General features: G+C 39.4%; 1 protein-coding gene across 1 annotated transcript; it reads left to right on the top strand.

Moving 5' to 3' along the window:
- The first annotated feature begins 35,445 nt into the window (after positions 1 to 35,445).
- STMN2 (stathmin 2) lies at positions 35,446 to 56,336 on the top strand. Its single transcript, XM_049632688.1, has 4 exons — positions 35,446 to 35,575; positions 37,709 to 37,881; positions 48,090 to 48,281; positions 55,007 to 56,336. The coding sequence occupies exons 1-4, from the start codon at positions 35,446 to 35,448 to the stop codon at positions 55,064 to 55,066; spliced, it is 555 nt and encodes a 184-aa protein (XP_049488645.1). The 3' UTR covers positions 55,067 to 56,336.
- The last annotated feature ends 15,753 nt before the right edge of the window (positions 56,337 to 72,089 follow it).

Raw genomic sequence — 72,089 nt, 5'->3', positions numbered from 1 at the left:
CTCCGGAAACAGTTTTCCAAGTATCCCCTGTGGTTAGGGAGTCAGTGGCAGTTTCACTTGATAGAAGCACACATAGATGGGCGCAGTTTCTGTGGAATTTGCTCAAATTGAAGCGGAATTCCTTTGTTTCCCTACTTAATAAAAGATCCATTGTAAAAAACAAAAACAAAAACAAAAACAGACACTCATTGGCCTATTAGCATAAAAGCTCTGAGGAGGTAAAAAGAATTAATAATATTTTTAAGTTTTTTACATTTTTATTCTTAAAAAATCCATAGTTACAGGAAAGTCCCAAGAACAGTTAACTCCTATGTGCCCTTCATCTGTATTCACTAATTGTTAACATTCCCACATTTGCCTTATATGTCTCTCCTTTCTCTGTCTTTCTATATATTATATATATTCATAAAAATAATAAAATGATTATTATTACTAATGCTGAACCATTTAAAAGTTGATTACAGACATTATGACCTTTATTTTTATGTTTTTAATTGTTGACCCTATATTTTTAAATACTCTTATGTTTCTTTTTTAGGAATAGGCATATTTTCTTACAAAACCTCATTCCAGTGATCAGATTCAGAAAAATCAATATTGGTACAGTGTCATAATATAATACACTACTCATCTCCTATACATCATTCTTGATCTAGAATCCATTCCGGAATCACCAGTTGCAATCACTGATTGTCATGTCTCTTTACTTTATCTGTCACAGTTTCTCATCTGTCTTTACCTTTATGAGATTGATATTTTTTAAGCATACAAGCAAGTTGTTTTATAGACTCTCCATCAGTATGGGCTTTTTGATGTTTTGTTATAATTAATTTTTAGATGTTTGGCAGGAGAACCAAGTAACTGATGCTGTTTGTAGTGTACCCCATCTAGAGACACATGATGGTCATTTATCACTATTGCTAGTGATGTTAACTTCAATTGCTTGGCTCAGTTGGCTTCCACAAGATTTCAAGGTTCCATCATCAATATTTCCTTTGTAATTAATAAGTAATCTGTGAGGAAATACTCTAAGACAGTTTAATTATCTCTTCCTCATCAAACTTTCACCTAGTCATTTCAGCATTTAATGATTATTGCCTAAGTCAGTGATCATTATGGCACTTGCAGAATGATGATTTTTTCCAACTCTATCTTTCCTCCTACATTTATTATATAATATTCCACGATAAAAGAAGAGCTTTTCCTTTTCTCCCATGTATTTACTTATCATAAATACATAATTAATTATTATTTGATTTAATGTGTTCTTTTTTTGAAAGAGAGAGAGCACACACAAATGGGGATGGGACAGAGGGAGAGGGAGAGAGAGAATCTTAAGTAGGTTCCATGGCAGCGCAGAGCCCAATGCAAGGCTCAGTCTTAACGATTGTGAGAGTTGAAATCAAGAGTTTCTCGGGGCTCCTGGGTGGCTCAGTCGGTTGAGCATCCGACCTCGGCTCAGGTCATGATCTCACAGTCTGTGAGTTCGAGCCCCGGTCAGGCTCCGTGCTGACAGCTCAGAGCCTGGATCCTGTTTCGGATTCTGTGTCTCCCTCTCTCTCTGACCCTCCCCCGTTCATGCTCTGTCTCTCTCTGTCTCAAAAATAAATAAACGTTTAAAAAAATTTAAAAAAAAGAGTTGCTTAACCAACTGAGCCACCCAGAAGCCCCTTTGCTGCTATATTTGTATTGATAGTTAGATTGTCCCAGATTTGCCATTGAGATCCTTTCAAGCTGGCTCCTGTGTCCTTTTTACAATGCCCATTAGTTTTTAGAGCTTCCTTTTTTTTTTTTTTTTTATTAAATAAGGTCCTTCAGACTTATCTTGAATTTTCTGTGTCCCAGCCCTGGAATCAGGCAAGTCTCTAATCTACTGAGAAACCATCACATGGTTTGTTTAATGTTTATTTATTTTTTAGAGAGAGACAGACAGAGTATGAGCAGGAGAGGGTTAGAGAGAAAAGTAGACACAGAATCTGAAGCAGGTTCCAGGCTCTGAGCTGTCAGCACAGAATCCAATGGGGCTTGAACCCATGATGTGAGATTATGACCTGAGCCAAAGTTGGACGCTTAACCAACTGAGCCACCCAGGCACCCCTTATGTGGTTTGTTTAAATCTACCTAGAGTGTTTGTTCTGTACAATAATATCAATAAGTTTATGTCTCCTCAACATATGCTCTCAAGGAATCTTTTTCCTACATTTATGTTTTCTCATGCTGACTACATGAAAATGTGGTATATACTTTGACAAGATCATCCTGCCCTAGCTGTTTTTAGTGGAGAATGGTATTTCAAAACCAAACTCTGGGTGTTAACTGCTCATTATACCAGTGTGTAATTGTTTCTTAGCTCAATCAGCAGATAAAACTAAGAAGCATAGACTTTTATTATAGATAATGGTGTATTTAAACCATGAATTAGGAAATGCGTATATATTTTTATACTATGAATTTTTAGACATCTAATTCCAATCTAATACCACAATATTCTTTATTTTTTTAATTTATTTTTATTTATTTTGAGAGAGATAGTGAGAGCAAGCAGGGAAGGGGCAGAGAGAGAAGAGGGAGACAGAATATCAAGCAGGCTCTGCATTGTCAGTACTGAGCCCAATTCAGGGCTCAAACTCAAGAACTGTGAGATCATGATCTGAGCTGAAATTAAGAGTCAGCCACCACCCAAGTGCCCCTAATACCACAATATTCTTTTCTACCTTTCCAAATTCTATATTTGTATCTCTCTTCCGCCACAGAGACAAACCTGACTCCCAATAATAAGATTATATTGACTCAGTTCTCAATCCTACTGTATATACAAAATGGTTCCAGAATTTCCACACCCAGTACTATACAAACGAGAACAATTTTGAAATGTTCAAGGAACAGGATTTGGTTTTTTGGATTCGCAGTTGTTTTGGGTTGTGGGGGTGGGGGAGTTTGTAGTTTTGTTGTCTTTAAATTGAGGGTGTATAATCAAAGCACTGTGTTTAAAAGTTATGAACTAAGAGTATTTAAAATTAGAACAATTAATATTTACAGAAGAATTTGATCCTCCTTATCTTAAAGTTCTTCCCTAACCTTAATTATGATATAATGTACATCACAAAATCCCCATAAATTCTCACGTTTTTACTAAGTTATCCTTATTACATCTTGATCTTGACAGGTATTTTCAAAACCTAGTATCATCTACAATCATACCCAACAGGTGCAAACTGTACTTCCTAAAGAGATACCTGTGCACACACCCCTATGTAATACACAACTGGTAGATTGGTTATATGGGGAAAGACACCGATGAAAATCAGTTTTAGAACTGTATTGAAAACAGGGTCATTCAAGTGTTTCTAACCACTAATGCTGTTCTTAAATTCCAGAACACATAATCCATGAATTTATACTTTCCAATGCAAATGTACCAAGGATTTTTACAACCTAAATATCCATTCCCATTGGAGATCTAATTCAGAAGCAGGATATTTACAGAAATAAAAAAGACAACTGCCACAGACCATTGCCACGGCTGCCAACATTGCCAATTGTGGAATTTTATATCTGGTCCAGATCCTCCTAAAAAGTATTAACCCAAACACATCTAATGCATACATCTCAATCGAACTCTGGGCCTCCCACAATTACTGCTGTTACATATATACCCAGGGCCTCACAATCACCTATATGACGTCAAAAATGGGAAGGGACACGTCACTAACGATGCAAATTATAAGTCAACTGTTTTGTCACAAATCAGTTCAGAACCATCACGTGATTTGTTTAAAGCTACCAAAAATGTTTGTTCTTCACAATTAGACTAATTACAACTAGGCAGAAACTGGTACTGACTGATTATCTTTATGCCCTCTCAGTACACACCCAGGGGACTATTTTTCCTATATAATTAGATGGGCCTTCCATGCTAATGACATCAACATATGACGTATACTTTGAGAAAATCATACTGCTTTTCTAAGGATTCAAGACAAATCCCTCTGCATCTCATATTTGTGGTGAGAAACCTGGCAAGGTAACTTATCAAAAAAGATCCAAGATACCAGGTACCATGAAAATGTCGTCCTCAGACTGAAATGTGTGATCCACAATTTATAACTGACTATAACTGAATGACAAATAAAAGAGCTTAAGCACTCAACCCACAAAAAAAAATGTTGGCTAGACTAGTTCCAGCTAATAAAATTGTCCCTGACTATTTACAGGCCAACCAAATCCTGAATCAATACAATAACTAATGCCCAGGGAAACACTTGAAGAAAAGTGGAATCATTAATTTGGGGGAGAGGGAAGGGGTTGGAATGGTACATAGATTTTAGGGTTGGCCACATTTATCCATGAGACCTATACTCCTGGTTGGTTCTAGGCCAATTAAAAATTAGATACAAAGTGGGATTGCAAATATTTCTTTTAATATTATGACTGTCCTCATACATCTTCCCTTTACTACTGAATCATATTGCGTAAAAGCTATTCCATTGCCACTATGCCAGAGTGACAACTAGCTGATGCTACCACTGTCAAAACAACTGAAGTCACTACAACTCACTTAGCCCACTTTGACCAAAAGGAGGACAGTATTATGATAAGCAAGAAATAGTACAGTCATCGTTTCACTAAGGAGGGGTGTTCAGCGAAGTCCAGGCAACAGTTCAGCAATAGTCATGCCCAGAAATAAAACACATCATTTTCAGAGTTTTCAGAAAGAGTTTTCAGAAAACTCATAAATAACTACAGTTACCTTCCCTGACAAATGCCAGTTTGCTTCAAAGAAAATGTTCCCCCTGATAAGTTTTAACTAATAGTTAAATACACATTTGAGCTCAAAGCTAATGCTACTGTCAAATTGAATTTTTGATGAAATAGCTTTTTAAAAATATTACTTAGATCTATTAATTCAATTTCATTTGATAATAAAGCAGAACAGGGGTGGGGTAAGTTCAGAGGGTCAGAGAACGAGTTAATAAATGATTAATGGAAAAATATCCCTGGAAGGCAGTATAATAAAATGCTTTTGCTTTTTTCTTCCCTAATTCCTCCTCTTCATCCTCCCCTGCCTCCTCCTCCTTCTCCTCCTCCTCCTCCCCCTCCTCCTCCTCCCCCTCCTCCTGGCTGTGATTTAAAATAAACAAAGTTCTTGGGCAACTAATGTTAATTGTATGTATAGTACTGTGCTCATTGTGGGGCTTCTGTTTAAAAAATAAAATAAAATGGGGCCTGTGGGATAAATACAGTGAGTCATACTTCTCCTAGATTTCTCTTCCAGGCATTTCAGTATTATCTCCATTGTGTTCCCACTTGAGTGTTGTAAACTAAAATGCTGAGTGGAATCCCAAGGGGAATCAACTTCCCAGCTTCGGTGGTGTCCAACTAATGTTCTCCTTGAACTCAAGTTGTAAATCAACTCACAGAGAGAAGGAAAGAGTCATAGTAGTTGCTGCCAAGAGAGTAAACAGTTTTCGAACACTACCAATTTAATGTAAAGATTCAACTTATTAAATTTATATTGTCCCTTTTATGATTAGAGCAAGTTCGTTCCCAAAAAAGTTCAATTATAAAACCATCAATAGGACTTACTCATCTCAATAGGTCATTTTGTTTCCAGGTAAATTATACTAATTATTAATATGTACAAGTCCCATTTGTACATAAAGAAAACCTTAGGTACAAAAAAAAGGAGATAATAATTAACTAAACATCCTTCATATTTAAATAACTGATCTAAGAGGAAATAATAAGATATGTTCATTCATCATTTCAGAAAACAACTCTAAAACACTGGAAAATTCCTGAACTATATAGATTTCATTATTAATAAGGAATACTCCCCTTTCTCAGGATGACTTCCTTTTAATTAAACCATATTAGATAGTGCTGTTGAAGGGCACCTGATTCTTTTGATTCTTTTTTAATCTATAAAAGTTTAAATATAGCAAAATAGTCAAAATGTTAGTCAATTAACTATTTTTTCATCTTACTATTTTCGATGCATTACTAGATATCTTCAGTTATAACTGCATTCCCAACTACCTAAAAAGAAATTTTATGGCTTCCCCTGCTGCCCCCCCAAACTTCCTTTGTAATCAACTAATGTCAGATCAAAACGATTAACTCAACTCTAACAATATTTTTTGTATCTCACTAGCTTTTAATAATTACTTTAGAATTCCTTCCCAGACACTTGATTATTAATAGCAGAAAGTCATATGACTACATTAGATTACATCAGCTAAACCTCCAAAGCAACTGTTCCTCTCCACTTTGGAAAGAAATCAACACCTCAGGCTTCCTCACAGAGATAAAACACAATACACTGTAACCCACAGTAATTAAAATCTCTGTTAGCACATCTTTCATTTCCACAGCTTCCTCTTACTACTGTTAAAGATTTTAAAAAATTGACAAAGGTTTTATCCACCTCTGTCCTTTAGGGAATGGGGAAGAATATAAATAAACAATAGTAAACAGCTTAGTAACTGCTCCTGACAGGAGCTATGCAAAGAAATGTGGTTGAAAGCATCACTATGGCTTCACCAGGTTCAATCATTTTGAATTATTTTCCACCGTATTTTATTATTGTCACTGTTAGTTCACAAGTATTTGTGGACTTTCAACTGTGTGAATCATGAAGCCAAGCACTATAAAGGATATAAAGATATACACTATTCAGTCCATACCCTTAAAAAGTTTAAATGTATTGGAAATGGTAAACATAGTAGCTATAATTTATTAAGTATCCATAGTGATTTAGGCAGTTTATACATGATAACCCTACAGTCTACCCCAAATCCTGGAATACAGGCCTTATGTCACATTGTAGAAATTTAGTACTTATTCCTTAATTTGGGTATCCACCCATCCTTATCAAAATCATTTGTTTCAGGGAAAGCTGATTTTTATCTCCAGGCTTCTGGGGCCTATTCTATCTCTGTAGTTAGATGAGTCAAAAATCCTCTTTTTTTTTTTTTTAATCAGAGCAACTTGATTGTTTTTTCTATACTTTGCAACCAAAAGCAGTCTAACTGATACCCAGGATATTTATCCTCCAAAATAAATATAATTTTCTTAAAGAGGTGAAGGTTACACTTTCTTTCATTGTGTATTAAAAATTTTAAACATTAAGGAGAAGGTTGGTGGTTTCATAATATAAAAGCCTGAAATTTCACTAAATAAATATTTGTTGGGTGAATAAATTGGCTGAACAAGTGAATGAATAATGAATAAACTATTGAATATAAAATAATTCGCTATTCCTATTTGCCCCTACCCTCCCAGGCCAATATCCATGATTCAAATTGTTATGTTAGAAGAAAAGAAAGAACAATAATTGATTATAAATCAGCTTTTTTAATTTATTTAGGGTTTTTTTTTTAGCCAGTTGATGATAGCCTGCTATCTCTGTATACTATAGTAAATCATACTAACCTACCCTCTTCCCTGCTTGACATTACTTAAAAATCACACAAAGCTGAGGTTAGGTGGCTAGCACCCAAAGAGTCAGAAATAGAAAAGAGTCACACATCTGACACTTGCCCCTATGTATACTGACCTCCTTCTCACATTTCTATCCATCAGTAAGTCATGTTCCCCAAAGGATGAGAGATTAGACAATAGAATGTGTGCGAGTTTTGTTCTGTTTTGTTTTGTTTGATCAAAGTGCAGAAAAAGATCTCACTCAACTGCCAGTGGTAGTTGTTACAGACATTAATGTCATGACTTAGGGATCCTGTTCTCCAAGGAAGCTAGAGAATATGTAAACATGATACATAACCTGAGGGGAAAAGGTGTGGTGGGGAGAAGAGGAGTACCATAAAGATTTGAGTCACACAGACCTGCTGAAGATCTCTCATCTCATTACTGGTAACTACTCCACTGAGAAGGAATTAGCTCTCACATTTAAAGTGGGAAATGACCATAGAAAGGGAGAAAATGGCTATATATTTCCAGACCCTGCCAACTTCCATACTGCTCTCTTGCTGTGTCATAGTCACAGACCTGTACAATGACAGGAAAAATAATTTCTAATCTTCCTGTTCAAGAAGTAATTTTATTGATCTCCACTTTATCTTTTATTTTTCCTATGATTCAGCAGGTCAGAATTGCTCTAGTTCCAATAGTTTTCTATCACTCAGCAGATGTCCATGGGGTTTAAATGTCTTACAAGTTAATAGGAGGTGAAGAAATTTATTTCAGCACCAAGGAGAGTGCCTGTTATTTTCAAATAGTTTTATGTTTAAAACTGCATATTATTCATGAGCCTAGAATTTTTGATATGTGACTTAATAGAAAGCTGCTAAGAAATTATTTCATTCATTAGAATAATCCCAATCATTTCTGTAAAATTAAAAATTTGCCGGGATTCTGTATGTATTCATGATTTCAACAATGTGCTATTCTTTTAGCTATCAACTGCAATGGAATTGGCGATTCTTTCCCTTTTTTCAAATGTCAAAAACCACAGTTTCCTGAATGGATCTAGACTAGAGGAAGGCTCAGAGAAATCACATAAGTGTTAAATTAAAATCTCTATGAGAACAAGGTCTAAAATCTTTTTCACTGTTGTGTCCTCAAAGCTTGGCATGTGATAAACGCTCAATGAATATTTATGTGAGTCTTCTGAGAAAGAACGAATTAATGAATGACACTCATTAAGTCAATAAGAATGAATTGATGAATGCCTTCTCTCTAGTCAAAGGTCGCTTTTTGCACCTGATCTCACAGATCCTCACATACCACATCGCTCAGCCTGAAACTTTAACACATCTTTCTTTGACCTGTATCAATTGGGTCTGCAGATCTCTGAAAAATCATCCCCCAGATCACACCTTTCATTGCCACTAAGCTTTCAGCATGAAGGTTTCTTCTTTGAAACCTGAAAGAGTCACTGGGGTTTCAATCCAGAGATGCAATTCTACATCTCCAAGGTAGAATGGCATTACCCATCTATGGTCCTCCAATACCCAAGCCAATCAGTCAACCTGGTTCTGCCATGTAACCAGATGGAGAGGTCACAGACACTGGAAGCTGACTCTCCCCTTCCTCCTTGAGGTACCCAGGTGGACCATAACTATTTGTCCCTATTCCTAAGTAACCCAGACAGCCCCTTCCTTCTGTGCCAAGAGTAGAAAACACCAGGCCTCACTCTGCCCAGAGACCTTCAAGAGTCCGAGACATCTGAGTCCCACTGTGCTGAGAGACAAAAGTCAATAATGCAGTTCTGTTTCAAGTTGCTACCATAGCCAGACATGGGGTCACTCTGGGGGACTAGAAACTACCAAAACAGGGTCAAAGGTGAAAGAGAAAACATGAACAAGTAAAACCACAACGTTTAAACAGATGTTTTCACTAGTCGGCATGCTGCGAAGACTTTTCAGAGCTTTAAATCCCTTCCCCTTTTTCATGTCTATTTGTGAGATAAAACAAGTGTGAGCAAAGTCAATCCTCTTGGCTCCCAGGTAGGCACAGCCCAGTTCTTAGCTCCTAGGAGGCTTCTGGGCTAAGGCTCCACTCTACTTGGACTGTACTATCAGGCCCCCAAAACGGGGGGGAGCTGCTAGGGAAGGACTGATTTCCATTTCAAACTGCATTCTGGTACTTTGTACTCCAGCACCATTGGTCGATCAATATTTAATGCTTGGAGATTCTGACTCTGCGGGAGTCATGTCAGGGGACCTTGGGAGCCAATCTGCTTGAGCTTCTGAGTGATAATTATTCATGGGCTCCTGCCTCTTGCTCTTTCTCTCGCACGGTCCCACTCTGCAGACTCAGTGCCTTATTCAGTCTTCTCTCTCGCTCTCTCCGCTGCTGTAGCTGGACCCTTCGCCTTCTCCACCGCTCAGCATCTGCACATCCCTACAATGGCTAAAACAGCAATGGGTAAGGCATCGCGCCTCGTTCTCCCTCGGCTCGACCTGGAGCCCACCTCTCACCTTCTCTCTTAGAGTTTTGAAGGCATTCAGAGATATTTTATAGAGAAAAAGACGTTAAGGGTAAAACAGGAACCGGGAAGGACGAAGGCAGTTCTGGGGGTTTGGGAAGGGCAAAGAGGGTGTCTATGGAAATCTAAAACTAAAATTTTCTTTTGAAAGGTAGAAGCAGGTAAGTTGCCCTCCCATGGGTAGAGAATTTATTCTGTTTCCATGTTTAAAATTAGGGCTCAATCGTGGGGGGTGGGGGGAGCTACCTTTACTGTTTGCCTTAAATGGGGTTAAGGGACATTTTGGAAAGTGCTTTGTAACATCCTTTATTTCTTCTCTAGTTAAAAAAAGAAAATGGGGAAGAAGAGGGCAAGGTGAGGGAAAGAAAAAACAGAATGCGAAGTCAAATCGGTCCCTTCTAGGCTGTTTGAAAGATGGGTGGAGACTGGGGGTGGGGGGGGAACGGGTGGAGAACGGGGCAAATTTTATGGTATTGTCTCGTCGGAGAAACCGCTAGTCCTGGGGCGCGGTGCGGGGAGGTTAGGGCGGGGGTGGGGGTGCTACGCTCCTTTGTTTTAGGGAAAGGGAGGGGAAGGAGAGAGGAAGTCGGGGAGGGCTTGGAGGGCGCGGGTGGGCAGCTGCAGGGGCGGGGAAGCGCGCGGTGGGGAGGGGTGGAGGGACAGCGGTTTCGAAGGCACTGGGGTGGGGTTTCTTTGTGTGAGGACGAGCGGTCCCAGGGGGAGGCACCTGCAGCGCTGGGCGCACAATGCGGACGGCCCCACCCTGTGCGAAGCCGCGCCGGCGCCCTCACTCCTCCCCGCTGCGGGGTGCAGCAGCATCAGCCGAAAGAGGGCCGGGTGGGGAACGCAGCGCGACGCCCAGGAGCCCAGCCCAGGAGGGACAGCAGGGCCACGCCCCGCGCTTCGCGCTCCTGACTCCCAGCCTCGATTTCCGAAACAGACCCGACCATTGCCCCAGCCTTCCCGACCCTGGCCTCATTGTTCCGTTTTACAGAGAGAGGAGGGAAAAAGTGGGTTAACATTTTTCTTTTCAAAACCACATAGGGTGGCTAGACATTGACGCCGATGAAGGCTTCTTTGAACTCATTGATCATTTTGGGTAAAAGCTTCGGGAACCTAGGTGTGTGTAGATATAATCATAATACAGATCCAAGAAAGGCCAACTTCTTAAATTGAGCCACGCGAAATACCCGTCTTGTAGGTCAAACAGGGCCGAAAAATGGCAATTTTCATAGGCTCAACCTGTATCAGAGAAACAGTCCAGACACAGAGATCCCCCACCGGTCGTGCGCCTCTAGACCCACGGTTCTGGCGCTCGGTGGCCCCGGGGGTGGACAGGCAGGGAGGCACCCGAGGTCTGGTGGCTGCTGGAAGCACCCCTCCCCCGGGACCCGGTGCTGGTTGCGGAGAAGGGAAAAAGCGTTGGACAGGGCTCTCTCTGCACAGCTCCGCCCTGCCCCACCCTTTCCGTGGTGCTGGGAAGACCTCGGGCTCCGAGGCTCGGCAAGGAAACGGAGCTGGGGAAAGGCTGTTGAACGGTCTGCAGTCCTAGAGCCCCTTTTTGCAGCCCCGCAGTCCAGAACAGCCCAGACACCCCTCGAGATGCGCAGACACCCGGCTTTGCTCTGGGTCCTGGCGCCGAGCCCCTCCCAGCCCAGAGCCTGCAGAAAAGCTGGCTCGAGCCCCGCCCGGCCACACAAAGGCGCGGCCCCACCCCAGCCGGCCGCAAGACCGCAGAGGTGACCCCTGCCCAGGGGTGCGGGAAGGGTTTTTCTCTTCTCGCTCTCCCCTAGCCCTCGGAGCTCAGGCACTTTCCCCTAGCTGAAACCCTCGGCCCACGCGCGGTTCTCTATTATTTCCCGGGACGAAGACCCTTTGGAGACTCTCTCTAGGAGGACCCTCACTAATCCAGCGGGGCGCGGCTCGGCCCCACCCCTCCCAGCTGCGACCTAGACCAGTCAGCCGCTGGCCGGATGGGGGCGCACTGGGCGAGCCGGCGCGTGGAGCGCTGCCAGCCCTGCAGAGCCCAGCGCCGCGCCCTGTACTCCCCTCCCCCGAGCTGGGCGCTCGCCCCCGCGGGTGCAGCCCGGGAGACCGGTTTCTGCGCAGTGTCCTGAGCTACCCCCGCTTCGCACAGTTCGCGGTTCACCCGCAAGTCCAGAAAGGTTCTCAGAATGAGGGACGGGGCCATCTCGCTCTGCGCTCTGCACCCCCACCAAGAGGTTTCTGCTGCAGGAGGGCGGCTACAAACTCATCATTATCAATATTACTTTAAATCATTATCATTATAATATTATTTCATGACTCAACGGCCTTATGTGTTCAAAAGGTTCAAGTGATTGAATTTGATTAAGGATTATTAACCTTTGTTGCACTCACTTTTCTTCCTTCTACTCCTCCCTGCCTTCTCCCCCACCCCTTAAAAAAAGAATTTTTTGTCCTGTTGTTCATTTTACATTATAAAGCGAATGTATTTTCAATCCCTGTCCGGATCACGTATGTTCATGTGGGTCGGATATTACGTGCAGGTGCTTACTAAGAGTAGGATTTGTGTGCCAAAGATTGCTGGAAAATTCTCCGCACATAATTGTTACTGCAATGGGTAAAATTATACATTTATAATTAAGAGGTTATGATTTTCACTGTATATTCCATAAGGTTATATCTATCAATATATAAATACAGGTTATGCAAAAAATTTTAACTGTTTTTTTTTTCTTTTTTTTTTTTTTTGAAACTGATCTTCCAATTGCTGATTCTTGATACAGTCTCAATTCTGCACAGAAACCTGGATCTTGAAATGGTAGCCACTATCCCATTAATAAAAATCCCACCCATAATATGACAATGCAAGGGTCCTTTCTGCCATGAATAAGCTGTATTTGCAAAACATGAAAAGAAGTACAACCTCTGCAATATTAAAATAACGGATTTTGACATCGTTTCAGTTGCAAAGCATAATCAATTAATCACCAGGGCGGGTGCTTTTTCCTGATTCATTAAACAATTATTCAGCATGATTGTACTAGGTGCATATAGAATTCCCCATTATCTTCACCGATGAAGTGGGCGCCTTCTAAATGGATATATAAATAACCAGAAGTGGAAAAATGAGGATTTGGTCAGGATTTCAAGATAAAACTAAAAAAGAAACAGCAGTAGCTTATCAATTAATGATATATGTGATTAATACCTGCTGAGTAAGCTGAGCCTGCAATAAGCATTATGTGACCCAGCGTATTCCTAACACACATGGCTAGAATGATGGTACAAATTAATATAGCTGGTGATATTTGTCTACACATGTTAAAATTCTCTGAAAGTACATTTTGAAATAATGAATAATTAAGATTGAATGGGTTTTAACATTAAAATCTGGTTTTAACATTAAAATCTAACATAAAATCTAAAATAACATAAAACTTTGTTCAGTCACAATTCGCAATGGTTTTGTGAAGTAATTTGTAGTAAACGATTCCATCCTAAGGGGGAGGGGAGTATTTTTATTGTTAGAACAATTGCCTCTGCTCTTAATCATTAACATTTTTAGCAGGATTTTATCTGTTGCACTAAAAACACGTTTGCTTACTTTGGGGATTTTTTTAATTATTAATGGATAGATTCTGGAATAAGCATTCAATCGTGTGGCCCAGTATGTCTTCTATCAAATAACCGGTTCTCTGTGATGAAAAGGCTGCAAGAGGTTACATTTTACCCAGATTCAAGAGTGCCCTTCAGCCATTTCAGAGTGCCAGAAAGCTGATTCACACAATAAGATAGTTTTCCTCCCTGTAATTTAGGATCGAAATAGTTATTTAACTCTGTGAATATCTAGTAGTTGCTATCATCCAGAATTTTAAGTTAAATCTGTATAGTTAAAAATGAAATGGGAGATGAATCGATTACATATTTAACTGAGCATTTTTCTCATTAATGAATCCAGACCATCTTTAGGAAAATTCCTGATTTATCGATCACCACTGTTTTTTACTCCAACTGAACAGAACTGACTTATATGCCCTATTCCCCTGCAATAGCTCCTTGCTCATAAGCCTGGATGAAGCTGGCCCAAAGCTACTTGCTTTGGGTGTGGCTGCTCCCAAGCTGCTGATACCTAATTCCAGCTCACATCAATTTCCTATTGGTTCTTGGGAAAATACACACTATTCTGTTGTCTCAGGGTCTGTGACCTTATATGAAAATGCAAGACATCTGTCAAACAAGAAGAAAAGACCGAATCAGAGAACTGAGGCTAGTTCTCTTTCCTCCTTCTCTCAATTGGAAAACCTTGGAGTCCACATTACCTTTCACCCCACTAGAGGGCAATCAAGTTCTCTTAAGAAATAGATGATTGATTTTTTTTTTTTTTTTTTTTTTTAGTGTTTATTTTTGAGAGAGACAGAGACAGCGGACAAGCAGGGGAGGGGCAGAGAGAGGGAGACACAATACCTAAGGAGACTCCTGGCTCTGAGCTGTCAGCACGGAGCCCGACACAGGACGTGAACTCACAAATGGTGAGATCATGACCTGAGCAGAAGTCGGATGCCTTACCAACTGAGCCACCCAGGCACCCCTGATTTTTTTTAACCCAGTTTCAAATGCTATTTAATAAAATCTTTTTTTTCTTTTTTTAATCTGGAACATTCAGTTGCTTGTTCAATAAATTAATGGCATACTTTACCCTAGTGGATGAAAAGAGTTTGTTCACCTTTTCAAGGAGACCTACTTGGAAGTAGGTGTAGACCCTGGTTAGTTATTCTGTTACGATTTTACTTTCTAGTTTCATTACCTTGCTGTTACATCACTTATGTTACTTTTGGGAGTTTGTAGTGGATGAATGGTAGAAAATAGTCAGTGGTAATAGCAAAATTATTTAGGAAGAGAATGTTTTAATGTTTGAATAAAGGAATAAATTAAACAAAAACATTATTTACTTATTCATTTGTTTAAAATGTGCTCCAGATGTTGTGGACACACCTGAATGTCAATGTCCACCTTCAGGGAGCCTGCAGGCTAGCAGTTAAAAGGTAGACACAAAGTGATATCTGAGGAGAGGTACCAAAAACAAGCATAAACTAATTTTTAGGATCATCAAAAGTGGATTTTTTTTCATGTTTGCATTGGCAGGGATTTTTTTTTCTCTTATGTTTCATGAAACTATAATCCATCTGTAAAATATTTAATAGTTTCATATTACTGTGTTCTGCTAATTTTAATCTGCATATGAATTACCTGTGATTTGCATTAAAATGCAAATTCTGATCCAGAAGGTCTCACTGAGGCCAGACATTCTGCATTCCTAACAAACTACCAGATGATGCTGATTCTAACCACCAAACATATCAGATTTAGAAGTAGAGAACTGTGATATACATGTTCCTCCCACAATAAGCTTTGATATTAGGTCTTAATATTTTCAAATGCATGGCAATCCTTACAAAATATTTCGTTTCCAAACTCATTCTTTTAGGGATTGTATACCTCTGGGAGTTATGTGTTCTCTGTCATCACCTTCTCTTAATTGGATTTTTAAAAATATATTCATATTGTAGCACTCAGCAGAAGACCTTCAAGAGAAAGGTGGAAAATGAGAATTTGACTCTGTGTGTGTATCTAACACAAAACGAATATGGCTTGTGGCACAGTTGGGAAGATGATAAATCAATATTGCTAGCTTACTATTATTAGCAAAACAATGTGCAGAACAAGTTCAACACACAACCTTTCAGTTATGGGATAATCTAAAAGTCTGTAACCTGTTTGCCATATAGCTAATTTGCTACAAATACTCCACATATTGTAGAAATTAAAACAGAAGATGGAACAGTACTAAAATTGCTTTTCAACATATCCCATACTTACTACTTACCCAATTGAATTTCTTTCTGGATAGCACATGAGAAAATTATTAATAATTTAGTAAGTGTGGGTGCATAATTGGAAACAGATTACACATGTGTTTTCTCCTTACTTAAGCCAATAAAGGGCTTCCATTATTTGATACTATTCAAGAAAGTCAACCCAGAGGAAAAAAATTGGTCTTTGAAGAATACTATCAAAAATACCATATGTCAGTCCTCCCATGCAGTGGGTGGCTGACCATGCAAACATTACCACATTTCTGGAAATGCAACCTGAAAAATTATACTACATAAAATATCTCCAATTAGAAATACAACATTTCCCAAATAGGGCACTAAAAGCATAGTCCCAAATAGAACTGGCCACAAAGTTGGTAGGATATACTGTTAGTCAACACAAAGTTGGATTAAGCCTCAAGGTTATCCCTTCTTTTGTTGTTGTTGTTGTTGTTGTTGTTGTTGCTGTTGTTCATTGACAGATTTTTCTCTGCCATTGTTTTCTTTCAAGATTCATTTTTCTGGCGTAGACCTAAACCTTATAGAGTGTCTATGAGAAATGACTTTTATTTATTGATTTGACCCTTATGTAGCATATATAACAGGCTAGGAACTAAGCACTTTGCACATATTAGTGATGTTAATCATCCAATAATCCTAAAAAGTAGGTACTTTCACAGATGAGGAAACTGAGGCACAGACAGATAAAGTGATTTTCACCCAAGGTCACACAGTTAGATACAGAATTTGAGCCCGGGCCATCTGGTCCCAGAATCTGTCCTTTTAACCAGTACTAGCCACTCTTATATGCTCCGTGGCAGAAGTGTTCCCACCATGGAGGTCAAACCTGTGAAACCTCCATTTTGTCTAACAATCCTGAGATTATCCTTTGCTAGCACAGACACACTTTGAAGAGGAAATACACTCAACCTGATGATTACCTTTAAGACCTGACCCGGGATTCATTAAGAATAATTGCCATGATTTAGGCTTTGAGGGAAAAAAAGCTCTGAGGGGGTATAATGTATGGAACACATGGCTGTCTGAAGGCTCAGCTAAGAAATCAGCAGGGACTTTGGGTGTGGACACACCAGGATGACCAGGTCTGGGGGGGAAACAAACAAACAAAAATCTTGACTTAATGTAATCAATATCATCATGGCTATCGCATTTTAAAATGGGCCCTTACCTCCTTCCATAAACACCAGATATTTAACTTCAATATTTTGTTTTATGAAATAAATCTAGAACTAAAGGAGATATACAACCCAGGCATCCACAGTTAGTATAATCATTAGATGTTCTTCAAGACTCTTCATCTTATTACGTCAAAAGCAAGCAAGCAGGAGGAAGGCTCTGAATCCCTTGTGAAACATTGCTAATTATCTTTTAATAAAGGAATCAGGTCCTGTCATTTGTCAAGGAGACATTTGCAGTAGTAAAACCTGTGTTTATATAACCCATTTTTATTAACCATGATTAAAGATAACATTTTGTGTACATTTGTTCTCACAAAACACTTTTATGTGAATATAAAGGTTAATTAATGCATTTCAGCAATCATTTGCTAGTCATCTGGAAATATAGCTTCTCTAGGAATTGTACTTAAGAGAAGCAGCCATACCTTAGACTATAAAACCATAACAAAAATTTTAAGATTTTTCTCACTTGCTGGGCCCCTGGGTAGCTCAGTCAGTTGGGCATCTGACTTCGGCTCAGGTCATGATCTCACATCACAGCTCATGGGCTCTAGCCCCGCGTCAGGCTCTGCGCTGACAGCTCAGAGCCTGGAGCCTGCTTTGGATTCTGTGTCTCCCAATCGCTCTACCCCTCCCCCACTCATACCCTGTCTCTCTCTGTCTCAAAAATAAACATTTTTTTTAAAAAAATTGTTTAAAGATTTTTCACACTTGCAATTTTGTTGGCCTCCAGATTAAAATATTTAATATTTGGAGAAATTACAAAATTCAAAAAGTTTGACCAGAAGTAGATAATTTCTGTGTAGTACCTTAAAATAATACTGTCTGGGACTGATTTTTTTCACCAAAATCATAAAGCAATGCCTGTAAAAGTGCTTATTTAACAGTTATTCTTTCAGAATAATTGTACTTTCGATGTCAGAGTTCGTACATCATCCACAGCACAAGTAATTATGTAATTACAAACAATAGATCATCAGAATAAAAAAAACAATAGATCATCAGAATATGAATCTGTTAGTCTTTCAGTTTTTCAGTGGTAAGTCTTTAATCAGGATAAAAAGACATGGATGAAATTTATCTAAACCTAGTTCCACAAATACTCACACAAGAGAGCATTTTAAGCTTTAAATTTTTATTAGCACTCTACTCCCTCTTTAGGGATTTTTTTTTTCCTATAAACTGCAGCCACAGTTTGATTTCCATTCAGCAAAGCCACTCACAGTACACCTAATGATAATCTTCTAGTTCAGGCTTCCTAGTAGATAGAAGCCTAATGCACATGACAAAGCTCGACTTACAAGATATTGACTGTGGCAACACTGAGACCCGAAAGTTTTATCGAAACGTTACTTGCTAGTGACTCTACTTGCTAGAGTCACTTCCAGACTCTTACAGGGAGGGGCGCTAAGCTAGTCAGGCAGTTGAGCTGACCCTAGAGTTTCTGAAGCCTTCTTGGGAACTCTGCTTCCAGACATGTTGTCTTTATGACTGCAAAGTTCTTTTTTATTCCCAATACCAATATCTACTGTGTTATTTAAACCTTGGCAGCTTTATCTGAGAAGTGCCAGTTAGCATCCTTCTCATTATCCTCATTCAAACACATGAAAAATTATGAGTCAATTCTAGTCTTTTGATGCACAGAGTACATGATCCAAGACTCCTGTCACTTGAAAATCCTCATTCTACTTCAGATTCACTTTTTCCTCTTATATTAAAACAACAACAACAACAAAAGAGCAGACAAACACAGAAGATTGAAAATGTAAAGTGTTCAAAAGAAAAGTTAGATAGCATGATCTATGTTGGACCTTGTAGTTCTTAGAAAATGTTTACTTGCTGTATCCTTTTTAATCTTCATATAGTCCCTATGAAATGGGAATAGTATACATGTTGCTCTGTTTAAAATGAATAAATTTAAGCTCAAAAGAATTTACCAGGTCTAGTTCATATGTGTAAGCTTCAGGCCATATACATATACATTTTATATATAAAATATAAATGTATATATATTATTATATATATGTAAAATGTGTATATATATGATTATAATGGTGTAATATGTAACATATAACATGTTTAACATATATCATATAATTTAATATGTGTGATATATATTACATATTATATATATTATTATAATGATTTTTTGATAAAAAATAAAACTAATAAAGTTTAGCACTTAGTCCTGTAAGCCCTATAATCAAATATGTCCTGTAATCAAAGATGCATATGTGAGGGAAGTCACACACTAAACATATTTGTCTTTAGTCCAATGTCGTTAATAGTTAATGGCAAGATTTACTAAAGTAAAATAGATTCAAGCACCAATTCTCCTCTGAAGCCTATGCCAAGTATTGTGAGAATAGAAATGAACATGATTCTCATGCTTGGGGAATTTAGTCTTTTGAAGAAGACAAGATTCTGTACTTACAAAAAAGTTGAATACCAATAGTAGTAACTTAAACCATCACTGGAAGCCTCCACCACTTTTAAGTTTATTTACTTTGAGAGAGAGAGAGAGAGTGCGAGTATAAGCAGGGGAGGCAACAGAGAGAGAGAGAGAAAGAATCCCAAGCAGGCTCCACTGTCAGCTCAGAGCCCAATGTGGGGCTCGAACTCTTGAGCCATGAGCTCAAGACCTGAGCTGAAATCAAGAGTCCCAACGCTCAACCTACTGAGCCACCCAGCTGCCCCTGGAAGTCTCCACCACTTTAATAATTTTGTTATACTACCCTACAATTATTACAAGACAGTACATAATTATACACAAAGAACATCAGTTAGGAAGTACTGTGATCTACCCAAAGGACAAAATTAAAATATTTAACTAATCTCCTCTATCAACCAGACCAGCCAGGAAACCCCTTAGTTAAAATGCTCCTCAAATTTTACTGAGCATCAGCAGCACTTGGGAACTTCAGATCCCACCCCCAGAAGTTCTGATTCTGTGGGTCTGAGGTGGGTCTCCTTAATTTGCATTTCTAACAAGCTTCTGGGTGGTGCTGATGCTTCTGGTCCAGAACCACACTTGGATTAAACCTAATGTCAGTGACCAGTGAGGTACCTGGAGCAGTGGGGGAAGAAGCATGGCCCTCTGGTGTGAGTTCCCTGCTCTGACCAGCTCAGCACAGTGGACTCAAAAGAATAGAGGACTTAAGCCCCAACAGCTCCACCCGTCTCCACATGCTGCTGGTGCTGCATTGCAGGAAGAGGCCAGGAGCAGGATCCTGATGCCCTGAGCTCTAGTCTTTACTCTCTCAGCTAACCAACTTTGGTCAGGTCACTTTTTCTCTCTCTGTCTCTACTGCAGCATCTGTAAAGTGGCAACATACTGCTTTGTCTGTTTCAGAGGGTCCTTTTCAGAACCAAGGAAGCAAACGTGAAAGTGATTAATACCTGTCAAGTACACTGTAAATATAACCCATTGCATTTTTTTTGTCATTAAATAGAATGAGTGGATATTTTACTCGTCAAGATACCAGTGCACATTTAGAATGAGTAACGAGGAAACGAGGATTGACGAAACTGAGCCTTTTGTTTTTTGAAAAATACTTTCTAAATAATAAATTGAAATAAAATGTTGAGTGATTTGCTTGGACAGCAGTATCGGATATTTTGAGGGGCTTGTGCTTAGGTTTCCATCCAAGATTCTTCTTTAGAATTCTTAAGTGAGCATTGGCTGAGAAGCAACAACTAAGTCACCCAAAGTTTAATTTATTACAGTCCCCAACCCAAGAGAACGGTGGTAAGTAGTGACCCAAGATGGTACCCTCAAGCTAAGAAGGCTGCTGGGCAAAGCAGGGGTGCCCCTGCAAAGAGAAATAGAAAATGTGAGAGGGTTGACAAGGAAAAGGTAACACTTAGTACAGATTTTTCTGCTGGTTCCATGATTGCCCCTTGCCAGCACCACCTTGACCTTCTCTACCCTCTGAGTCTAAGTCTTCCCTCTTGAGCAACTATACAAGCAGGCCCACCTTAGACAAAGCAACCCAAGCCCAAATGTTCAGGTGTGCTGAAAGCTTGGTTTAAAGCTGCCTCCAAAAGTTAAAAACAAAAAGGAAAAGCTCTGTGTAATAGGAAAAAGCAACTTGTCGTGGAACTTAAAAGAGTGCAAAATGCTATGAAAATTTAAAACAGTAATATAAATTCTCCCTTCACCCCCCCCCCCGCCCCAAAAAAAGCTTAGGTCAAGAATGTTGCTGTTATGTGTAAGAGTGCATTCTGGCAGATTAGAAGTGGATTGCGTATTAGATGGACATAGTTTTGAACCCTGCCCCACTCGTCATTATCAGATACTCCTTGTGCAAATTATCATTTCTATACCACAGTTTTCTCAGTTATGAATGGGGAAAATAATACCACTTAAATCACATGGTCGTTGTGAGGATTAACTCATCAATTGAATATCAAGCACTTTTAATAAAAAAAATTAATCTCCATCCAAGACTCCCTGAACAGATGATGGAAATATTAAATAAAAACAATCATTTAAAGTAAACATCTAAATTCTTGGACTTTGTAAATTTCCACATGTAGTAACAAATCTACTAGAAATTACTTGGAATTTAAGAAATGATCACTACTCAGTAATTCTTTGTGACAGAGGGAGAGCTGATATATTTATGATGCAGCTGCCAGTATAGTATATCGCCAAAGCAAATCCGTTCTGGGGAATATGCCAGAATTAAAAGTACACTTCTCTTGCATTTATTTCTCATTTTATGTTTCACTGTCCTATTTCATATCTCATCCTACTTCAAATACATACAAAATATCAAAAAAATTGACCCTTCTTGCCTGCCCAGTAAGGTTCATCTACATAAGATGTCACATTCCATAGAAATAAAAACTGATTCCAGAAACATTAAGATGTAAAAGTCTACACTGAGGTCTCTTAAAGGGCAGGAAAGCGGGGGATTATATGACATAACACACACACACACCAGACACACAGAGTCTCTTGTCCTTACATTCTTATTAAACCATCAATTTCATCTGAACCCCATCACTCCCCATCACTGAGCTGTTGCAAAATCCTTCACACCTGATTCTCTAGTCTTCTCCCTACCTGGCACTCTCCTGACCTACTACTGCCATTTCCAACACGCTTCTTCCAATTAGACCTTTTCTTTCAGAGATAACTCCAGGAGCTTTTCTCTCTGGATCAATTTAGTCTCCCTCTTCTCCTTCCATTAGTAGATAAGTACAACAAAGACACTAGAGCCAAACAATATGAACATAGTATTCCTTAGATGACTGTGGTGGTACAAGGCTATGAATACATAGAGTTTCATATTATTCTTCAATCATTCATGACAGTAACACCTTTTCAGTCAGTAGTGTTTCAGGTACCAGTCATTATAAATGTAGAGGATGTTAGCAGAATGTAATGACTAGAATAAAGAAACTAAGAAATCAAATTAACATTCGTTGGGTTTCTGACTTTACAAAGGCTTAGTTAATAATTGACTACCAATCTAAAAGATCATTTTAAATATTTTATCTCTAAAACTTAATATAAATGTGTGGTATATAAACTTGCAACTGTATTTACAACATAACTGAGAACATGATAGAAATATGTGCTTACATTTATAAGTGCTACATAGGTCTTTTCCAAACTAGATTCTGTTGATTATAGCAATCTCCATTTCTCCATACTTTCTCACAAACATAGAATAATGACAAAGGAGGAGCTTTACCTGAAAGCATTAAAATAACATAAGTCCTTACAAGCTCATAATACAATGTACAAGTTCATTGCACAGGGTAGGAAAGTTCAGTTTTAAAGAAAATGGAGGCATTTCTTCATTTAAAAAAAAAAAAAAAATTCTAGCTAGGTTCTGAAATACCTAGCCAAAACACAAGTTGGAGAGAAAAGAACTGCGTCTCTCCTATCAACCAAAAACTTGGCTTGGAAAAAAAGAAAAAAGTTTTGTAGTAGAACAAATAAAAGAAAACGAAACTCAATATTTAGGATGAAATTTTTTTCCAAGTGGAAGAAATACTGAATTAGGGAGCTTTGAAAGAATAAGATTTCAAATTTTGAAATTTTTCTTAAAATGAAACCTTAAAATGGTATTCCCAGTTGCAGTCTGTATTGGTCACAAATTGCAGTATATGTTACAACATATCCTAGAGAAGAAATGCAGAAAAGTGTAACTTGAGGAGAACACTGGACTTTGTGCCCTGCCTGCCTGGCCAAATGAAAGCTCACCCATCTAAATACAAAGGGAAGATGTCGCTCATGAAAAATAAACAACAAATAACGAATAACCCTGAAGTTTTTCTATCCAGAAAACTGCATGTTTTATCACTTCTGATAAATTTTAGAAGTGAGTGGGGAATACGTAATATATAGGGTAGTCAGCTAAGAAGTCAAGTAGGATTTCTCAGAATTGCTTCTGGGAAAGGATTTGTACTCCTTGAAACAAGTAACAGTAGGTTTCTCAAGTCAACCTCCAGTCCAGCTTTTCTTGATCTTTCCTTCCTGTGAACTCTTCGAACAGATTTCCTATCTCCTAGTATATGGCCATTTATCACCAAATAGCACCTTCTGCTATCATCTACCTTGTCCTTTATTGTTCCCTTACCATGCATGAGCCACCCACGCGTCACATGTCCTCCCTGTGCTCTTTTTCCTCAATTTTTATGGCAACCCTCAAGCAGGTTTCATTATCCCCACCTGACAAGGAAGGAAAGCAGAAGCCAAGGAAGTTAAGTGACTTGCTCTGTAGTGCAAACATTCAGGGCAGATCTAGGTTTCAAATCTAGCGCTCACTTCACTGCACCCTGGCTTCCTCATCATGAGCTGTTCTTACTTTGTTTTGCTGCAGACACTTCTTTGTCTTAGGTCGAACTATATTGAGGGCTGTTTTTTAGTACACAATTATGTTTCACTCACTTTGTCTCCCCTGTAATCACCTCTGTGGCTGACAATAATAATACTACTGTTGTCTAACATGCATTGAATACTTTGTCAGGTTCTGTGACTATGCCGAACACTTTACAAAGGGTATTATCATTCCCATTTCCACAGGTGAGAAAGGGAGAGAGAAAAAGTCACACACAGCCAATAGGTGGTGGGTCAGGATTTAAGACAAATCAGTCCAATCCCAGAGTTCACCTGGTTAACCACTGTGTCTCTCCTGGACATCGTAGGACCTCTGTGTTCGTTGACTCGATGACATAAGAATGAACTAAGAGAAGCTGGCAGAATTGTACCAAATAAGGATCCACAACATCTCCCTATAGCCAAGCCCAGTAACGCTTCAAAAGGTCACTCAAAGAATAAAGATTAATTTGCAGAAGACTCATCTTCACTAACAATATCATATCAGTACAGCATTTCAGTTTCTTAACACATACCTAATTCAATCCTCACAAAAATATCCTGTCTCCATTTTGTGGATAAATAAACTTCTGTTCAGGTTTAATAAATTGTCTAAGGTTGAAAAGATCCTGAGCTAGAGCATAAGTCTTCAGCTCCTATTCATATTCTTCCCATGGGGGAGGTGGGGGGAAGCAACACAGCATATAAATGTAGAGGAAACGTTGACCTCTTTTTCTCCTTGAATAGAGAGAGTTGATTACCTGCTATTGTGAAGGATAAAGGTGGTGGAGTTTTCTTAAATTCTGCCAGGAAACTACACAATTATGGTTGTACCTCTCACTAGTGCCATTTTGAAACTATCCACATAGCTGTAGCTAGGGCTGTAGGGAGAGAAGCAACCAACTTCAAGTATGCAGAAACACCAGTCTGTAGCAGAAAATGAAGCTAATGAATTTAGTGGGGAGAACAGTTGAGCTCAATGTGGCTCTAACATCTGGGCTCTTAACTCCCACTCTATACCTGGTTTCAATGGGAAAACCAGCTGGGCCACTGACTGATTCAAGTATCTTTTGCAGCTGATGAACAGCCCCACCCTGCTCAGCAACCCATGGATAAGTGTTTACAGCCCATCTTCTAACAGTTATATGTACTCCTACATGTGGGGGGAAATACAGAAAACATTAAATGATAAGTGTTTACAGCCCACCTTCTAACAGCTATACGTACTCCTACATGTGGGGGGAAATACAGAAAACGTTAAATGATAAGTGTTTACAGCCCACCTTCTAACAGCTGTATGTACTCCTACATGGTGGGGGGTGGGGGGGAGGTGGAATACAGAAAACATTAAATGAGACACCTTCCCTCATCCTCAAAAAAATTTAAATATAGTTGGTAAGAAATAATTAGCAGCAAACAAATAGGCAAATAAGGGCCAACCTGTGTGAAACAAGACAGGAGAATGATTGTCTTTGAAAGAAGAAACTCAAAGGCCGTAGAGATGGAAACCATTATGCTTGATTCACTTCTGTTTTTAGGAAGGTACAAACCCAGCCTTACGGAATTGCATGAGTCACAACTGTTGGAGACAGTTCTGAATTGGCACCACATCCTAGGACACAGATCTGTCCTGCTGTATTATTACTTGGCAAGTGTTTTGAAGATGTGAGCAACATTCCCAACCACAAGTCTACTCTTTTATGAATAATGTTCAGGCAGAATAAGTCTATAGAAAATAAACCATCGAATAAAATCAACATGATGCCTTTGCATATTACGTATGACCACGTTGTGATTTTCAAAATAACATCAGCAACTTATGCCAAAATCCAATCCACATTTGTCTATACAGACCAAACACTTGATTCCCTTTTCACCTTCAGTTTTTTAGTATTTATCACCAAATCATGTGGTATTTTCTGCCATAAATAAATACAATGCATAAGTTATTCCAATCTCATTCAATCAGTATAGCAACATGTAATCTTCTTCACATCTTAAGATGAGTGTTACGAATTCAAAAGGAGTTCTAGCTGTTATCCAAAAAGTTTACCTTGTGTGCACCATTTATTCTGGCTAATGTTATACATATTGAAAGCCAAACTAAATCTTACATGTAGTATGTGGAAAAGTGAAATTTTCCCTAATGGTTTGACAATTTGAAACTTAAAACATGAATTGCTTTATGAAGCATGTTCTATGTTATACTATTTTATGTAATATAAATATTTATTATGAAATGCCAAAATTTGAAAAAAGGAAAAATTTTGCAAAGTAGAAATATCAAGAGTAAGTTTTCCTTTTCTTTAAAATGTAATACCTTAAAATAATCTGTTTAAAAAACATCAGTACAGAAAATGCTTACTGCAGAAAATGCAAAAAAAAAAAAAAGATGAATCTGTATGTAATGAGAAAGTTACTCTATTTAAAGACAAAATTTGCTAAATTCGTAGAATCCAAAAATTCCAGAGCTTGGAGCTATTAATTGTAGATGCGGAAAAGGTCCAAATTGCTTAAAGGACTTGCTCAAGGTCTTAAAAAACCTGAAGTTCTAAGAAGATCGTAAAGGCCCTGTGATGCAGTCACCATGTCAATGCTTATTTTCCTAGCTCTCACATGGGATTAGTTCAGACTTGTGTCACTACACAAGATCATAGTTTCACTTGAAAGAGTCTCAATCCATTTCATAATTTTTTAGAGTAAAAGGACAATCCATTGTTCCTGACAATTTTGTAACTGGAAGGAACTCCAGAAGTAATAACAGTACACCTATTGCAACAAGTACCATACATCCCAAGAACTTTGTGTCCGTACCTGAGGCTGTCGTCTTCACATGAAGTGAAATTTGCTTCCCAAGAGAAGCTAAATTGTGTGGCCATCTTTGAAGGGCTGTTCCCAAGTGCTCTGAAAGAGGAGATTAAAGATTTCCCAAGTCTGGGGTGAGGGGCAGGGGTTAGAGGGGAGAACTGGGAACTGCCACAATGCAAAATAAATGCTTTTTAAAGAAAGACACTTATTTTTTTTGTAAAGTCTACCATCACTTCCATTTATGACACCCCTTTCCCACCTCTGTTTCCATTCTGTCCCTGCCACCAACATCGCCCCACCATCTCTCACCCCCACAGGGGACCTTCAAAGAAATAAAGGTTATTAGATCTGGTTTCTTCACCTATAAAATGAGAATAACATTAAATGATTTAGGAGCACGTGGTGGCTCAGTCAGTTAAGCATCCAACTCTTGATATTTGCTCAGACCATGAGCTTAACAGTTGTGAGATCAATCCCTGCATCAGGCTCTGTACTGACATGGAGCCTGCTTGGAATTCTCTCTCCCTCTTTCTCTGCCCTTCAGTTATGTTTTCTCTCTCTCTCTCTCTCTCTCTCTCTCTCTCTCTCTCTCTCTCTCTCCCCCTCCCTCCCTCCCTCAAAAACAAACAAAAATGATTAGATGATTTCGATGATTTCAAGGCTTCCTTCCAGTTCTAAAATTCTGTGGCTGGTGACTCCAATTGCATTAGACTAAGTTGTCTTTTACATTTTAATCCTGTTTGTAGCAGTGGTGACACAAACTGACTGTTCATTGCAGAGGCTTCAGACACCTATGTACTTGCTTTGTATGTTGCTTTATGTGCCCTGCAGAAAATTATTACTAATTCAAGTTCTAGTATACAATCTGATGAATCCTATTTCAGAAAGTGAGTCTTTACATGGCAGAGCTTGAGGAAGTAGCATTTAATTTCCAAAAGGAAAAAGCCATTTTCATCACACAGCTAGATTAACCTGAACGGTTTCTTCCATGCTATTTGGCTGCCTTGAAAACGGGTACTGAAGATCATCAGGCTGTGGAAACTGTAACATTAAGATGCTTCGTTTTCATCTCAAAGGCTCTGTTACTCTCACAAATTCCCAGAGGCACCCAAGAATAATATCACTATAATAATTTTTTTAATATCAGGTAGTTCTAAACCTGATGCACATACTGTGCATTTTACAAAATTTCATTAAATGAGACCCTGGAATTCTCATTACATTTTTGGAAGCAAGCAAAACGACTGCTCTTCCTACATGAGATTTTTGTGGACTTTGCCTGAAATGGTTACTTTCTGTTAGTTATTTATGTGCCATTCATTTCCTACGAAAACATTTAGGAATACTAGTATGAAGTATAGATTGTATACTATCCAGATAAGGATTCTATCCAGCGAAACCTTAAGAAATATCATGTGGCAATAACACCAAGCTAAAATAACTTTTATTCTCAGTTGATGCTGGTAACTATTCTAAGTACTATGTATTTTGTAAGACATACTCAGAAATAAAACAGCAATAGGGAGCTTTTCAAATGCAGAGAAACTTCACACTATTCCAAGAAAGTACAAGTTTACATAGAAACTCTTCAAGAAATACGCTTTCATCTTTTAGCAAGTTTTCAGACTGAGAGAAGAATTAAATCAAGATTAATTTATAGGGCTTGTCACACAAATTGCTGTTGAGTCTCTGCTTAATCCTACTGTGTTTTCATACGGTGTTTTATATAAATTAACGTATTCCAATATATGAAGATGAACAACCCCGTCTTGTGACTGATATATAGGATTTCCTTTGAATTCATTTTCTGTGTCCTCAGTTATGTAAACCACTGGTCCATTCAAGGGGAAAGCCAACTGGCCCATTAACAGAGGTAAAGTCATCTGAATCTTATATGACAGGTTTTATTTTTTGCAGTTGTGATAACAGATTTGCATTTTTCCATTTCTGAAAGTTCTTGCTTTCACTGAGAACATAATAAGTAATTTACTGTATTTGTAGTTTTGTACCACTTTATTCAATGCAAAGACACAAGTCATGGACTTCATTCTAAATCCATATGAAATAGAAGCAAGAACTTCTTTTTCTGGAGAAAGGTCACACATTACAACAAAGTGAAGAAGGAAGCCAACATCCTTATCATTGATAACCAAAACATTTTTTATTCTAGAAATTGAGCCCACAAATGCAATAATTAGTCTGCGTAGGCACTGTGATCTTTGCTGAATTAGAAATGAATGAAAATGTTTTTCTAGTCTTCCACCAAAAATATTAAGAAGTAATGGGGAGTGATTTAAACTACTTAGGTGCCACATTAAGCAATTATGGAGACACAATTCAGGTCATGGCAGCCTCAAATGACAGCTGCGTCCGGCTCAGGAGACTACAGGGCAGGGAAGAGTCATTCCTATGTGAGAACTGTACTTAGCCAGATGGACCAACTCTCCTGAGTGTCTGAGATGGCTTTCTGTCATTTAAGTGCCAATCAATCGAGCTATCATTTTAAGCTTATTCATATAACCTGGCCATGTTGAGGGCTTAAAAAATATATCCTTTAGTACTCAAATTTAGCTTGGTAAGAAAGCCTTGAAATATAAACAGAATAAAGTGCTTTCATTACTCCTATAAACCAGTGTAGTTTTATCTCCATGTAGGACTATAAGAATTTCTTTCATTAGAGAGAGAAAAAAAAAGGACCAAACCCTGCACGATAAGTAGGATTCTTATTAAACTCAGCCAGAGCTGTAACTGGAATGAGGGTAAGGTAAGGTCTCAGATTGGTACAATTTACTGCTCTTATTACAGTCTTGATCACAAGGACTGATTCATGTCATCCAATTTCTTTTCCTTGTCACAATTGTTTTGCCAAGAATCAACTGAATTGAAATTTAAGAACCTCCTATGTTTCTGTACAGCCCAGTGATGGGTTGTACAGCTTTGACCTTAAATGTCCCCTAATTTGATTTGATACCTATTCCTGCAGAAAAAGTATGCTGTATCAGCTGATCAAACATTAATCTTTCAAACCCTCCTTGGTCATTATATCTTAGGAAGCCATAATTTGGGGGGTGGGGGAGAGGTGGGTAGAATGAATATAGACTGAATCCATTTCTGTACTAAGCCAATTAGCATTACATCATCATAGCAGAAATATCTAGAACATTATCTCATATCAGTGATCTTCTGGGATGTTAAAATAGATCTTCAAAAATGTAAGATTTATTTTTTCATTTAAATGTTGAATCCTAAATTACATTTTCATCAACCATATTCATCAACCTTTTTTTAAGGTCCAAATTCAAGCTAATGTACTATACAAGTGTTTTAAATAAAATCCTTTTAGTCTGTTTCATCTTTCAAGAAGCAAATCACAGTGGTAGAGTTCCCAAAAGTATTTCTAAATGGGATGACAGATTTGACTTTTAAAAAATAATCTGACCTCAGTCTCTAGGATCCCAAAGCAATCGAACTACCAAATGCAATACACACACACACACACACACACACACACACACGATATGGTCAAAATCAAGTTAAAAGGAGGATGAAGAGTTTAATTTATGACCTGGAAAAGAAAGGTACCAGAAACAGAGCTGGAAGATTACTGATTCTGATCTATGTAAAGACTATATATTTAGAAGAGTAGGGAAATAATTATATATGTGTGTTTGTCTATTTCATATTTTACTAAATAAACATAACCTCTCTGCTGCTTTAATCTAATCTAATCCAAGATCTAATCTGACCATGAAATCTCTAGTATTGATCATATTGTTCTCCTTGATGCTTTTTGTTCCTCAAAGGAAAAAATACTCTTCAGATTCACATACACACATACACAAAGGAAAAAGAAAAAAATAGAGAAAACTTGGTAGTCGTCTGCCAAAATAAATCACTCTTAAAATATTCAATAACTGAATCATGGGAATCTACTCCCAAAGCCAAGAGCACACTATATACACTGTATGTTAGCTAACTTGACAATAAATTATATTTTAAAAAATATTCAATAACTGATTCAAAGGAGCTTTTTCCTTAAAATACCTAGGTAACTACCACTTGGTCCACTTGCCTCATTAGCTGTGATACGAATGTTAAAGATATATTCAGTCGTATAAGAATATATACACTCAGAGATCCTTTTGAGAAACTGTTCCTGAGTTTTCTAGCCATCTCTGCACCAATATTTACTATCCAAGCAAAACACACAACTGAGAAAAAGTTATACTTTCTTTCTGTAAATCTCTATCCTGAATTTACAGTCATGGAGTCAATAAGTCACACGTGGGAATTAATTAAAGAATAAATGCCAAAGAAAAATGGGAAGAGAAAAAGATATTGGATTCTTTATTTTAAAAGTGGGTAGTTGGGGCACTTGGGTGGCTCAGTCGGTTAAGCGTCCGACTTCAGCTCAGGTCACGATCTCGCGGTCCACGAGTTCGAGCCCCGCGTCGGGCTCTGGGCTGATGGCTCAGAGCCTGGAGCTTGCTTCCGATTCTGTGTCTCCCTCTCTCTCTGCCCCTCCCCCGTTCATGCTGTGTCTCTCTCTGTCTCAAAAATAAATAAATGTTAAAAAAAAAAAAAGTGGGTAGTAGTAGTATACATCATTTTCTTGTTAAGCACAATTTGTAGATGGCCAAGGTGTGTGTAATGCGTCTGAACAAATTGTTGGAGGAAGTAAAGAGCATTAAAAGCAGGACACATAGAGTCAGACAGACCTACATTCAAACTGAACTCCGCGCTTTATGATCAGTTGGATGTTGGGCAAGTTACTCCACTTCTCTGCATCTTTTTCTTTCATCTGTAAGTCTAGTCTAATTATAATACCTTCTCATAGCATTTTTCAGATGATTGAATGAGAAAATTCATACAAATATCTTAGCCCAGAGCCTGATATATTGTTTGTGCTCAATAAACAGCAGCTGTTACCATTATTCACAGTTCCTTGTAGCCATTTGGAAGAATAGAAAACAATGTTCAAAAATCATTAGGTCACATGGATATTGCAATAGAACCGTTATACATCATATGGGTTACATTTTAAATGAATTCACTAGACAAATGCGCAAACTTGCACACATTAATAGTTAATAGCAAATGTGACCAACTATGAGAAAAATTATATGGAATTACCTGTTGCCTCCCACATCCTTACAAACATGCTTACAATTCTACTTCGTGTTGGGATGTAGTGAAAAATTAATATATGCCGAGTTCCAAACACTGATGAATGGACCTATCAATTTAAAGTATGAAATATCAATAGTGAAATGTTATTAGCACATTTCTAATAGCCTTCGCATTTGCTTGGGATTTTTCATTGTTGGTAAAAGACGGTTATCCAAATTACATATATTTCAACCCACACTCTATATTCTGCTAGGCCAACTCATTTTACTGGGCTCAGTTTTAGTGACACTTGGAAAGCTTCCCTGACCACCCAACCACAAGGATTTCTTGCTGTCTTCCCTCTACCCTTGGTTCCAAATACAGTTATTATTTACTGTCCATTCTTCTTTCCTAAAGTCTCTTGGATCTTCCCTTTCTTTTTCCGTTGCCATTTCCTACTGTTTTCTTAAGCCACGCCACATTTCCTGCTGAACTTCATTCAGTTGTGTCTTAAGTGTATCCCTTGGTAACAGATCTTTCCTGTATAAAATGGCTAGATAAATCTAGTAAGAGGCTTTCATCAGGTCACCCTCCCTTTCAAAATGTTCAATGGCTCCCTATTGCTAAGATCATTGTGATGGCCAAATTCTAAGAGTGAAAGAAGAGATTTTTAATGGCTTCAACCAGGACTTCCAGCTAACTCACTCATTTTCATCTCCGTGCCTCTCAAACTTCCCCACAAAAAAATATTCCTAAGAGTGGACTCAAACCTGATGCTTGAGCTTAAATTTCTTTTAAGTAACCTGTTTAAAATTCATGATATTCTGACGTTCTAGTTAAAAAATATAACTGTGTCTCTCAAAAATAAATAAACATTTTTTAAAAAATAAAAACAATAACTTTCTTTTTTTTTTAAACAATTGCTTTCTGTTCCATCCAGACCTGTGCTGTGAAATTTTTCATAGATAAGTAAAATGTAGCATTTGGCCTCTAAGAACCTATAGTTCTATAAACAAAAATTACACATCAAAAAATAGTAATGAATGACCCTAGACAATATAGAATCACGTAAAACGGTATATAATCAAGTACAGCCAACTAAAGGCAATAGGAGATCAATGTGGGTAGCACCCCCCCCCCCCCCACCAAGCGAGGGAAACGCTGGGAGGGAAGATCTGAATTGGGATTGAAATTTTGGCAAGAATTTAGATGAGAGGAGAGGATTAGGAAGGGCAATGCCACCTGGGGGAAAGTTTGGGAAACTGCACCCAGTGAAGAGGAAACTTCTGCCTTTACTGCAGAGCAACAGTCAAGAGTTGTTTGGGTTGTGGCTGCAACTGGTTTTAAGCAGCTCCCTAGGATTCAGAGCAACTATATGAGTGAGAATCTATGTAATGGCTGCTACTGGGTAGGTTCATGCCATGTAGAGTAAAGAATAAATCCAAACCAGCAATAAATACAATGTAAAGGGGCGCCTGGGTGGCTCAGTCTGCTAAGCATCCCACTCTTGATTTTGGCTCAGGTCATGATCTCTGGGTTCATGAGATTGAGCCTCACATCAGGCTCAGCACATAGCCTGTTTGGGATTCTCTTTCCCTCTGTCTCTGGCCCTCCCCTGCTCACTCTCTCTGTCTCTCTCAAAATAAAAGAACTTATGTAAAGAATCTCTTAAGTAATCACCCACAAAGGTCAATGGGGTTTTGTCCCCAGACCATGTAGCAGAGGAAAGAAGAAAACTTTTTATCAATCATGGTTATCATACATTACACATAGGGCTTTAAAGTATTAGCCCCTGACAACTTTTATATCCCCTGCCTTTGTTAAATTATCAAGCTTAACAGAGCAGTGGCTTTACTGAAAATTATTGAATTTTGTTCACAAGAAACTGAAGACAGAATTGAGGAGTATTTTTTTTCAGTGGGAATTCCTATTCTCCTATAGCTTTAATCAGTTACTACTTTATGAGAAGGAAAATCTTTTATTTTATTTTTATTCTTCGGTTGGCCCTCCCTAATAAAGTTGGTATCTTTAACATATGCTCCTAATATGAGCTTAATTTTGAAAATTACTCTCAATGCCATATTGCTTTATCTTACAAAAAGGCACAGCCTATAAAAACTTGCTGGTTTGGGTTTTATTCTTCATGGAATTGAATGTATTAAATCATCAAATGTTTCTATCCAAAAGAAACTGTGAGGTACACTGAGCATCCATGTAAAGACTGCTTGGACCTTCATAAGTGACATAATTTCATTAACTAGATAGACAAAAAAGATGAAGAAATATAGTTTTTGCCTTCTAAAATTCCAAAGGCATCTGATAAAGTCTCTCAGAGTGGGTGTCAGGACTGTTATGGCAAAGGGCAAATTGTGTTGCTTATTTTAAAGGAAATCAGCTAAATAAGGAGGGAAATTCTCTTAAAGAGACCCTCTGGATGTGGTAGGTTGAACCATATACACAGTATGACAATATTTGATCTTTGCATATGGTTCAAAGATGTGCGAATATTTGCAGCCCTCTTGGCACATTGAATCTCCTCCCAAAAAGAGAGGTCGAAAAAGGCATCTTGGCAAACTTGACATTGATCAATTTCCTGCATTTTTATCTGGAGGCCACATATGACTTTATCCTCTGTGGGCCAGTGTTATTTGCAAAATTGTTGATGGGGTGGGCGGACAGTTCGCTAAATGATCTTTTAGGACCCTTCTAATGTAACATTCTGTAGTTCTAAAGCATCTGGGTGTTGAATCTCTTTCCTCTTAGCCAACAAAAGATGTACTTGTCAATAATGCCCAAATTAACCTTCTGGGAATTCCCATCTCCCCAAGGTACTCGCCCTCCCTTGGGTTGCTGTAATGATCAGAAGCCCCTCCCACGAGGTGAATGTTACCTTATGAGACTCAACATGTTAGACCATCGCCCTTTGTTTATACATTTTCACAAGTTAGTGCACAGTATACCTTCATTTTTCTTTCATTTTCTTAACTTATTGATAATCAACAATAGTGAGAAGTCCCCACCTCCTTATCCCCATCTGGTTGTGGTTCATCCTGGGAGGGAAGGAGGAAGGGAATCACTCGCTGAATTCCTGCGCCTGCTTGGCAAGGTGGGTGCCCAAGCTGGGTTATACAGAGGAAAGGGGAGCCTCATCAGATCTCAGATCTAGGTTTATGGTGTGTGTGGAAAGAAGTTGCTACAAGAAAGTGCACTTGGGGATGAAGAGAAAGCAGCAACACGGGTCCTTGGAGGATGTATCTGCTTAATAACCCTCCTGATGGGTTCTCTGCCTATCCCCAGCTGAATACGTGGCCACTGAGGCCGAAGCAGCAAAGGACACCTCCTGAGTCATACTTGTATATACAGTAGACCTGCCTACATTTGTGCTAGAACAGACCTATCTCTCTGCTAACTTTGTCTGTTTTTGCTTCTTCCATGGCTTTTCTGTCTCTCCTCCCTGTCCTGCTGGATCTCAATTCCTTCTACTTTCCTTTCTTTCTCTAACTTCCTTTCTCTCACTTTATAGTTAACCTGCTATAACATGTAATTTATGCCCTCTGGAATAAGGAATACACACTTGAAAGTCCCATTTCAGTCTTTATTTTTGCAGAGCGGGGTCCCTGGCAATATTCATTCTGCAGGAGGCTGTAATATTATTTGGGTTAAAAGAAGCATTAAGAGGCAATTCAGGAAATGAAAGACACTAATCTTGAGCCTCTCGTTGTAGCCTACAAGGAAAAAATGAAGGAACTGTCCATGCTGTCACTGATCTGCTCTTGCTTTTACCCGGAACCTCGCAACATCAACATCTACACCTACGATGGTGAGTTCCCTGCAACAGAAATGCTCCTGCTAACAAGATCATTTGGAAAAGCTTAGATACCTTTGTTTCTCTCTCACAGCTCCTGGTATAATTAAATCGATATTTTGTAGATCTCACTATTGACTTGTTGTGTCTAGCTATTAGGTCTCATTGATTGCCTATTGCTTGAAACAGCTTGAGGGGCTTTTTTTTTTTAAGTAAACTCTACCCCCAACATGGGGCTCAAACTCACAACCCGGAGATCAAGGGTCACACGCTGCACTAACTCAGTCAGCCAGACGCCCCTGAAACAGTTTGAATTTGATGCTAACACCAGCACATTAATGTCTCTTAAGACACATGACTAGATTGTTAGCAGCATAGCAACACCCACAGCATGTTCAAAGCTTTTCTTTGCAAATAATGTAATATGCTGAGCTTTAGTGAGGCCAGATCATAATTTGCAAGAAAATGCTTTATGCTAAGGAAACTTCAAGAGTAAAAATCAACAACCACCACCGTTTTCCCCTTATCACTGTCTTCATAATGTGTGCGTATTTTGTACATGCATGTCCACAAGCTGACAAGTTTCCATGATAAATGTGACCTAGGACTAAGGCCCCAGATAACGAGAATTTTAAAAGAAAAGCCTAAAGCATTGGCATGACTACGAACTTCATTTGTAGCGCAACATTTTCAGTTTGATTTATCCAAATTCATTCTATTTAGTGCGGTTTTCCTCCTGGCTCTGCCACTATCTGCCTGACCTCAGGCAAGTTACTTTGATTTTTCTGAGGTTTACTTGTCTCTAGTATTTTCCTCCCGCAGTTGTTGTAGGGTTTAAGTGGTCAAATTCAAGTCAGATGCTTAGGCGCCAAGCCTGACCTCTGGTAAGCACTCAAAAATAGTAGCTATCACGACCAAACAATATCATCCTCACTTAGTTCAGTCAATTTAATCAAATGGTTTGATACCGTTATGTGTATAGCAGATGGAGCTGAGGTATATTTTACTACCTGTGGACTGATCGTTTTTCTTTTCCATATGTGGAAACATACACTGAAGATAAGCTGAAGGCATCTGTAGCAGTTAACCCCTTCTGTGCCTTTACAGCCTGTTCTAGGACTCGGGCTTTTTCCTCCCAAAGTTATTCTATCACAGCACACGTGTCATAAATGCAATCATCAACATAACAATTAGCAATTTCATAAGGAGATGTCCTTCATGTGAAAAGGTTTCAGTTGCCAACCAAAACTTTCATTAGAACGCAAGCCCAGTGTCTGCTTTGTGTAAGTTCATTGAGCCAACAAATAAACCAGGGAGATTCTTACTCTGCTGGACACCAGTGACCAGTAATCCAGCCATGTTTATTCTGAGATTCTAATATCTCACTACGTGTTGTCACAGAGGCTCCAAAGATAAGTACAGAACAGGCCTGTCCTTGGAGGAACTTAAAGCCTGGAAGAAGAGACATACGTACAATATACAAATAATCAGTAAGCAGAACACAGCGTGGTTAAGTGTGCTAAACCAGAGGTTACACGAAGTGCACCAGTAAGACAGGAAAGACAGTGACAATGACAATTTCTGCAGCTTTAGGGATTGAAGCCGGGGGAAGTAGAAAGTCAGAAGTTATGTATAAGTTGAGTTTTAGAAGCTAAATAGGTAATTCAACATTGTTTGTGCACTGCGTCCTAGAGAATTTCAAATTTCCAATAAATCTTTGTTAACCTTTTTCTTCATCATTTAGCCTGAAAAATGCTCCAGCCATGGTAATTTTCAAAAAATAAATCTAAATCTGTACCACTTTATTTTCATGTGAAGTTCATGTTTATTCAAGAGAAAAATAAAGTTTAGCTTAAAATCAATTCAGGCTATTTTTTCCTAAGTATGCTTACTATTATTCAACTCCCTATGGACGTTGTTGAATTTCTCAACACTAAATATTTATTCTGTTAAAATATATCTGTCCTTATACTAATGAAAGAAGTCTAATATGTTCAGAACAATGTAGAGCAAATAATCCCATGCAGCATTTTGCTATTTGCCAGAATAAGAACGCTACTTTCAATTGCCTGAATTCAAATTACTTAAATAAACACATGCTTCACACTCTGTATGTATGTTAACATTCTCAAATAATTCATTTCTCAGATATGGAAGTGAAGCAAATCAACAAACGTGCCTCTGGCCAGGCTTTTGAGCTGATCCTAAAACCACCATCTCCTATCTCAGAAGCCCCACGAACTTTAGCTTCTCCAAAGAAGAAAGACCTGTCTCTGGAGGAGATCCAGAAAAAACTGGAGGCTGCAGAGGAAAGAAGAAAGGTAACTTTTTCCATACATTTTTAAATTCTGTCTTTACTCGTTTTCTTCCGTTCCCTCCTCTTTTCCCTCCCTCCCTCCATCTCCTCTCCACACACTCCCCCTCCACGCACACACATGCTGGCAGAGGTTCCAGGAGACAACCACCTCTACACCTGCAACATCCCCAACACGTGTAGGTCTTCAACAGACACAGAGCCAGGCTAGTTCAAGTAAACATTGCTGCTTTTAGGCTAGTTAAAGCCAAAGCCCTTAGACACTAAAAGTGCCTTTCTCCCTCTCCTGGATCCCTTATCATAAAATCTCCCTGCTGTAGTACACGGTGCATAACTGAGAAAGCACAGCCTTAAGTAACTTTACTCCAGTGTTTGGAGGTGGGGAGGGGTACAGGAGTGGTGATTCCTCCTTCTCAGGGTCTGTGTCCTTTCCCCACTGGAACACATGGTTTTCCTTGAAACTATAGACCACCAGATCTTCTGAAATATTTCTTCCCAGATGCTGTTCACCCAGGAATAGGGGCCCCGAGCTTGACCCTGTCCTCCTAAAGGCCTCACTTCCTGCCCTTAAAGTTTGTGCTTCTAAGATCAGGACCGTCTCCGGGATCTATTAGGATCCTCCTCTACTCAGTTCCAAACCTTGATGGCATCTTTTTCCCTTTTTTCCATTAGCCCTTCTTTGTATTAGAGCACTTTTCTTTTTCCAAATCTCCAATTTTTCACAATCAGGTGACCAAGAAGCCAAAGGTACTAAAAAGAGCACTGAAGGGGCACTCAGAAATCCCAAGGACTCTGCACATAAAGATAGAAGTTATGTCTAAACACATGTGTACCATGTGATTATTAGAGTTCATCCCATCAAGATGCTCTTAATCAACCCAAATGGAATTATTTTTAGGAAATTCATTCCTACATTGTATTTTCCACTGACTTTATCATCATTTCTTTTTAGAAGCATGTAGTCACTAAAAATATGCTCCATGCATAGTCTTATTTGAATGGACAGTCCGCATTTATAATAATGTATAACTTTATTAATATATTGCCTATAAAAAGTTAGCCAATACATCCAACACCTCTATGTTGGATAGTTACAAAGAAAACAAAGACAGTCTTTCTCCTAAAAACTGAATTCTCTAACAGTCAAAGCGGGACAAAACCAAACACATGTATGTGTATGTACAGATAACAGATACAGTATGTGTATCTTCAGATCAGGAAGAAAGAGCCAAAGATTAGAAGTCCTCAGATTACATTTTCTGAACTAAAGATTACGTTCTGTTCTGACCTTTGTAGTTGAAAAATCTTCCTGTGTCAGAAAACATCCTAATCACATTTTCAGTTTTCACTGAAGAGTGAGGTTCTCCAAGCATCTGACAAGTATTTCTTTACATGTATATTTATTGTAGTTGGTCAATTACTGTTGTCATAGAGGTGGATTTTAAAAGGAGGAGACTGAGCTACTAACTCAAATCTGTGTACCGGAAGTTGCTTTAACAAATGTTGTTACTTAGAGCTTTCTTCTCATAGTAAAGCTAACTTAACTTGCATTTACGATCCATCAAGACTTTGCTGCCAACAGCTCTAAGTAACTCCAGCAGTGACAGTGGGTTGCATCAAAGCAGCTCAAGTCCTCTTAGAGGTAATGGGCACCAGGTACAGATCCTAGGTTGCCACATAGAGATGCCGTGACCTGATTAGAATAGGAAGTCAGTGACTGAGCTGCAACTGAAACTTTGAGATCATGGTTCAGAAGGCTGCTGGTGTTTCTAAGGTAATGTATTTGATTTGAAGGATATTATTAAAAGGAAAAGAACGACACAGAGATTATCAAAATTAACTCGCTGTTCTCACAAAACTCCCTGAGTTAGCTAATGACTGATTCCAGTAAAATTCCTACACCCTGGCAATGATAAATTATCAACAATTACACGTTTATATAAGTGAATGGAACTAGAAACCAGCCACATGGCTAAAAGACATTTACAAATATTATCTAACATTATGACACTAGGAAAAATGTTTTTTGAAACCCTTAAAATCAGTATTCCTTCACATGTCTGGTATTACTCGTTAAAATTTTCAAGGCAAAAATCATTATATAGATTATGTCCTTGTAGTAGGGTTTTAATTAGAAGAAAATATAATTAACAGAAAGTGCCAACTTACAAAAATCATTAATTGATTTTATTCTGTTGGGTTGTGCTGACTTAATAAGTGCTCATTAGAAGAACTGTTAGTTCTCGTCAAAGAGCCTCCAGCCAGTGCATATATCTCAGTGATTACCTTAGTGAGGACATGCATGTAACCAAAACTCAATTCAACTAGCTAGAATACAAAGTGGGTATGTGACTAAAAAGTCTAGGAATGGTTACAGCTTCAAAAACAGCTGGATCCAGATCAAGCAATAAGGTCAGAAAACCTTCTTTTTATATCTGTCATCTGTCTCTTGCTGCATCTAATTGGTTTCAATACCAAGAAAGTTTAGTTTTCAACCATCAGTCCCCATTTCTTTTCCTCACAAATTAGCAACTCCTGCAGAAAGAGGGCTTTTCCTTCCCAATAGTTCCTTTTTTTTTTTTTAATGTTTATTTTTGAGAGAGACAGAGCACAAGTGGGGGAGGGGTAGAGAGAGAAAGGAGACAGAATCTGAAGCAGTCTCCAGGCTCTGAGCTGTCAGCCCAGAGCCCAATGCGGGGCTTGAACCCATGAACCATGGGATCATGACCTGAGCCGAAGCAGATGCTTAACCGACTGAGCCACCCAGGCGCCCCTCAATAGTTCTTTTTTTATGTGTATTTATTTATTTTGGGAGAGAGAGAGAGAGGGAGAGAGAGAGAGAGGGAGAGAGAGAGAGAGAGAGAGAGAGAGAATGCATGGGAGAGGGGCAGAGAGAGAGAGAGAGAGAGAGAGAGAATCCCAAGAAGGCTCCATGCTGTCAACTCAGAGCCAGTCACAGGGCTCCGTCTCATGAACTGGGAAACATGAAATCAAGACCTGAATCTAAATCAAGAGTTGGAAGCATAACCGACTGAGCCATCCAGGCGCTCCCCGAATAGGTAAGATCTCTGCAGAGAAATGTGGACGTATAGACCCCTAAAAGCAAATTGAGATGTTCTCATCCAGAGAAGGGGAAATAGAATTTAGATAAGCAAAATTGCAGATGTCCACAATTTTATCTGTAAACGTTTAGTGTTAGTATAACAATTATAGTAACTATTTAGCTCATAATGGTTAGCTTGTAGCCCTGCCAACATGGATAAAAAATAAATGTCTGCAGCTATATAGAATAGTGCTGCCCGATAGAAATACAATGTGAGCACATATGCATTTTCAGTTTTTCTAGCAGTTGCGTTTTTAAAAGTAAAAAGAAACGTGAAAGAGCCATAGGTAACTAGTAGCTACTGAGTTGGACAGCACAGAGACAGATGATCAGACCAGAAAAATTTTAGGGAACCATGGAGGAATTTTAGGCCTTTACTTTTTCAAATTGATACCAGATAATTATTCAATTTCAACTTTACTATTTTTTTAAATAGTTCCTAATAATAGATGTTCAGCCGAGCCCGGTGATCAGCAACATTTTGCCCTGGATCCATTTCCTTTCTCAAAGTTACAAGTTTCTAAAGATTCTGCCTATCAAACATACTATTAATATTAATAGTAGTATAATAATAGTATAATAGTATGAATACATTAAATAGTATTAATAAATTCCTTTGTCGTGGTTACAATCAAAGGAATCTATAAGTGCCAGTTAATATTTTTATTATCATAAAAATAAGCATATTCTCACTAAATTAACTTAATTCTAACTCAAAGTAAATGTAAAAATAGACATAGCCATACAAGCAAAATAAGATTTCTGATAGGTTTTAAAACATAAAAAAGTTTATGAGCTTCTCTCGCCTCCATTGGTACCATTGAAAGGCCTGCTTCTGGGAGTTTAGGGACCACATCTGAGAACCCGTGACCCAGGCTGTGTTGCCTGTGTGAGTCCTTCTGGATTTACAGCTGGAGGACTGCCACGGAGTCATTTCCACGTGGGCCCAAACTCACTTTGTGACAAATGTTTTGGCAGTGTCCCCAGTCCCTCACTCCATCTGTTGACACTATCGCAGCACTGACCATCTGGTTACTGGGTTGGACAACCCTCCCTTGGGCTTCTTTGAACCAGAATTAATGCCCCTTTGATTTGCTGGTAGAAGAAATTTGTTATACAAGAAATACCCCTTTTTCCTGCTTTTTCTGCTCTCTTTGATTATCTCTGGGACTCAGCTTTCACCTCCATGAGACTATATTATATTGTGAGGTCAGCTTGTAGCTCACATTTTGAAATCAAAATTTCCATACCACAACTGGCCCACAAGGGTGAAGCAATATAAAGACTTTAGTCGGCCAGCCAGCCAGCCCGCCATTTATTCATTCAACAAACATTTAGCAAGTAACAGCAGACCTAAGCTAACCATTTCCCAATTGGCCCAGAACAACTCCTGTTTATTCCTTTTTTTGATATCATCATTATCATTTCAATGTCATAAGTGCCCAGTTTGGACAATAAATTATATGGTCATCTAAGCCAAGCAATAGTTTCTAAGAGCATCTTTAAAGCACAGTGGTTAAGAACATGCTTAAGGCAATACCCATCATCAAAGTCTGGCTCTATCACATAATAGCTGTGTGACCTTGGACAAGTGACTAACCTGTCCATCTATGTTTTATTTTACCCATCTATAAAATGAGCCTAATGATAGGACCTGGGTCATGGAGTTATTGACCATGGGTCAATGAGAATTAAAAGACCTATCCTACATGAAGCCACAGGCAAGTACTGTGAGAGACAACCAGCTATTATTATGCAAAACACAGCTGGTTCCTGCCTGCAGAAACTATAGTCCAGCAAACTCAGAATCATATAGAGAAAAGAAGTTTCTTGCTAAAAAAGATACTGAAATGTTACCATACATTTCTTGAACATTTTTAAATGTTATAAAATATTGTTTATCAAGTTACAAAGGACAAACAGTTTGACAGGTGACAGGTATATAAATAGGTCTGCCCAACTAACAGTGGCTTGAAAAAAATAAGTATTATGAAAAAAAGATGGCAATTTAAGAATTTTAATGACATTAATAAAATGTCACCCTAAAACAGATTGAATTAAGAAGAGTACTACACAAACAGTACTCACAGTTCAGTGAGATAATTGACACACTGACGATATTGGTACAATCAACTGCAAAGTCCCTGAACCTCTGAAAGAAAGATGCATTGCTTTTTTTTTTTTTTTTTTTTTGAGAGAGAGAGAGAGCATGCAAGTAGGGGAGGGTCGGGGTGGGAGAGAGAGAATCCCAAGCAGGCTCTGCACTGTCAGCATGGAGCCTAATGTGGGGCTGAGACTCACAAAGCCATTAATTACATCATGACATGAGCTGAAGTTGGACACTTAACCCACTGAGCCACCCAGGCACCCCTGCATTGCTTTTTTTTTTTTTTAAATAAAATGGTGTAAACTGGGCCATGATTAGTCACCAAACCTGATAGACTTTAACTTTCTTGTTTGTTGGCATCTCACATTATAGATGGTAATTACTGTCACATCCAGGAAAAGAGGGGGTGGTTTGTACAGCAACGATTATAAACTCAAGTGCTGGCTTATTTGTGATTCAACATTCGGGAGGCATCTGCTCCTTGGAGGATGTGACACTTGGTCCACAGAACCCTCACATGTGTCATGTGTTGTCCCTCAGTGAAGAGCACCCCCATGGTTCTTTTCCTAGGAGTTAACCACAGTAAACGCATTCCAGGCTTTAGCAGAAGAGCTCATTCTAAAGGGCTTGGGTTTTAACCATTTAAAATGTTTTATTATGCTTCTCACTTCAACACACAGTGAATATTGCACACTTTTGTTTTGCACAATTATACTCAATTATCATATTTTTTAATGTTTGTTTATTTTGAGAGAGAGCACAAGCAGGGAAGGGGCAGAGAAGGGGGGGTGGGGGAAGAGAAAATACCAAGCAGGCTCTGTGCTGCCAATGCTGAGCTCCACTCAGGGCTCGATCTCACCAACTGCGAGATCATGCCCTAAGTCGAAATCAACAGTCAGATGCTTAACGACGGAGCCATCCAGGTGACCCTCAATTATCATATTTTAACAAGACATTATTTATGACTCTAACTGGGTTGCTAATGGTTTTTCACTGTTAACAGTAAAGCCAATAATTAGAGACACATCCTTTAAAGATATTTAGGTACTCAGAGATCTAGTGTCTGATAAATGGTTCTAGTTAGTGGCAAGTAATATATCCAGATGATGAAAGGGGACAATAAAATAAAGGGTTAGAAATGTGTTCACTCCAGAAAGAAATGGAACACTAGTGCTAACTAAAATATAGTCTTAAATCTCATAAGAGTACATAAAATAAAATTGAGTTTTATATATCACTTAACTCAAATTTATCTTCCATTTCATTTGTATAGTAATTAAACTCTTATACTCAGTAATATAAGGCATGGTAATGAACCTCTCTGGAAAATGTTAAAGTGTTCCTAAATGTACAATAACTCTTGTCCCTGTCTCATTATTTTTCCCTTCACGTACCTCTCATGTAATCATTTCGGTGATGCTGAGTTCAGTGTATGCTTAGAAAAAGTGGGCACCAATTCTGCGCCTCCATTATTACAATAGCAAGGTGGAGAAGGTTCCCTGGTCTCCCAGAATGTCATGTTGGATGTCTTAGCTCTATAAATAGTTTGTCTTGACATTTGCATTGTATCAGCTGATCGTTATCATGCCCTAATTTTCCATTTCAGTATTTCAGTGACCTTCTATGTTAGGTACATGCCATTCAGAGATGGTCCTCCGTGGTCAGATCCTTTGCCCTTAAACAATTTATTTTTAACAGCTTTCAGCAAATCCTACCTTTTAAGCCTCCCAGTCAAGATTCTTTTCTGCTAATCTGCCCAAGCGAGGAAGAAAATAAAATCACCTCTTCAACCATGTGGTGAGAACGTTTACCAAAATGAAGGGAAATGCTTCCACTTTTGTCTAAAACATATTTTTATTCTGGATCCTCACACATGTTATGTTTCAGGGCAGTTTTCTGAACTAAATGCTTATTTGCTCACTGAAGCGTAACCAGTTTTCTTCCTTGAGGCTGTGACCGGGAGATTAAAAGGTGTATTGATGAGAGAATCAGTCTCTCCCCAGGAATAAAGTCAGAGAAGTTGTAGGCAGTGACATCTGGATGCTAGGGTGTGAAAGAAGGAAAAGGGAGTAGTGCTGTCTTCAGCGGTGGAGACCTTAAGAACTGAGGTAAAGGCCCCGAGACTATTAGCTCCACAGAAGAGTTTGTCTAAGAGTTGAGTGCCTGTGAGGAAAAACCAAAATAGGGTGCCAAAAGTATCTTCTCAGTGTGGGATCCTTTCCGTAATCGATGTATTTTTTTTAACGGATGTGGCTTTAAATATTTGAAACATAGATGATCAATAGGTCCCAAAAATGTATCAGTGGAGAGGACGGTGGATGCAACATTCCCTCAGTAGAGGAAAAGGCACCACAGAAATGAGCAGCCCCGAAGGGGGCTGGCCCAGTTTGGCGGGTCTCCGTCACCTATCAGCAGCCTCATGTGAGAACGCTCTGTACTGCCTTCTGTTTCTGTTTCACCCCATTAATTGTGCTAAAGAAATACACTTGACACCTGTGCTGGGTAATCTCATTTAGCCCCAATGGCTGCAAAAGTACTAACGCCATTAATTGAGGCACCTCAAACAGAGCCAAATGCTGCGCCCAGTAAAGCAATAGGCCTGTCTCTCCATTACTGGTAACGGGGCCGGTGGGAGTGTTTGTTCACGCAAGCCAAATGTGCCCCACCAAGGCAAGACATTTGAAAAGGTATGTGCTGCGATATTGCCCTTTTAGTCCCCAGGGTTTCCCTTCTCGATTCCCTTCCTCTGCTGTCTCCTGTCTTTAAGTCTCTCACAAAAGAAAATTAAGAATGCAAATGTGAACTGTTAAGTTAAAATACAATTTTAAAAGTGCCTCAGTAAATTTGAGCCCCTGAAAATTAAAAATTACTCAGTGGCTCATTGATAACCATCCTTGGTAACTTTCTCTGTGAGCTGATATAGTAAAGAACGGCAGGCATATGGCCTCTTGCCATGAAGTCCATCAGAGAGAAGCTTTTACACACACACACACACACCTTTAGTCAGTCTGTCTCTCACATTGAAGTCAGTGGTCCTAGTAGCAGTAAAGAAGCAAATCAATGTAGGATGCTTTACCAATAGTCCCACCTAGAGGCAGAAGGATGAACCAGCTAGAAAATATTTTTTCAGGTTTTTTCCAGAAAGGTGCCGTTTGATTTTGAATTTATTCCGTGTTAACATTTCCCGTTGTTTTTCATATTGGGTTTTACCGTAAGCTATAACAAAGCAAGTATGTGATGTAGTCTCCTAAGGATGTCAGTGAAACCATTTGGGGACTATAACAAGATGCGGGGCTAGTTCCCCAAATTTTCTAATCTCCCATGAGTCACGAGACCTATTCCTGATAAACTTCAGGATAAACATAGCAGCAAAGAGTCCCAAGGCTGTCTGATTTTCCCCTTCCTATCTGAAGAGAAGTTTCTACTCCGTCAAGCCTCATACTGTATGCATACCAAGATCTCGCCTGTGAGACCCCATGATGGCTATCAACTAAATGTTTTCCTATTAATGCTTTTAACATTAACATTAATTAATCAATATTTGACAAGCCATGAAACACATTTTTAAGCTGCCATTGTTTAGGTGTTCAGAGTTACAGTTACTCCTGCAAAGACTCACCTCAGAGCACCAGCCAGTCCTAAGGAATTACCCAGGAACAATGCCCGTGTAATAATTTAGTCTTCAACCTGGATAGTTCAGCATTGAGTAAGACTTCTCTTAGCTGCATACTGTGAAAGAAACAATGAATGTGGGAAGAAGTTAAATAGCACATCCAGGTCACCAACACAGGCCTGACACCAGAGGCCATGCCAGTGCATTTTCCAAAAGGTACCCTGAATAGCCTGCATTAGAATCACAGGGGATACTTATCAAACATATAGATTCCTGGGGGTGCCTGGTGGCTCAGTCAGTTAAGCATCCAACTCTTGATTTCACCTCAGGTCGTGATTCCATGGTTCATGAGTTCAAGCCCCGCATGGGGCTCTATGCTGACAGTTCAGAGCCTGCCTGGGATTCTCTTCTTCTCGCTCTGCCTCTCTCCCCATCCTCTCTCTCTCTCAAAATAAATAAATAAACTTTATATATTACATACATACATATATTATCTATGGGTCTTAACCTGGGTCTTAACCAAAGAACCACAGAATCAGAACTTTGGGGAGTGGATACCAGGCCTCTGCATTTTTATCAACCACTTCAGTGATTGTTAATATACACTGTACAGAGTCATACAGCCTCCTGATGCTGCAGGGAAACTACAGTGCACAAAATGTGGGGGGATGCCAGGTGGGGTGCAACTGCCTCTGGCGTTTCTACTCTAATCACTAAGTAACCACAGGGTTTCAAAGATTACCCAGGTGACCTTGGCATGTTCAAGAGGGGGCCAGAACAAGGACTTTCTGTTTTCTGTGGCCAAGTGGACATTACCTTTACACCGTTCACACGTCTCCAAAGAAAATTTGGGTAATGAAAGTAAAACAGGCAAGTGAGGAGAGGTGCGTGTGGAATAAAACGAGAAAGTACATTTGGAGATTTGATTGGCTAAAGTTGAAAAGCTCAGGACTTAGCCTACAGCTGATGAAAAATGGAGCAGGGGAAAGAGGTGAACTTGTCCCAATCCTCCCATATTTTCCTTAGGCTTCAATGGACGCTGCTATCCAATGATTAATTATAGCATTCCCGGTTGCATAAATGCTTAGCATCAATGCTTAGCTTGTTTTATTCTAAAAAACAAAACAAAACAAAAACTCCTCAATGAGGGTTAAATGCTTCTTCTAAGACGGTGTGTCCAAAAAATCCCCAGCTGAAAATTCAGCTAGCCACATTCAGTAGAAAACTCAAAGCCATGTAGATGAGTACTGAATTGACAATAGTGCTTAAGGCTAGAACAAGTGTTCATTGGAACCCTCAAATCGGTGGACCCGCTCTCTCAAATCAGTGGACCATTATTCTGCCAGGTTTGCTTTTGGGTGATTATAAAATGGATATGTTTTTCTTCCCCAGTCTCAGGAGGCCCAGGTGCTGAAACAATTGGCAGAGAAGAGGGAACATGAGCGAGAAGTCCTTCAGAAGGCTTTGGAGGAGAACAACAACTTCAGCAAAATGGCGGAGGAAAAGCTGATCCTGAAAATGGAACAAATTAAAGAAAACCGTGAGGCTAATCTAGCTGCTATTATTGAACGTCTGCAGGAAAAGGTAATCCCGACAAAGTTCTGGGCATAAGCATGCATTCATACGCAACACAGCTGGGTGAAGTTCCAAATGCCCGGGCACCAGGGACTTAGTCAAAACTTGTTTCAAGTACAGAGACAGCTAACGCCTTGGACAGGTTCTTCCATTGTAGCACTGACTCTGTGGGCACTGCGACATGAGAGAGGAATGGGAATCCAATGTTAAAGCTAGAATTTGGTGAAATGTTTTAGTAGTGAATGGATTCAGGAAGCTGATTCATGCTTTTCAAATATATAAAAGACTTGCACAAACTTTAAGAACCAATCCATTAGAAAAATATTAAATTGGAAATATGAAACATGCCATAAAAATATATCATATTAATAAGTAACAATAATATATAACAAAATAATACATTCAATATTTACTTTACTACTTCATTGAGTGTAATATTGAATATATAAATAATAACTTGGGGGGGTGCCTGGGTGGCTCAGTAGGTTGAGTGTCCGACTTCAGCTCAGGTCACGATCTCACGGTCTGTGAGTTCGAGCCCCGCGTTGGGCTCTGGGCTGATGGCCCAGAGCCTGGAGCCTGCTTCCGATTCTGTGTCTCCCTCTCTTTCTGCTCCTCCCCCGTTCATGCTCTGTCTCTCTCTGTCTCAAAAATAAATAAACGTTAAAAAAAATTTTTTTGAAAAAAATAAATAGATAAATAAAAATAAACAATAACTTGGAAAAATATATTCAAGAAATGACAGACTACCTAGGAAAAATGGAAAGCCCATTCTGTCTATGTAGGAGAATCTACATGGGAAACCAGGGTATAGTAACATTCATGGAACCAAAGGGAAGGGAAGCTAGTAAGGGATGTTTATTTCCTCACGTTCTGATATCCTGGTGTCTTTCTCCTCACCAACCCTGAAATATACCCATTCCCATCAATCAGGATGAGCAGAGCAGGAGATCCTCTGAAAAGTATTCTCTCTTTCCCTGTTGTTGACGCTATGCTATCTATCCATCACCACCACCACCACCCAGAAAAGTTTCCTTTGAAAATGTGTAGTATAGATATGAATAGTGTAGCTTTTTCCATCTCCAGAAATTGGATTAAGCATTGAGAAATATGATGTTTGAGAAACAGTGCCTCAGTCCTTTTCTGAGCCATTGCCCTCTGCACCAGCACTGAGTACTATTACATGTTGGCACTGGAGATACAGACGGAAGTAGGACTGTCCCTGTCATCAGAGCACTAAGAGTTTAGACAAGATCAGCCTCCTGTTTTCTGAGTGTTTCTTAGGAAGACCCAGGGATCAGGCAACTCTGTTCTGAAGTTCTGATGACTCTGTTTTTACTCTCATTCTCTGATGAAAAATATCAATCCAGAACCGAAGGAAATCAGGCACAAAACATAAATATGCATATATATATATATATACATATATATATATATAGTATATAATATATACATATATATATATAATTTCATGGAGATTTTCATGGGCATCTGTGCTTTTGAGGGATTTTTTAAAGCATTGCCTAGGGAAGGGCCTATGGGCTCTGACACAGCAGTAGGACACTGAGGCTCTCAGAGGTATGTGGAAAAAGTACTAGATGACCTGGTCAGGAGCAGAGAACCACTGAATGCCTTGGTCAGAACCTTAAAGTTAAAATTTAATTTATGCATATAAGCTGGTGCTTCCATACTCTCAGAACAATGTCATTGTGTTTCACCCAAGTGCATCAGGTCAGGATTTCAAGGAGGCAGTTCAGCTCTCTGCATGTTACACATGGTGGTACCATAGCAAGTGCTTTGCTGAGATGCAGGAGAGCAAAGTTCCATTGGGCAAAATTTATCTGCCTCACCTTGAACCATTCAGTCTTCCTCCATTTGCCCTCAGTTCACACATTTCTGTACAACCAAGGAGATTCCTGCTGACTGGTGCTTATACCGTGGATAGCAGAAGACCACCGTATGTTCTGTTTGGGATAATTATGACTCAACCATCTCATATCCTAGGCCCTAAAAAAAAAAAAAAAATTAATGAAGTTGCTAGAAATGGGGCATGCTGATCACATTCCAGGCTTTTCAATTAGACCGTAATATCTAGTGCAAGATTTATATCACTGACAACCAGGAGCATTATTGTTTTTGAAATTACACACATGCAAATATATAGCATATCCCTCTTGATTTCAACTATAAAGTGGTACATAAAATTTGCATGTTTTAACTAGTATTTCCAGAGGTGTTGGATTTTAATAGGTAGTTTCTTTTTCTCTGTGTATTTCTCTTCACCCACTCCCCAGCCCAGCACCTTTTAGCACTCTTTCCCATTCTCACCCAGATTTAGTCTCCACCTCCATTCAGACACACTTGCATACAGACATGCAACTTGTCCTAGAAATAATCAACCTGTGAACGGCTTAACATCCTGACATCAAGCTGCAAACTCTCCCAGTGAGACGCAGGCGTCTATATTTTTTAAAACCCTCCAGATGATTCCAATATTTGGCCAGGTTTGAGAACTAGGGGTTTATAGCCTATTCCGATTTAAATCCCAACTGACAGTATTCTATCCCACGCTGGATAACGCAGCCCAGATCATTTTTAGGACCACATTCCCCTTGGAATTTCACAGCCACAGAGATGCTTTTCAAATCTAATGGGACCTTTGGCCGGTGTCCTCCAAGATTCATTATCATCTCCATAAAGTGGAGGTACTCCTTGGGGAGTACCAAATTTACTTCCTTTTGACGTATTTTAAATATGTTTTCTTTTTCCTAAATAAGACAGAGTAGGGTTTTTATCATGACCAATATCTAGCTTTTTGTTTGAATGAAATTACTGCAGTAAGATTAAATTAAAAAGAGAATCAATAATAATACTAATGCTGAAAATGCATGAAACTGCTAACATATATAAGCTGTTCTGGAATCCGATGCATCAAAAGATGATTACTACTGAAAATGACACCGATTAATCAGTTAATAATTCAGTGCATATTCGTGGAGCACCTACTATGTGCTTAGACACCTGGAATAATATCAAAGAGCATTTACCAACCGTCTCTTTCCCTATGCAGATAATATAAAACTAGCAACAAATAGCATAGCACCAAAAATTAGAGAATAAGACAACACATAATATGGACCAATATAGATAGTTAATACAAAAGCACTGAAAAATGTTAGTAAAAATGAAATCCATGTCAAGGCTAGCACACTAAATTCTCACCACTGTGACAGGCCTCACTTCACTGAGCCTGTCAATTAGCCAGACGACGTGATACAGTTCCACAGAGCCATGGTGTCCGCGGTTTCCTCAGTGTCATTCACTGACAAATTCCCACAAACTTCTTGGAGATCCAGCCATGTTAGCTCAAAGTCTTTAGCTAAAACTGAAAGCCTAAAGCAAAAACAATCTCAGTTGCACTTTAGAATCCACTGAAGTGCTCTTTAAACTAAGAGATTTTGATTTAATTGTCTGGGGTGGCACCCAGAGATCAGTATTACTTCTAAAGTTTACCAGTAGATGCTAATAGCAGGAGTTGAGAACCACTGAGCTAAAGACTTCTTAAATACACTTTGTTATATTGTCGTAAATTATATTAAAGTATTTTTATCTTCGTTCCATAGAAGTGTTCTTTTTTCCTTCAGAAAAGAATGTTACGCTTTTTTTTTCAATGTCTGTTTTCATAGCACCTCGTCTCAACACCCCAGCTTATTATAAAGGAAAGAATCAAATGTGGAGAAAGGTGTGAAAGAAGGAATGCATCTGCCACCGAGAATTACACTAGGCTGATCTGTTTATGTCACTCACATCGAAATTACAACTACCCAACAGTCTTCAAATTGAGTGACATAAATAGTCATACCCAGGACTCAAAAGTATAGTCTGTGGACAATGATTGACACTCTGGTGAAGTTTAAAATGTTCTTGTTCATGGAATAATATAATAGAAAGAGACACACTGAGACAGAGACTGAGATGGAGACAGAGACAGAAAGAGAGACAGAGACAGAGATAGAAAAACACCTTTTCCTGCCATGCGAAAGGATTAAAGAGACACTTTCTTCTTCCCCCAACATGTCCTTTCTCCTCTAACGCATTCAACAGTATCTAGCAGAAAATTCACTGCCTGGCCCATCAGGAACCCTGAGTAACAGCAGCTCTGTCATCAGACCCAACCAGGATCTGTAGTGGGTATTTTTTAAAAACCAGTTAAAGCAGGTATAATCATTTTCACAATATTGCATACATTCATAATACATCTAACTTTAACATCAAGCATTTAAAGGTACAGCCAATTACCAATCTTTTCATGTAGGCCAAGACCATTTTGAGAGATGGATCAGTTAATTGGGGTACCATGTCCCCCTTTTCCCCATTATCCACCGATATCATATTAGCTATGATTTACAGTTTCAATTTCTTTAAAATTGGGTAAGGGCTAAAGATATCTGCAAAATAATATGAATATAGGACCTTAACAACTTTTCTTTTTTACAAATTTCCCCTAGCTTTTATACTTGATCCAATATCTGATCATACTGCCCTTTCTCAGGTATTTCCAAAGCTTTTCCTCCACCCACACTAGCTTCTATTACTGTATCTTTAATTAAATTATGTAATTAAATTCTCAACTAGCTAGCCGAACAGGGTGGAAATATCATTGACTACAAGTAAGCATGTAACTCAGCCAGGGAGAGGAAAAGTATGTGGAAATAATAGGGAAGAGCCTACTAGCCTCATAAGCAACCCAACATTTAGGTGATACCAGGATGATGGCGGGAATGGAGAGTGTTGGTTAACCTACCAGATCAGTTAAGAGGACTTCTAGTGAACCTCGTTGAATTCTCCACTTAATTCAAATTGTGTCACATCTTCTTGCCTTTATAGCTCTACCCCACGATTCACTAGCCAAGGCCAAGACCGCCCAGATCATAATATTGTAACAAATACCAAAGGAGCTTCCCGTGGTGTTCAGGAGTAAGAGAAGCAAAAAAACACAGACAACCTTGACAGCTACTTTACCTAGCCAACCACAAAGGACGGTACTTAGTCAGTAAGAGATGTTTTAGTATATTGATCATCTCACCTCTAACAATATAGAAAAGTTGGTGCAAAAACATTGTATCATTATTTCAGTGACAATAGCATCCCATAATATGATACAGCTTAAAATAATAAAAATATTTTGAGGGAATAAGATTCTGTGGTTCTTTTCTGAAGAGGTGATTTTGATGTTATATAACTCCTTAGACACAGATTTCAACCATTATTAATTTTCATCTGTCATAAACTTTTCTTCTCCTCTGACTTTTGTTTGGGGGGAGGGGTCATTCTTGTTCATGAATGCAATTTATGTAACTATTTACTATTGAACCTGTCTGAGGAATGAATAATGAAAGGAAAAGAGGACGTAAAACTAGCTGTTCTTGATTGCTCCGTGTAGGCCAGCCATTTTGCATGTACTACTGCATTTAATCCAAACAACAACCCTGAAAGGAGATACTGTTATTGTCTCCATTTCATATCTAAGGAATTTGTCCTTAGAGAGATTTAGTCAAGATCACAAAGCTAAGTAGACGACAGAGTTTAGCTCTGAACCCCTGTCTTTTTCATTCCACCCCTTATACTAACCTTTATACTAAGCTGAAGCTGCAATTCGTTGACGATCATCAAACACCACACAGTAAGCAGGCTTAGCAGTACCATTGGAAGTTTACGCTCCAATGACCACTATCATCTCGATATATGAAAACGTTCTTTCCTGGCACTCACAGCTCACTCCTGACCCCTCTTTTGTATTGCAAGTGCGTAGCCATTTGTAAAAAGAATTTCTGATCATATTGACCGCAATCCTCATCTTGCATTTAAATCGACTCATGCAACAGAATTTCACAGATGGAGCTGATACTCTAGGTCATCTAGTTCAGATCCCTTGTTTGTATTTGATATCTAGTGAGGCAAAGGAGACCTTAAAAGGTAAAAAGTATACATATAATTAAATAAAAAAAAAAAAAAAAAAAGGAAAGAAGAAAAAGAAAGACCTCATATTTCTTGGCTTCCAGTACAGAAATCTCTCTAATCACATCTTCTTAGGGAAACAGAATGTTTCCTAAAACCATCTTTCATACATTTTTGCATACCAAGGGAGTAGTTACATACAATGCTAAAATATGATCTATTACACTTCCCTTATATTGATGGGAGGAAGGAAGGTAAGACTGGAAAGGTCACTGGGACTCAAGTTTTGAAAGGCTCTGACTAATAGGTTAAGCATTTAAGAAGCATATAAAAAAGTCTTCTTCCTGCGTCTAATCCTCTCAAAGCGTCCACTGATAATTGTAAAGCCCTTAAAATATTCAGGAAGAGGAAAAACACCACTAAATAGTGTAAACAACAGTAGGATGTTCTATTGCCATTTTCTGGATTTATATAGCGATCATAATATTCTGGATTCCCTTGATCATATGACCTTTTTAATAGTTTTACTCAAATACAGTATTAAGGGTTTTTTTAGGTGCTGTAAGTCTTACAAGATCTTCTGTTATGTTATACTTACTGGGTCCCTTGTTGTCCTTTCTCGTGAAGTGAAGAGAATTCCTAATGATAGACATCAAACAACTGGGTGACTTCCAACGAGGCATGTATTGTGTAAAGAAGTAGGCAAGCCTTTCCGGTTCTCTGTGGAGCAGACAACCAGGCTCTGTGACATTACTTCTCCCTTTGGTGTCTTCCAGGAGAGGCATGCCGCGGAGGTGCGCAGGAACAAGGAACTCCAGGTTGAACTGTCTGGCTGAAACGATGGAGGGTATGGCACGCCCCACCATTAGTAAATCCCCCTGCCTATATTATAATGGATCATGCGATATCAGTATGGGAAATGTATGACATGGTTTAAAAAGAACTCATTATAAAAAACAAAAACAAAAAAACAGAATCAAAAATTAAAAAAAAAAATCAATGCGGTCTCTTTGCAGAATGTTTTGCTTGATGTTTAAAAAATACCTTGGATCTTATTTTGTAAATACTTACATTTTTGTTAAAAAATACAAGTATTGCATTATGCAAGTTATTTCATAATCTTACATGTCCTGTAACAGGCTTTTGATGTTGTGTCTTTCCACTCAAATGAATTTGCTAGGTCTGTTCTTTTTGAAGCCCTCATGTCGAACTCCATTCCCTGCCCTTTTCATTCCAACAGAAAAATGAGGTCAGTAGACAGTCTATGGTGCTAGAAACCCACCATTGCCTAATGACCTAGATGGCTTTGTAATCTCTGAACTTGACTAAGACCACACCTAGGTTACAGGTTTTATGACTCCACACGAACCTCCACATTTGTTCACTCATAATCTACTAACTGCCTAGAAACTACAAAACCAGGCTAAGAAAAAAAAAACAAAAACACCAATCATAGCATTTACTTCTGCTTCTCCTGGATTATGTGCTACAAATGTGCTTTGGCTTTAGAAAGGGATGGATGAGAAGACAGAGCTGAGATCAACCTGGGTAGAAGCAGAAAGTTAAACCCTTTAAAAGCGCTGAACGCAGATTCGAATCCAAATGGTTCAAGCAGCCATGAAATCGCTCTTCATGAAGTGGGCTTAATTCTCTAGTTTAAGTTCTTTTGATGGAATGAATTAATTAATGTGTCAGGTGGCTTATTTGTGGATGCCATGATTGATGATGTTCATTTTAAGCTCTTACCTATAGTACAAGTACATGATGCTACTGAATATTTTTCCACTTGGAAACTGTGAGCTGGTTGTTGCATTGAAACACACATACAAACGAGATCAAAAACACTGCGGACTTTCACTCAAGCTGGTCTTTCTTCCCCAGTGTGAGGCAATCCTGCCTATTAAAAAAAAAAATTACTCCATCTGTGAGGGCTGATACAGCTAAGGGGGCTAGGCAGGGCATTTGTGCCAACTAAGAATCACCAGACACCCACCATAAGTACCTATCGCAGTTTTGAAGTCGTTTCTCCCCCAAATCCCAACTCCTGAAGGTTGCTGCCTGCATATTTACTCTTCATTAGTGCTATTTTCCTGTATGTCATTGTGAGCAAGCTGTGATTAATAAAGAATTGGAGTTCTGTGAACTAATAAAGGTTCAGTCTGTTCTCTTGCCCCTTCATGTATCTGACCTGGAGTTCAGATTTTAAAAGGGTGGCCAATGGATTAGACAATCTCATAAGCAAAGAGACAATGATTAGAGTTTGAAGGAAACCAGTGCCCTGCTGATTCACTTCCCTTCTGGGGCAGCAGGCAGCATCTCTTTTCTCTCTGCTTCTGACAGGCCAACGCAGCAGGAGAGGTCTTCAATCTGTTCCCCTTGAAAACATTCAGGACTGCAGGAGATACCACAGGTTCAGACTGACGATTCTGAGAATGAGACCCCCTTTCAAAGCACTTGGAAGGTTCCTGGCACCACCTCGTGCTCTCCCATGTGGCCACAGAACACCTTCACCAGCCTGTTAAAATGAGATCTCCCTGCCATAGTGCTGAATTTTGCACCACCAGTAAGCATACTGCACACATGGACACAGCAGGGTCCTGTCGATGACCCAGATGGATCTTACAGGACCAAAGGAACCCCATCCAGCTTTAGCAGAAAATCACAAATAATTGAAACCACGCAGATTCATGAATAAGAAAACTGGGCTATAGTCCATAGGAGCACTAGTGAGCCAGGTTTGAGGACAAGGCCACCTGGTCCCTATCTTTGTGGGAATCTAACACTGCAACGATCAATACACATGTTTGCAAGCCTGAACGCCACGATCTTCCTTTGGGAAGTCAGTTGGAGCTTCTGATTAGCATAAACCAATCTTCATTTTCGTACTGATTTCTATACAACTTAGTTTGTAATGTTTTCGTAAAACATTATTTGAAGGGTTTCCATGGGACCAGACCCTGTGACTGAGCCCCGGAAACACGAAAATGAATGACCACAAGAAGCTCACAATCTACTTATGAGCCAATGGGGATATTTTGGTGTGTCCCTGCAGCATACTGAGGGGAAGCATAAAATTTCTGTGAAGCTTTCTGAAATAACTAGAAATAGTTGACAAACATCTCACACTACTTTGTGGGTCCCTACATTGGAACTGTTGACCAATCCAACTGAAAACCCCAAAAGTAGAGAAACTAAGGCCCAGAGAGACAGAAGATAAGTGACTTTGCTCCAGGTCACGGTTCCCACTTAGCGTGATTTCTCTCCTTATTGGTAGCTCATCAGCAGACCACCCTCAAATCTTACCACACCAGCAAGGATGTGTTATGTCTATAAAGTTCCCCTAGACTAATGTTTTGCAATATTGGCATGCTTCATAGTCATTTGGAGGACTTGCTAAAAACAGATTGCTGAGCTGCAACCCCAGAATTTCTGATTTCTGAGGTCTGTGGAAGCCTGAGAATGTGCATTTCCATCATGTTCTCAAGTGGCACTGGCATTGCTTGCCTGCAACCTCACTTGAGAGGCCCCGCTGCAAAATGAAATTGGTACAGATGTGTGGATTCTTGGTGATGGCCACAGTGGTGGTATTGTTTCATTCAGGGCATATTCCATGGGAGTGGGGCGTGAAAAGAAACTCATTCATTCAATATTATTCAAAAAAGTGGAACCCGAAAGAATCCAAGAAGAAGGAAAAAATGAACTAGACCTTGCAAGTTCATAAAAGAATAGAAAGCGTCTAAGAGACAGATGAGGTCAAGGAACCAAAAGCGTTGTCTCTCTCACAACATCTTATTTCAGTAAGGCTTAAAACGCCTCAGATGCTCCTGACCCTTTAAGAGTTGAACTAAGAGGTCTTTGCAGAGATGATGTCATTTTGCAAGTTATCCACAGTTTGGTAGTCTTGTTCCACTTAGAATTTTTTTTACAGAGAGTCCGGTATCCTTGGGACTATGTTTAAATTGAATATATGACTTTAAAATGCACTTTGAAGAAAATTCACAGAAGCTCATCGGTTTACAGATTTACCCTCCTCTCCTATTTCTTCTATACCCAAAATATATGGAACAACTGACGGTGACAAATTCTGTTTTCTCTGGAGGCAAGCACCAGCCTTTATAACATTTCTCAGGAGATAACATATGTAAGAGTGTACTGACAGTCATACTCTGCCACATCCACCCCCATCCCACTGAGGGAGAGAAGAAGGAGGAGATATGGCACCCGTGATTTTACAAACCAAATAATCAATCATCTTGCGTTCTCAGCCCTGAATGAGACAATTAGCTTTGACTTCTAATCAGACCATTTGCTGAAAATTCCTAAGGCAAACACACAGCCCCAAACAAAACTGAGATTCCCAAACTCTTCCCCCAAATTACCATAGAGTCATCTTGGATCCTTCACTGCCCCCACCACCCACTTCCGGTTAATCATCAAGTATCATCAGTTTGACCCCCAAATTGCCCCTCATTTCTTTCTTCTTTTCTATTTCCATAATCACTCCCCTACTTTGGGTTTCATTATACTCTTACAACAACCAACGTATCTCCTTCACTCTAATCTGCAGGCCCCTCTCCACTCTGACCACATTTCTCCAGTCCTCTACCACCTCGTCCCCCTTAGCAGCACTCCTCTGCATGGCGGTAAAGTGCCTCACTAGCCCCCTCATTTCTCAAGAACATTGCTCCCCTTGGACACCAAACTATTCACTCTAACAAGAACCTTCTGGTCTCTATGCACATGCTGTACTCTCTGTTTAGAATTATGGTCACTACAAATTAGTTAGGAGATGCTAGACCAGACTGTGATGAAACCTACAAAATCTAAGTGGGGCTATTAAATCACAGAGGCTTATTTTCTGCTCCTGATACATGTCCAGCATGGGTCGCTGTGGACTCTGTCCTTCCTCACTCTGCGCTAAAGGCCAAGGAACTGCCTTTATCTGAGATACTGCTGGCCACTGTGGAAAAGGGAAAGTGGGAAGCCGGCCAATTGTGCACTGGCCCAGAAGCAGCAGACATCACATTTCTTTGGAAAAAGCAAGTGATATGACCACATTTAACTCCAAATGGGCAAAAAAATACAATCTCAACATAAGCTCTAAAGAAGGAAAGCCATAAATATTTAATAAACAGCACCAGTGACTGCCACCCTACTGGTCACAAAACATTCAGTCACCCTCCTTCCCACATGTAAAGTACGCTCACACTGTCCCTAAGATAAAATCTCCAGGTCCATTTGATCACAGCAGCAAGCTCAACATCCAGGGTCTCTGGGTAATGCACAGTACTCTCTCTGACAGATGTGGACATGAGTCCTCTTGACCAGAGACAAGTTAATGAAGGTGACAAGTTATTTTCCCCAACATAATCAATACACAATGATGAAACATTTCTTGCTTCTGTCTCTATTCTGATTGCCAGAGAGGAATTCTCCCATCTGTGGCTCTAGGCTCTGTCTTCTAAGTAGATGTGCTTGTTCCTTCATTCTCCTTGGCCACATCTTACAGGGTATAGAGAATATGCCTTCCTTGGAATCCGAGGAACTCTCTCGACTAACTTGCTGCCCATTATGTGGTTCCAAGAGATGCTAAGTCTTTACTGATCTAAAATTGGTCCATATCTTGGCAAGAAATGGATGATACATTATTATAAATGGGTAGATGAAGAGAAATTAATGAAGATTCCATCAGACAGAATAGAATGGTATGGACAGATTAAAAGAAACCAGCTGAAGATGGTAAAGCCCTTGGAGCACCTGGGTGGCTCAGTCAGTTAAGTGTCCGACCTCTGCTTAGGTCATGATCTCATGGTTCGTGGGTTCAAGCCCCGCGTCGGGCTCTGGTGCTGACAGCTCAGAGCCTGGAGCCTGCTTCCGATTCTATGTCTCCCCCTCTCTCTGCCCCTCCCCCATTCACACTCTGTCTCTCTCTCAAAAATAAATAAACACTTAAAAAAAATTTTAAAAGATGGTAAAGCACTGAAGGTGTACCAACAGAGAGAAATAATTTCCTCCTATGACCTGAAGACCCAGAAGACAGCTGTACCTGTAGAAAAAGGCTGCCTAATCTGGGGGCTATGACCTTCTGGAGATGAATTCAGCCTCTAACAAATGCAATCTGGCAAGGAGGGATTGGGGAATAAGTGTCTCAACGGTAAGTGTCTCCACTCTCACCTTTCAATCTCTAGCCAAGACCCCTCATTGGCCAAATGCCACCATAAACCAGAGGGCAAAAGAGCCCAGGCGATGCCTGCATAGAAGTCAGCCTCCGGGGCTGAGCAAGAAGAGGAAAGGTAGAGAGAGACCCTGGAGGGGCAAACAGAGAATGTGGCCACCTGCAGTACAGGCCACAGACTGGTTTAGTGAACAGCACTAATGACAGTTATGGTGCCTTGTCACTTATTTGTCATTAGCACTGTTCACTAAATATTTCTGCGTCTTTCCTTTCGAGATAGCTCTCTCCTCACACCTGGAATCAGGTAAGGTTTTGTGACTTACTTTGGTCAGTGAGATGTGAGCAGAAGTAATGCATGTCCCTGAGAGTGGAAGCTTTAAGAGCACATTCATGACTCACCTTCCTGTTTCCCCTCCACCTCTGTGACCTGGAATAAAGATGAAGTACAGCACAGTTCCCATCTGTTAGAGACACATAGCATGAGTGAGATCAACCCTTTTCGTTTTAAGCTTCTGAATTTTGGAGTTGTTTGTCATTCATCAATAAGTATTCATGGATTGAAACTCTTCACCATCACACAGGTCTCTTATCATCCTCAGTCCAAAATTGAATGTTCCAATAGCTTCTGAGTGGCTTCCATATCTTCAATTCATTTAAATGCTAAGTGCCAAGGAATCCAGTTAAAGCCAGGATATTGGGAGGGAGGCCTGATCTAAACTCATGAACTCTTTATCTCAGATACTAAAAGGCAAATTAATTTTTTTCATTGGTTTGTTATGATGGCAACTATTGTCACCCACATCGCTTTAAAGGGTAAAAGAGCAAAGAAGTAACAAAAGAAAACTCAAGCATACAAAGTGTTCACATGTGTACTTCTGTCAACTACCTCTAAACATTATCATTTCCTAACACACCAATTCCCGTGACTGGTTCAGTAGAGCCTTTTGTGTATTAAAGGGAGACGCAAGGTGTATTAACATTTCATGTAAATCCGTGGGTACTTTGGGAAAATCCTTTCTCCTTGTGATAAATATGTTACCTCATACCCTGAATACCAGTTAGATAAATGTGTCAGTTCAGTTCTGTAAGCTATACGACAGATACTAAGCTAGACCACATGTTAGTACACAGTGACGTACACAATCATGAATATGATCCCCTCTCTCTCATTTTTGAGTCAAATCCGACTCTTCTTTCTTCCTTACCCCCTAATAATCCATCTTGTACCAAGGGGCAAGGATGTGGTGGATATTTTAGAGGCCAAATCCAAATCCAACAGGGCCTCTCTAACTTTCAGGCTAGCATTAAGCACTCAGGTCTTTGAAGAAAAAAAAAAATGCTATCTTTTACCCTTTTCCAATCCTAGTGTCATAGTTTTTCTTATCCATCTCAGTCAAGCTTCCAGAAGCTGTTTCTCTTCCTTCACTTCCCATGCACCCTTTAGCCTACCACCATCTGCCTTCTGTTCTCACCTGTCCAGGAAAACTACACTCTACTACTCTATCTATGGTCTCTTTGGTGCTAAACCAAATAGATACTCTTAGGCTGGCCAAATACTGCTAGGGTCAGCCCCACATCTTACCTTCCCTACGAGCTTTCTTTATACCCTTCACACCCCACTAGGCTGGCAAGACACCTCTTATGTGTTCCCAAAGCACCAGCGCAAAAATATTGTGGTGGTCAAGGGCATGGTCTCTGGGGTTTAAGGTTCCTAGCCCTCTGATCCTGGGCAAGTTGCTTATCTCCTTTAAATTTCCTCACATGTAAGTTCGGGATAGTATAATACTAAATGCCTATGGCTGATTGAATGACTGTTCTCAATTTGTCACTCTCTCCATGTGTCCTTGCCATTTGCCATGTGACTTGCAGGACCTCCAACTAGAGGAGGCAGAGTATATTTTCCCACCCCACTGATGTTTGGTTTGACTATGTGTCATACTTTGGCCAATGGAATAATAATAAATTTGACATGAGTAAATTCTCTAAATGTGCAGAGGCTTGCTACCTTACATTCCTATTAATCTGTCATGAAAACATGTCACAGAGGAACTGCTATAACAACAGTGGAGACACATGAGCAGACCTAAGTCCAATCAAGGAGTCATGGCCAGCTGACTGACAGCCTAAAATACACACACACACACACACACACACACACATATATATATACAAGAGAAGTATTTGTTGTCATGAGCCACTGAGGTTTGAAATGGCTTATAACACATTGTTATGAGATGATTAATACAATGTCTGAGAACATTGCTGAGAAGAGTAAATGAGCTAATACAAAAGATCTCCACACAGCACATAGTACATAGTAAATATTAAATAATTAGTCATTAGTAACCTATATCACACTGCATTATAATTTGTTTGCTTAGCTCCTTTAACCATAAGCTCCTCTAAGACGGAGTTTCTAATTTATTGCTGAATCCCTAGTATTTAGCAAGTGTTACACACACACACACACACACACACACACACGTGCACACACACACACACACACATTTCTGGTGAGTTAGTAAGTCAGTGAACAAAATGAATTTATGAATCCAAATGACAAAAATATTTACGCAGCGCCTGGTGTATAGAGACATTTTAATAAATATTAGTTCCCACCTCTTTCCTCCTATTATAGTCTGATAGTGTCTGCTTGGTTTTTATTTGAGCTTGAAATTAAGCTTTATATCATACAAAGGACCATTTTAGATGATCAGAAAAACAAACTTCTGTGATGGATGAAAAAACTTCCTTACATCTAACCACAAGGAAAATCAGAAAAAAAAAATCACTTGGGGGTAACCCTTTGACCATAACTTTAACACCAAAACTTTCAGCCACACACCATCAAACCAACGCTGGTCCCAACAGACCACACCACCGGGGCTGCTGATTCTGCTCACAAGTTATGCCATTTCAGGCAGCTCCTAGTACAGGTCCCTGAAGCCAGAAGCTCCCATTTGTTCCTGAGGAAAGGGAGTCTAGCTGATCTAAACTCTCTTCAGAAATGGGAAGGTATAGCATCAGCATAGTTCTTAGGGTTTGGCAACAAATAAATCCCTCACATTTATGTCCTGAATACCGGATGTGCTTTGTCTCCTTCAAACCACAAATTCCCTCTGTGAACGTCTTTCCCAGTAGAGACCTCTCTCCCCTGAGTACACTTCTTCTCTGCAGGTGTCTCAAGGAAACATGGTAAGTATCTACCTTGCTCTTGTTTGCCACTTCTAGATCATTCTACTTCCTCTCTAAAACACCCAATCTTGAAGCTCATGTCACCCTACTGTTCAACCTCTTCTCTTCATTGTTGGCATTCACTGCCAACCTCCAGGTCATACTCCTTTGTTTCTCTACGATTTTTAGTTCCTGGATCACTGTAACTCTCTTCAACTCTACTTCTGTCCCAATGATTGGCAATTTTAATATTCACACAGTTGAAGCTTCCACGGTCTGCTTTGGGTTGCTTGTCCTCCCCTTCTTGAGTGATCATGCTCCTCCACTTTTCCTGAGTCACTCAGCCTCATGGTTATTCCCTAGGCCTTATCATTATCAATAATCCCAATCCCTCCATTATCTCTACTCCTTGCATCTCGCTCTTTGACCACCACCTCCCGTCTTTCCAGTTGAAGCTCTTTAATACCTTGACTCCTCTCCTCAACCACACTGGGACTCCAGTCCCTTGATCATAACTTTTCACGTGCCTTTCCCTCCTCAGTCATCACTTCCCCCTTATCAGCCTATTTTCCAAGGGCAGTCATTGCCACCTCTCTCTTATATATCCCTACAACCCCCTCCTTTGATGTGTTGTGCTTAGTTGGCCGAACCCATAACCCCAGGTAAATTAACTCTCCTATGGTCCATGCTTGTACCCATCCAGATGAACAGAGCTGCAGAAACCACACAACTATTCTGACTTGTCTTTCTTTAAATTCATGAACATGAACTTCAGTTGGGCCCTTAATTTTCCCCAGCAATCATACTTTATTTCTCTGGTTTTATCTTTATGTTCTCTCAAACCTCCTCAAACTTCCAACATGGCTTCCCCTGTGTTCACACTTAGCTGATGATTCTCCTGCCTACTTCACTGAGCAAATGAAGTAATCACTATATAATATCCATCCACTCCCAACAACACATTTATCTGCCTACCACACTTATGTTCTGCTTTCCTGGCCATTACCACAGATGAGCTGTCCAAAGCCAGGCCTTCCATTTGTGCCCTAGAGCACATCTCCTCTAACCAGCTCAGATATATTGTTTCAGGAAGTCTCTCCTCTCCCTCTTATTTCATCATTTTTTTTCTACAATGTCAGCATACAAACATGCTAATATCTTTAAAAAATCTTAAAATTTTTTCTATTCTGGGACACCTGGGTCGCTCAATCGGTTAAGCATCCAACTGTTCAGTTCAGCTCGGGTCATGATCTCACAGTTTGTGGGCTCAAACCCCATGTCAGGCTCTGTGCTGACAGTGCGGCGCCTGCTTAGGACTCTCTCTGTCTCCCTCTCTCTGCCCTGCCGTCCACTCACACATGTGCTCTCTCTCAAAAATAAATAAACATTAAAAAAAAATTTTTCCAACAGCTACTAACATATTTCTCTGCTTCATTTTGCAACAAAATTCCCCTCACTATCATTTCTCTCCCTTTCTTCTCTCATGATCCCTCTCCAAAAAGGCTTTACCTCATTCTACTGTACCTACACTATTCTTGTCAGAACCGACTAAGTGCTAAGCAGAGTGAATGACAAAAGACTATACCCATACAAATGCTGAAATTTTGAAACATCCTATCATTTATATTATCAAGGGAGGTAAAAACAATGTACCTACAAAGGAATAAAAATCAAATTGCCTCTGACCTCCTGTTGGCAACCCTGAACGCTAAAAGCTAATGGAATGATACTTTTAAAGTCTTGAGGAAATAATATAGGATTCTATATTCATCAAGTAATCAATCAAATGTGAAGGCAAAGTAAAGATATTTTCGGACATATAAAAACCCATAAGAATCTTTGTTCATTTCTGAAAAAAAAAAATTACTCAAGGATATACTCTGTTGATATAAGAAGCCAGTAAGATTTATGGATATTCTGGGGCACCTGGGAGGCTCAGTTGGTTAAACATCTGACTTTAGTTCAGGTCATGATCTCACGGTTTGTTCAAAGCCAGTGTTGGGCTCTGTGCTGACAGCTCAGAGACTGGAGCCTGCTTCGGATTCTGTGTCTCCTTCTTTCCCTGCCCATCCCCTGCCCCACTGCCTTATACTCCATCTCTCTCTCTCCCTCTTTCAAAAATAAATAAAACATTTAAAAATTAAAAAAAAATATTTATAAGTATTCTAATTATTGTCAAAGAATATACTAAATATCATCAAATGTCATTCAGCATCATTCTTGTTCCCTCTGTACTATTCCCAGAGACTAGAAACTAGTCCCGGAGACTAGAGACATTTCCTTTGCCAGCAGTGTTCTTGATACTCTATAGATCCTGACATGTGCTTACATCAGATTTGGAAGGTGGAAGAGGAGGACAAGGAATTTGTTCCCCTCTGGAAGTAACAGTGAATGTGTGAGCTTCTGTAAACATGATCTTTTGTAGCAGTCACATACCCGTGACAGTGCCTCACTTCAACACAACTGTGACCATGGACATTGACCTTTCCTGCCATCTCCTGGCTCCTGGGTGGCAACAGCCAGTTTGTGATTTTCTGGAAAACACAGCTAAAGGCCTTTCGACTTTCATTCTTGCAGGACTTGCAAAGTTCTGGTAGACACCGAATTGCCTTAAATCTCTTTCCTTTTGACATAACTAGAGTGGTTTCTGACTGAATTTTGGCCAATAATGGCCGGTATTGAAAGTAATAACAATTAGGAAGTAAGTAAACAAATAATAAAGTAATAATAATTAGGAATTTTTAAAAAATGTTATCCAAAAAGTATTATTCATAAAGAGAAACTGTCTGGATTTCAAGTTCAAATTAAATTTCTTTTCAAACCTCTTATCAGGCTCTTCCCATGCAGTCTCATCACTTAAGACTTTAGTAAATTTAAGAATACAGGAAGCCTTAGTAAAAAAAATAGATTGTTTCTTAAAATTTTACAAAATCTAGAATACTTACAAAGTGTGGTGCTAGATTCTTAAATTTTCATGTCCTCCAGAAACTGCAGTAAATTCTAGAAAGTTTTTGCCATGCAGTGAAACTCACTTCGAGTTTTACTTTGAGTAATATATCGGTTAAGAGACCCAGGAATCTCAGTTGGTCTCTGCAAAGAGAAAAACGTGTAAGGAAAATTATTGCAAAATGGATTTTGCCGTATTTATCAATTTAGGCTAAATTCCTACTGCATGATAAGCAGGAAGATAATTTTCACAGCCCCACATCAGGAACAAAGCTTACGCACTTTGAAGTAGGAATCAAATTTTAGGAGTGATACTCAGAGGTCAGGTGTTTTTTTTTTTTTTTTTTTTTTTTTTTTTGGCCCGCAATCATTTTACAGATGAAACCTTATGAAATGTAGGTCAAATCCAAGTATATCAGTGGTGTAGGTCTTTGCGTGGCGCCCACAATCAAGACACTACAGGGTGAGCAGTGCAACACCAGACAGAACAAAAATAGGACTTGATTAATGCAACGAAGGAACACTGAAGAAATGGCAGGATCTGTAGGATTTCACTGCAACAACTCCAGCTCACTTTTTTCTCTGGCGACTAGTCCTAAGGTTCATTGATTCATTCAGCAAAGAGTCACTGGGGATCTACCATGCAGTTCACGCAGCCTGAGCAAAAATGTCACCTTCTTTCTCAGTCCTTTGCTCTCTCTTCTACACACGAACATACGGCCATTCTTTTCACTTATCTTCCACTTGCTCCAATCACCCTCATGACTGCTCTCATTTCACTTCTGTTCTTACTGATTCATGTTTGCGTTTGACTTTTATGGAGTGCTTCTTGCACACCAGGCCCAGCATGGAAGAGAACCTGATCCTCGGCTCAGAGGCCAGCCTTATGGTGATCTGCTTAAGAGACAAATGTAGCTATCTCGTGTTCTTGTAGTGGCTGCCGGTCACCCACTGGAGAGTCTCAGCCATGGCGCCTTCCGACATTACTGATCGTTGCAGCCCAAACTCTCCATGCGCCTTCCAAGGCCCGTGGTCTTGCTCATGCTATTCGCTCTGCTTGCTTGCCTACCACCCTGTGCAGCTCAGGCATCCAATGTTCCATTTCCTGAACATACCTCCATCCTCTCCCTTCTCCCTAAATTGGCTGGCTTTCCTCTCTGTTTCTATAAGCTTGTGTGTTTGCTTCTATCAACAATTATCACATTACCAGTTAAATGATTTATCTGTTCATTCAAACATTATTGACAATGCCAAATGCATGGCTAGGTCCTAAATAGACAACAGTGAGAAAACCAGAAATGATGCCTGCTTTCACAGAGCTTAGATGATTGTGAGAAGAAATCGACAATTAAATATAAACAAACACACACACGCATGTTTGGGAAAATGACCATGAAAATGATAAGATTCATGCTCTGTGAGAATAAAGGGATAGATAAGATAAAGTTGTCCAAAGATTTCTGTTGGTAGCGAATCCTGGCACATAGTAGGTACTCAACAAATGTTTCCTTGACTATCAAACTGAGCAAGTAAGACTTCAGTAGAATTATAAAAGTGCACGTGACAGTTATGGTGGTTTAAATAACATGGTAGAAAAGGAAGGACAGTAAGAAAGAAGGTGTGTGTGTCTGTGTGAGAGGGGCACGGAGAGTGGGGCAGAGGGAGAGAGAGAGAGAGAGAGAGAGAGAGGGAGGGAGAGAGGTGCTCAGGTATCTCAGACTAGAATGTGTTGCATTCAGATTTTCCATTTCTGGAGGAAATACCAGATCACTTTGGACCACCAGGGGGCAATGTCTGATCACACATAAGGGCAACTCTTGCCTCAGGCAATCTTTGTGTTCTGGAGACACTCCCTCCTGCTCCATCTGTTAAAAAATAAAGGACTTGAACATAACTGCTATTTATTTTTTTACATTACTAATGAAATACACATTCCTCGAAGATAATAAATACTGTAATTAGATTAAAATGTATTAAAATGGAAAAAAAGAGGCGTTTCATATTCATAATTCTATAATTATCCTTATCTAACGGAACAAATCTCCACTTCCTAATCATTTATAATTTTCATCACTCAACTACAGGTCACAGCAGGTATTAATATTGGGTGAAAGGAGTTTTCCGGTTTCTACTCTGCATTTATGCTGTTCAAGCACTTCCAACCGCTGCTTCCTTCATATTGAATAGTCTTGTTTAGCCTCATCATAACTCATTGAGATAGATGAGAGGCAATTATCATTTTTGCTTGGCACATAAGTAGACACAGAGGAGTTCTCGGCTGGTTGGGGCAGAATAGAAAATGGCCACCCAAGTTTGACAGGCTGCCCAGAACTCACTCAGCTCACCACCAGCCAGAATGAACAAGCCCTGGAGCACTGCCATTTCCTGGCAAAAGTCAACGACCAGGTGGTTTCAAGAGTGTGTTATTTGAGACACCTAGAGATGTTATTCCTGTCACAGCACATCAGGACGTGTATAAAGAGCTTAGAGCCCTTGCTTGGCCCAAAGTAGGTTGTTCCCAGAGGCCTCGGCAACATCTTCACTAGGAACCTTTGATGGGAGAGGCCAGATACTGCTCCAGGAAATAAAACAGCCACAAAAGTTGGAAGGAAATAATCCAGACTTTGCTACCTGATTATTCGATGAATGGGCATTCATCAAACAGTATTGCAAAAGTCACTGTGCAGTTAGCAATGCATGAAAATTGTCCTTACCCTAAAGGAACTTAAATCTAATTATGAGAGCATCGCATAGATGCATGAAAACATTTGTTAATAACAATATAAAACAGACCTACGTGGCAGAGCTCATCAGAGGTTGTTAATAGATATTTGTTGATTGCCTACTAAGTTCCAAACATGACTGAGATGCAAGAGTATATATAAAAGGTACTCTGCTTGCCTTTGCAGACTTTACTCTCTAGTTGTAAAGAGATGGGTTATTCTGTTTATTAATCTATTCAGTAAATATTAATGAACCACCTACAACATATGAAGCATAATGCTAAACAAGAGGGATATGAATAACCCACAATCCCACCCGCAAGGAACTCAGTCTGCTAAGGGAGGCAGACCTGTAAACAAACAAATAATTTACTTTCAATATAGTGTATATGTGTAATTATATACATATATAATATATATAAAGTATATACATAAAGATTGGATTATATTATATTATATTTTATCATTTATATTTATTGAGTATACATATATTTGTGCATTTATATAATTTATTTTTATAATATATAAAGATTGAATTATTTATAGATAGATGATAGAGATAGATAATGCTTCAGATGAGCATGAGAGCTAGAAAAAAAAATCACGAAAAAGTGACACTTAAGGGGAGTCTTGAAGGTGTTTTCCAAGCAGACTCATGAGTGAAGAGTCTTCCAGATAGACTCTGGAAGAGTTCCTTCCAGATAGAAGGAACTAAGTGTGCAAGGGCACAGAGTCAGGAAATGGCATGATTCAGCAATGGCTGAAGCTCATAGTGAAAGTTGAGAAATGAAGGGAGAATAGTAGAAGACCAGATGGCAAAAGGGGAAGGGATTTTATCTTTCCACAGTAGAAAACCTTTAGAATATCAAAAGAGAAGACTGAGACAATTTCATTTGTGTATTAGAAAAATTATTATAATTGCTGTGTGGAGAATGGTTTAGAATAGAATAAGATTAGAAGCAAGGAAATAGTTAGGGGTCTATTTCAGTAATCAAGACAAAAACTAATGAGAGGGAGGAAATACAGAATGATTTAGGATGTAGAACCAAGATAACATGGTAGCCAATCGATATTTGGAATAAGGAATGAGAAGTGTCAGTGATGATGTATTTCTATTGGGTGTTCTTAATTTCTATTGGGCCATGATTGGGTGTTCTCAACTCACATGCTGGCAGGCAGCAATAGGAAACCAAATGGGAGGAATGAGGGACAAACATCTCAAAGCTAAATATGTTGAGTCAAAGAAAGGTACATGTGAAACATCTAATATACATCCCATAAAACATCCCATAATTTTTTTTAAGTTTTTATTTATTTATTCGAGAGAGACAGACAGCATGAGTAAGGGAGGGGCAGAGAGAGAAGGAAAGAGAGAATCCCAAGCAAGCTCCCAGCTGCCAGTGCAAAGCCCAATGCACGGCTCAAAAATGTGAGATCGTGACCTGAGCTGAAACCAAGAGTTGGATGTTCAGCTGACTGAGTCACATAAGCACCCCAGAGATGACCCATAAGTAGTTGAAAGCTAAGGTAGTCATAGAATATGTCCTGGAAACATTTGCATTAATTTAGATCTAGAAGAATAGATAGTATTTGTGGAGTGGAGGTGGAAATGAGGGAAAGAGTTGGGAATGAAGGATCTTCCAGGTAAGGGAATATTCTTAATGAAGTCAAAGAGGGAGGAACAAGGATAATTATGAGACCCACCTGAACAAAGCAAAGCATAAGAAAAAAGGCAATGTTTCACAGAGAGAATGAGTCCAACATCATGGTGGAAGTGAGCTCTGAGAAAGAGTATTCTGGGAGTGAGATGCAGTCTATGGTTTACAGACTAGAAAATCTGGACCAGGGTGGCAAATGGAGGTGAGTGATTTTTCAGGGCATGAAGAATATAAGGTAATAATGTCCTTTCCTTTCAGAGAGTCAAGTACAGAACCTCCAAATTTTAGTTGCTAGAGTTTCCTGGTGAAAAGCAAAGGTTGATATAATATGTATTATATGCCAGGCACTGTTTTAAGCACTTCACATATATTAATATATTTAATCTTCCCAGCAACCATATTGAGTGTATATCATTATTATTGTCACTTTAATTTTATGGCTGAGAGAACTGAGACACAGAAGTGTCCGGTAACTTGACAAAGGTCATACAACTAGTAAGTGGTGGACAGGAGTCTGGCTATGCAGCCATACCTTCAACTGTTTCACTACGTTGCCTCCCAGAAGAACTGCTCTGACTCAGTTCCTCCCCTTTGAGCCCACCCACCACCACCACCATGCTAATTCCAGGAAGGGTCTGCTCTGTTCCTTGCAGCACTGACACAAGCCAAAGCTTGTCAAAGTTTTCACTAAATCATAAACTAAATCATAAAGAGTAGAGTGGAAACACAGGAAGAATATTCAGAAAACCAACCTGACTTATGAAACACAAGTCTCTAATCCTTTTACAGCTAACTAGCCCTGTTTTTCATGATCTCCTCTGCACACCACCCCACCCCAAAGGCTGATATCCCTGCACTCCTTCCAGCCTGTTCCATATGGCTAAACCATCTTCCAAACATGTGGTATGGAGCAACTATCTAGACATCTGATTTAAAGATCTTTGTTAGTGGAACTCTTGCCCCATTTCCATAGACTTACCTGCAAGACCTGTTCCTCAAGTGATCAATATCACATGTGACTTCATTCTACCAGTGAGATTTCCTGTCCATCACCCCCATGTCTACCACCTTCACCCTGAAGTGTGTCTCCAGTCTCCCCTAGCACAAGAGCATTTCCTAATACACCACACCATTGTGTCCACGTGGGAGGAACTACACATCCGTAAAAATGGGAGTATTTCCT

The sequence above is a fragment of the Panthera uncia genome, chromosome F2 (genome assembly GCF_023721935.1).
Source record: "Panthera uncia isolate 11264 chromosome F2, Puncia_PCG_1.0, whole genome shotgun sequence".
Lineage (NCBI taxonomy): Eukaryota > Metazoa > Chordata > Mammalia > Carnivora > Felidae > Panthera > Panthera uncia.
The sequence above is the reverse complement of the archived record's forward strand: the minus strand, read 5'-3'. Positions and strand labels throughout refer to the sequence as shown.

What these genes read in the sequence shown, in the direction of transcription:
- STMN2 (XM_049632688.1), top strand. Translation starts at nt 35,446, where the DNA reads ATGAAAGACACTAATCTTGAGCCTCTCGTTGTAGCCTACAAGGAAAAA. An exon ending in CAACATCTACACCTACGATG is followed by an intron (nt 35,576 to 37,708) that starts GTGAGTTCCCTG and finishes TTCATTTCTCAG; the next exon opens with ATATGGAAGTGAAGCAAATC. An exon ending in CTGCAGAGGAAAGAAGAAAG is followed by an intron (nt 37,882 to 48,089) that starts GTAACTTTTTCC and finishes TTTCTTCCCCAG; the next exon opens with TCTCAGGAGGCCCAGGTGCT.